The sequence below is a fragment of the Vigna unguiculata genome, chromosome 5 (genome assembly GCF_004118075.2).
Source record: "Vigna unguiculata cultivar IT97K-499-35 chromosome 5, ASM411807v1, whole genome shotgun sequence".
NCBI lineage: Eukaryota > Viridiplantae > Streptophyta > Magnoliopsida > Fabales > Fabaceae > Vigna > Vigna unguiculata.
Genome location: NC_040283.1, coordinates 7,762,508 through 7,814,028, shown reverse-complemented (window position 1 = coordinate 7,814,028; position 51,521 = coordinate 7,762,508). Strand labels below are relative to the sequence as shown.

General features: G+C 29.8%; 4 protein-coding genes across 5 annotated transcripts; 2 read left to right on the top strand and 2 right to left on the bottom strand.

Annotated features, from left to right (window-relative positions):
- Window positions 1-7,196: 7,196 nt before the first annotated feature.
- On the top strand, window positions 7,197-9,516 carry LOC114183747 (NADH dehydrogenase [ubiquinone] 1 alpha subcomplex subunit 1). The gene is made up of 3 exons (XM_028070877.1): window positions 7,197-7,437; window positions 7,524-7,614; window positions 9,275-9,516. Exons 1-2 carry the CDS (start codon window positions 7,330-7,332, stop codon window positions 7,608-7,610), a joined length of 195 nt encoding a protein of 64 aa, XP_027926678.1. The 5' UTR covers window positions 7,197-7,329; the 3' UTR covers window positions 7,611-7,614; window positions 9,275-9,516.
- Window positions 9,517-12,645: 3,129 nt separating this feature from the next.
- LOC114185537 lies at window positions 12,646-15,147 on the bottom strand. The gene is made up of 2 exons (XM_028073322.1): window positions 14,530-15,147; window positions 12,646-14,411 (listed from the first exon to the last, which is right to left on the bottom strand). The coding sequence occupies exon 2, from the start codon at window positions 13,928-13,930 to the stop codon at window positions 12,926-12,928; it is 1,005 nt and encodes a 334-aa protein (XP_027929123.1). The 5' UTR covers window positions 13,931-14,411; window positions 14,530-15,147; the 3' UTR covers window positions 12,646-12,925.
- Window positions 15,148-38,224: 23,077 nt separating this feature from the next.
- Window positions 38,225-42,279, top strand: LOC114185343 (RING finger and transmembrane domain-containing protein 2). The gene is made up of 8 exons (XM_028073010.1): window positions 38,225-39,027; window positions 39,105-39,181; window positions 39,287-39,455; window positions 39,958-40,046; window positions 40,263-40,427; window positions 40,962-41,039; window positions 41,258-41,361; window positions 41,649-42,279. Exons 1-8 carry the CDS (start codon window positions 38,520-38,522, stop codon window positions 41,752-41,754), a joined length of 1,296 nt encoding a protein of 431 aa, XP_027928811.1. The 5' UTR covers window positions 38,225-38,519; the 3' UTR covers window positions 41,755-42,279.
- Window positions 42,280-43,884: 1,605 nt separating this feature from the next.
- Window positions 43,885-46,819, bottom strand: LOC114183638. 2 transcript variants are annotated; one of them, XM_028070720.1, is made up of 6 exons: window positions 46,423-46,819; window positions 45,899-46,060; window positions 45,651-45,791; window positions 45,189-45,362; window positions 44,754-44,927; window positions 43,885-44,500 (listed from the first exon to the last, which is right to left on the bottom strand). In XM_028070720.1, exons 1-6 carry the CDS (start codon window positions 46,687-46,689, stop codon window positions 44,156-44,158), a joined length of 1,263 nt encoding a protein of 420 aa, XP_027926521.1. In that variant the 5' UTR covers window positions 46,690-46,819; the 3' UTR covers window positions 43,885-44,155. The 2 variants fall into 2 exon arrangements, with proteins under 2 accessions (XP_027926521.1, XP_027926520.1); XM_028070719.1 differs by having other exon boundaries at window positions 45,899-46,069; window positions 46,423-46,817.
- Between the last annotated feature and the right edge of the window lie 4,702 nt (window positions 46,820-51,521).

Sequence of the window (51,521 nt, the reverse complement as noted above, 5' to 3'; positions counted from 1 at the left end):
TACTCGTACCCGTCCCGTTAACATGCGGGTATCAAAAATACCCATACCCACGGGTAGCGGGTATCCATTTTTAATATCCATTTTTGACCCGTTGCAGGATTTTATCCGCAGATACCCGCGGGTACGAATTTTTTTGACATCCATAGTTTTGATAAATAAATAAAATATGTTATAATGATAAGGTTAATTTTTTAATTTTTTTTCTGATTATATACAAAATAAAAGTTTTAAAAATTATCTTATTTTTGTATTAAGCTTTGATATCTTCACTATTTCTCCCTGATCATGTTTTTTGGAAACAAGTAATACATAACATTAACTACAGCCTACCAGAAACTCTTGCTAGTCTAGGTAAGTAACCTGCATAAGTAAAAGTTAATTGAATGATTATCGTAAACAACTCTTCATCTTTCTACTTTCCAATTCATTCTAATGAAATTATTGGTTAGTGTCACTAAAAATAAAATAAAATATTTCTTCTCTTTTTTCTTGATAATTGTAAGTGCATACCATATTATGAACAATTAAAATTATTCTTAGTCAACTCAAACTCAATTTTAGAATGTTCTAAACCTAATAAACTCCATTTGGTTAATTTTAGTCTGTTAATTTTAGTTTTAATACCATGCATGATTAAAAAGTTAACAAATTTTCCCTAAGTAACCATTTATGATGGAATAATGATATACCAAACTTTTACATTATCAATATAATCTAGTTTAATTGTTTTAAATAGTATATTACAAAATAAATAAAACATATATTTTTAATCTTTATAACTTACTTTATTTTTTTGCATTTTGTAATATCTCATTTAATAGCTTTTAAACTACTAGATAAAGCATTATATAGTGATAACCCAAAGCAAATAGCATGGAAGTTAAGTATAATCTTATGCAGTCATCCAAAAATGAGTAATGACTATACTATATGTACAAGACCTCTAGAAGAAAGGGAAGGTAAATTCTAACCACTTACTACAAAACACACCTATCTACAAGGACCTCTGGATACTACTGCTCAGTCCTACTATCAACCTGCAGCCTCCTCTGCTCACACATTTAAGTGATCATTGCAAAGAATAAAACAAAGGGTAGACAAACATAAAACACCTAGGGTAAGCTAATAATGATTTAAAGAAGGTAACATTAGAGTGAGAGCATAATAACAATCAATTATCACATCAGACCTCTTGGTGACTTGCACCGGTGTATGATTCCCAAACTCTGCAGAGTTTGGCCTCAAGGGGTTATCACCCAATCATCACACCAGGTAAGTCTCCTTCACACCAAAGACTTGATCGAGTCCAATGGCTAAGACCTCCTGCTACTCCTCACAACATAACACATTATACTTTATATGAGCCTTAATGGTTATTGGAGCGTCAGGATACCAACCAAAATTGAGTCCTTATGTCTTTGTATACCCTACCTCATCCACACTTAGAATTTCTCCACGAAATTCCTCCATAATTCACATACAACATGTCCATATTCACCCAATCTCACTAAAAGCATACCAAGACAGTCAAAATAATCCATTTCAGATCAATTAATGCAATGAAACACATCAAAACAGCAAACACATGAAATATGGCAGCTCAATGCTTAGCCTCAGATCCAATGCTCAACCTCAGCATAAAATTTCGTTCCAGACCTGCAGGGGTCCCAACGCTGGGGCACCGCTCGGTTGACGTTCAGCCTCATTCTTCTTGCATTTTTCGACGCTAGGCACCGCTGGGCTGGCGCTCAGTGCTGATCCTCTCACATTTTTCAAGGCTCAACCTTGAATTTTGAGGCTCATCCTCACACAAGAAAACAACACAGATTATGGTTTTCATTGGGAGATGTTTCACTTGATTTCATGACCCAAATTGGCACCTTCATGGCAGTGTTGTCTAGTTTTCAAAATGGTTTTCCAGCAAAGTGAGATGATACGAATTAGAGCCATGATTCAAGTGTTCATTTTCCAATTCAACCTCAATTCACACAATGCAATCACAATTTCACTTATACCAAATATCAAACAATTCACATTGCATCACACTTCAAACAATCAATTCTGATTACACATAATTACATTCATTGTATCCTCTAATTAAATTCAATTATCAGTTTCCCTTACCTGATTGATTCGTGCGACTACAGTAAAAACCTGAAACCCCCTTCCCATTATCGATGCTCACAAATCAACCTAAAATTATCAGAAACACGATTATAAAACATCATTAGAGCCACTGATCGACATGGAATTTTTACAAGATACGCAAACCTCACATGCGATACAGATTACATCACATGCAGGGTTTTCAAGAAAAGACCGAGAAAAGAGCAGAATTATAACTTACTCAATTCAAGGTTCTGATCAAACAGACTTGGAGATCTCGCCGCAGTGATCACTCTGGCGGTCTTTGATTTCAAAAAGGATGAAAGAATGGTGAGATATTTTAGAGATAAGTTAGAGAGAATGTAGAGAACAAAGTTTTAGAGAGCTAGTATTTTCTAAATAATGAAATCCTTTTATGAAATTTCTATTTATATAAGCGGTTTATTATTAAAATAATAATAATAATAATAATAATAATAATAATAATAATAATAATAATAATAGGATCTCATTATTTTAAACACAATCATTCTTTTAAATGTGATGGTTTAGGTTCTCACACATTTGCTTTTTACGCAAAGTATTGATTATACATTGATTTTATTAATATTTTTAAATAAGAAAATGATAAAGCAATATTGCGTTTATTACTATTTTTAAAACTTTATCCAGCAAATTTGCAATAAATAGCAAAATATTATTCTGCCTTTTGTTTTGTTATTTATTTTCATGATTTAAAAAAATATTTTAATAAAAAATATATTTTAATGTTTTAATGACCAAACCAAATAAATTAAGGAAAAATATGTAAAAATGTGACAATTTTGTGATTACTAAATTTGGATTTGGTTTTGAAAATGGATTTCATTGAGTAAAAATAAGTAGGTTTGACAAAAAAGAAAAATAAAGGTAAAGTTGTTTACATAAATGAGAAGTAGGAGAGAAGTGAAGGAAAATGCATAAGAAGATTGTGAGTGATGTGATTAGTCCGATACTATGATGTATCGATACTTCAATTTGGATCACGTATTCATGTTTGACACATATCCGTCTTCGATACTTTAGAATACTTTATTGATACTTATCAGTAAAGTATCTAATTTACAAAGTCGTAGTAAGGTACAAAAAAATATTTGAATAATAATCAATTTTAGTAACAAAAATAATTAGTCACTATATAGTGACCAAATTATGTATCAATTTAAAAACTAAAAATTATTGGCAACTAAAATAGTTCCAAAAAATTATAATTAGTCTCTAAATTGATAATTAAAATAATTTTTATTATGAATTGATTTCTAAATTGATCACTACCATTAACTACCGAGATTTTGACTACCAAAATAATTTGTTTCTAAATTAGTTACTAACATTAGCTACAAAGGTTTCGGCTACCAAAATAATTAGTCTATAAATTGGTTTCTAATTAGGAAATTGATCTCTAACATATTTTTTGTTACTAAAATTGGTCATTATTTCAGAGTTTTCTTATAATGGTACTTTTATGATGACAATAATTTTATTTTTTATGTTGATAACTTTAGTACATATAATTTTAATTTGGATTAATACAATAACAATCATATATTTATTATGTTTTCAAGAATTATTGTACACACTTTTCAATATTCATATATCGCGTATCTATCATGTATCGTGTTCTTTCAAAATAAATGTATCCACGTATCAAATACGTGTCGTATCTAATACACGTATCATATCCGTGTATCATAGGTTCGATATGTTAAAAAAATTAATTGATAAAATTATAAAATAATAGTTTTACCATTGTATCTAGAATATAATTTAAAATAAAATATTGTTAGTGTAAATAATGTAAAAGTAAAATGTGAGTTATTATTTAATATAAAAATATTTTAATTGATGAAATTATATTAAAATAAAATAAGATTACTAAAAGAATAATTTATAAAATCGTAAGATAATAGTTTTATCATTGTATCTAAAAAAATAATTTAAAATAAGATGTTGTTATTGTAGATGATGTTAAAATAAAATATGAGTTATTATTTAATATAAAAATATTTTAATTGGTAAAATTATATTAAAATAAAATAAGATTATTATTATTGTTATTATTATTTCTTCGAGGGACTTCTTCATCTTCATCAATTTCTTCTTCCTTTTTTCACCTTAAAAATTGTAAGAAAATATCATTATAAAGATTGCACCACCACAATGAGGAAAATTGATTCTTTATAAAACAAAAGTGAGGAGAATCAATTATCCACTCACATGCACCATAAAAAATGACTATTTGTGTAAAGAGAGTGAGGAAAATCATTCTTCATCCAACTATAATAATTAAGAATCAACTTTCTATCTCAATGTTTTGCACACCTTAACACAACTTTACACATCATCATAAAGTCCATGCACATCGACCTTCTTCACAAACAAACTAGAGACAACACATTAACCACATTATTGGGTGAAAATGACCCGTGAAATAGAAGGGTAATTGTGTAATCTCACAAATGATTAACTATCTTTTTTAGCATTTTTATTCACCATAACTTACCAACTTCACACATTCACTCGGTCTTAGAGCTTAGCACACATTTGCACAACTTTACATATCATCATGGAGTATATGCACACTGACCTTCTTCACAAACAAACTAGAACACAACAACCACAATACTGAGTGAAAATGACCTGTGAAACAGAAGGGTAATTGTGTAATCTTACAAATGATGAACTATCTTTTTTAAGCATTTTTCTTCACCATAACTGCACCAACATCACACACCTTCACTCAGTCTCAAAGCTTAGCACGCATTTGCATAACTTTACACATCATCATGAAGTTTATGCACACCGACCTTCTTCATAAACGAACTAGAGACAACATAATAACCACAATACTGAGTGAAAACAACCATGAAATAAAAAGGTAATTGTGTAATCTCACAAATGAAGAAGTGTCTTTTTCAGCATCTTTCTTCACCACAACCATGAACTCCACTCGCTTCCTTCATTCATTTAGGTTTTTGCATATACATTGACTATAAAAAAATGTTCGTTACCTACAACAAAAATATGTATGTAACCCAAAAAATCTATAAAAAATGTAGTTTTACCTACAGATAGATAAAATAGTCAGTTGTAAACATTATATACAAATTTATCTGTATGTAAATTACATATAGATTTATTCGTTAATAATTTCCTACAGATATATCTGTATGTAACTATTTATGAATATATCCGTATGTAATTACTTACAAATATATCATAAAGTGTTTTTCCAGTCGACATCTAAAAAAATACTTCAAAATAAAAATACAAACTTAAAAAATCTAAAAAGAAAAAAAAATTGTTATTATGAAACTTTCTCTTGTAACATCTTTAAAAAAAAACAAATCTATGGTTCTGTAAAAATAAATAAGTTAATATAAAAACCAGTAAAACACATATTAAACTTTAAACAAATTTGATACTATTTGTTTTAATGGCACGAGGATAACAACTTTTAAAAGTGATTTGAAAGGTGAGATATTGTCGAAAATTGAAAAGTTAGTTGATTATTAAAAGCTAGGAACTATACCAGTTGAAAATTGTTAAGATAGATTATTAAATTACAAGTATTTGATTAAAATAACAATTAAAGTAAATTATAAATATAAATACAAAATTAAGTATGTTTACACGATTTTTATATAAATTTTAATTTGTATTGGTAAAATATGTTTTATTAAATTTGATCGTGAATTATTTTTAGTCTCTTATAATATTTGTTTACATCTAGAACTATTTTAATTATATTTAATTTTGTTTCAATCATTATATATTTTTTATATTATGTACTTATTTTTTAATTTTATATTATATACTGACAATATTTTTATTCAGTTTTAAAATAAAGTAAAAATAATACATTTTTTAATACACGTATATCTAAAATAAAGTGAAACCATATATATATATATATATATATATATATATATATATATAATCACCAAAAATAAGAAAAATATAAAGTCTATTAATATATTGAAATATAATTCTAAGATAGTAAAATAAATGTTGTAAATAACATAGTAATTAAAAAATTTACAATATAGAATTTTGTAAAAAATAATGATAATAAACTTATTTTCCATTATTGTCAATACCTTATTTAGTAAAAAATTGAAAACACCTTATGTTAAATAATAAAGTCAATTCTTTTATTGAATGAAGAAAATAAAATAATAAATCACATCTTATGTATAAAAAATGAAAACTTAAAAAATATTTTAAGAATAAAATAAAAATAAACATGAAAAGATAAAAATTGGAAGTTATTTTGTCACAGCTAAAAAAATTAGATATAAGTTGAAATGACTTGTAAAAATGACTTTTTTAAGGAAGGTTGTTTATTTTGTAAGTGAAAATAAATCTAAACAAACACACACTTAAGCAGAGGAAAAACAGAAGTAAGTGGTTACTCTTTGGAAAAAAAATGTAATTTTGGTTTAATTTTTAATTCTACATTTATTTTTTAACATGACATTTTCCTTGGTGCTACGTAAAAAAAATTAATTAATTAGAAGAACAAATGAAATAAATATAGGAAAAATATCAATTAAACAGTTTGTTTAGAATAGAAAATTTATCAATAAAAGGCGAACAATAAAGCACATTACTTAGACCACTTGTCATTTGACAAGCAATAATAGTTCAAATAACAAACTGTTTTTTCTTCCAGTTCATGTAATTTTTAACTACACTCATGTAATTTTATTGAAATGACCACTTTATCATTTATAAAATTGTTTTTCTTTTAGGTTATTTGTTTGAGAAGTTATGTAATTTCTGAAATATGATTTATAAATAATTTTTTTAGAACATTATTATAAAAAACAAGCTTTATGTATATGTGAAATGCTATTCGGTACGTAATTTCCAGAATAAACTTTTTGAAACCTATATAATATATAATAAGTTTCTAGAAACAAAGTTTTTAAAAGAAACTCTTTTGTCTTCTTTTTTCTTTTTTATATTTTAGTCTTGTTTTACCAGTATTGAGTGCAGTTAGTAATAAGGTTGGTGCAGGAAGAACGAGTTAAAACAAACAAATGAAGAGAGAAGGCCTATAAAGACCTAGAAAAGAAATAGCGGGCTTTTGTGATAAGCAAGGCCCAATAAGTAATAAAAGTAAGAAAGAGGCGAAGAGTGAAGGAAGAGAGAGTTGGAAGAAGAGAAAGAAGAAGAAAGATGAACTTGCGATGGATGGAAGCGGTGTTGCCGTTGGGAATCATAGCGGGAATGCTGTGTGTAATGGGAAATGCTCAGTATTACATTCACAGAGCCGCGCATGGCAGAGTAATTTCTCTTTTTTTCTTTTTATTATTTTTGTTATCGATCAATTTTTGGATTGGATCTTTCTCAGTGATGTTAAATTCTTTCAGCCTAAGCACATCGGAAACGATCTGTGGGACGTTGCGATGGAACGAAGGGACAAGAAGCTTCATGAACAAGCCTCCTCCTCCAATTAACGCCGTAAGTTTCGCTCTTGTTTTTCTCTTTTGAAATGCCCTAGGGTTTCCGCGAATGCTATCTATTTTGACTGTGAATTCTCGACAGGAAAAATTTATGAGAGTATCGTGTTGAGTGATTAGATCGGTCGAAATTTTGTTGAGTTTGTGGTTTTGCGCTGTTGCTTTACAGCTGTTGTAATGCAAAACGATTTAGATGATTACGTTGTCGTTTTTTTAGCCTATACGGTGAAGTAAAGTCTTCTTCTAGAAAGCACAGATACTATGTATACGCGCTAGGGTGTGGGAGGTGAGAATTTATTTATTTATTTTTTAAATATTTTTTAATTATTTGAAGATGGAACATAGGGTGGGCAATATGAAGTTATGGTTTTTAATTTGAAAGTTCATGGTTGAGATTTTAATAATTCCATGAATTTTTATATTTATGTGTATTCTATTGAGGTTTTGTGTATTGATTTTTCAATCAATGGTATAAATTTGCTGTTTATTTCTTACTTTTACTTGTCTTTGGATTGGTGGAATAAGATGGAATGGAAATATAATACTGCTATCTTTATTGTTTGGATTAGTAAAAGAATGAGGATGGGATATAATGGATAAATTTCTTCATAAACACTTGTACAGGAAAAATGAGAAGATAAAATGAAATAAGATTCTCCGGTTAGCTAAAATTAGCTTATCATAAGTGAACCGCTTTTGGAAAAGTTAGATGAAATAAACTTCTCTTTATTTCATTTTTCAGTTTTTGTACATGAAATGGCTTAACCTATCCAAACAGGACCAAGGTCTATTATTTACCCAGTTTTTCTTTTTATCAGTATTCGAGGAATGGGAATTTTATTTCATTGCATCATAACACATCCAAATAATGGAATGAAGATTTTATTCCGTTGTGTTCTACCTTTTTATTTTGTTTATTTCTTTCCTTCAATCCAAATGCAGCTTAAAGAGAATTCAATTTCTTTTCTAAAATTATAGGATGCAACATAGGCCTTAGTAAAACATGAACTGAACATGAAGATGAAAATCTTGAATGAAAACAAAAATATTTTTTTAGAATTTTGTACAAGTTACTGTAAATATAATAAATGTTGTCATGTATCCTGTTATTGTGATATTCCTACTATGTAATAGTTCAATAAATAATAGGAAAGTTGTACATAAGTAGCTTTCCTTGGTATTTTGAGCTCCTTTATAGTTCTTAGTTCGATGCTATGTTTCATTGTGCAATCTGTTTTCTGAGAGATTTGAGCCGTTCATGTGTTTCTTTGTCTTATATAGTTTTTTTGTCCAACGACCTGCCCTCTGCTCAGACTTTAGTTTTTCTTTCCTGAAGTATCTTCTCTTTCTGTGAAGAATGACAATTTTGATGATTAAAAGTACGGTTTTGGTATATTGTTCATGCTAACGGAAACAGGCATAATTTTGGATGAACATCAAATTTTACGAGGATCTCTCTTCCATCCTCAACAGGAAAACATATTGAGTTTTCATATCCTTTCTTCTGTTCTCTTCCCCGTTAAGAATCTTGTTCTTCATTAGTGTTTATAGTCTTTATAGAAGTGCTCTAGCAACACTTTGATCTGGAGATTGAATTTTCTGTTCTAGATGTTTTGATGTGTACAGAATAGAAAGCATAATATTTACACTGAATCATGCAGGTTGTTTTATCAATGTCATGTGAAGAAAATAAACTGGTCTCCTGGATTTGAGGCTCTGTTCTTGGGAAGCAGGGTGAATCACTACAATGAAATTCCGTTTCTTTTCATGTATGCAATTCAACATAAGATTTATAATATACCTATACTCCAATCACGATTGCTTTCTCTAAGCTTGTTTAAAACTTATTTGTTCTGATATAGCTGTTACCTTCTATAATCTGACCATTTTGTGCTTGACGATTGATTGGCTGCAAATCTTGCTAGTTGGCGTCAATGGCCGATGAATTATTACGTAATGCAGCGAATATTCCCAATGCATACGCCACCACAAAAATTGAATTGAAAACGGAAAACACTGTCATTATAATTAGTTGTTGATATTTCATTCACACTGAATGGCAACATTTTATGAATACAACGCTGTAGTTGTATTTTTACAGAAGGGAGTGATTGTAATGGAGTCCAAGAAGAACAGACTCATTAACAAGAGATTTAACATATTAATTGGTTTATAACAAAATGGATTCGACTTTTAAGACTTGTCATAAATGAGTTTTTTTTTTTTTTTATCTATAGAAATTAAACATATTTAAGGCTCATTTTCTCTTCCTCAGAGAACAGACTTAAATATTTATCTGCTAGCTTTCTTTCTCGGACCCAACAACACAGTTACAGTTTGATCAAGTAGAGATTATTCCCCTCAGATCAAACAAGATTCTTTTGAACAGTGAAATTAAGAAAAAAAAAATCCAGTGGGTGTTGATTCGAACAAAAACTCGTTAAAAGGTAACGTCAAAGGATTCAAACTCTTGAAACATGTTAATTTACGTCGAATCCTTGACCACAAACTGCAGTGATGCCCCCAATTAATTATAGTTCTTTAAACAGTAGAAATTGACAAGGAATTGGACAATTATTTCTGCAATATTAACAGATGGAAATATGAAAATAAAAGCAGGTATCTTGATCAACTGACAATACATAAATGCGTGTTTGGTATCTAATGTTGCGAGCGACATCTTACCTGTTCAAAGTTCCTCCATTATAGCAAGCTAAAATAACAGGACCAACAAATTGCCGTGTAATAACATAAAAATCTCCTGAATGTGACAGATGTTTTGGTAAAGAAGAAGAAGATCTCGTATCATTTCAAGCCACATTTTTCTTGCAAAATTTAGGAACATTCGTACTACATTCATTTTTCTTTCTGTTTTTCCTGTTTCCTTGTGAGTGGCTCCTAGTACTGCTTTGCAAAACAAAGGGTACCTCAAACAGCTTTTATTTTACTCTTTGCTCATATATGTTGGAGTCAATGTTTTGGGGTGAATTTTTAAAAAATAAATTATTAAAATAACAATACTTTCTGTCCTCTTAAATAGATGTTACGATTTTCATTCATGAAAAGTTTGAGTTCAACCTCAATAATATTTCGACCATGTTAACCACAGTGTATTTGAATTTATTTTGTGTCGACTAAACCCCTTCATCATAATTCATCTAGTGGCACTTTTTTCGTTTGAACTCATCGTAATGTGTGACAATTAATGGCCAAACACACTGTCAGTTCTCATAAAATGTTGACTATATTGATTTTATTCCATAAAAGGAGCAAATAACTTTTTTATTTATATATAAAAACTTAATGAGGACTTGGATCAAATACACCATCACTAAAGTCAAATAACACAACAAAAACCAAAATATCCTAACTTTAAAGGATTGAAACTGATAAAAAAAAAATTGCAACAACTAAACAAAAAAGGTTCATATTACAAAAACTTGAAAAATCGTGCAAGCCTTTGTTAATAAAAGTTTTAGAATATTGTTCAAGTGTTTGATTCATATTGTCCTTATGTGCTGTTCCATTATGTGCCCTCCTTGTGAAGTTGGGGCCTCGAAATCCAAGCATGAAAGAATGGACTTAAATAATATAAATCCAGAATAAAAAATTATGCACATTCCTACTAGTTGACAGAACTTGTTGATTTTTCAATGACAGAAACTGTGTTAGGTGTTGGTGGTGCTGAGCTGTGAATGTGATACCTTCCTTCATAAGTCATTTTATCTCATCCGTGCAGTTACAAGCATCTCTCTTCTTTGTTTGGTTTGGTTTGGTTTTTTATTATATAGAGATCGAGTAGTTGACTCGTAATAAAAGAGTGGCCAAGTCATCATTTCTTTCAAACACTTCAGGGTATTTATAGAAACAAATCAAGTTGTTGTTGCATAATATATTTTCTCAGGGTTGTTCAAGTGGCAAGGAAGAGATATAGATTGTGGCACTTCAACTAATAAAGAGAGAAAGAACACTACTATTTAAAATGTGACTCATCTTTCCCATTAAGAAAAACCATGGTTTGAGCAAAAACTATAAAATACAAGTGTTTTGTTCAAACCATGGCTTTGGACTTTCACAGCAGAAATTCAACCATATTCAGAGCTGAAAGTTATGGCACAAGAACTGTTTTCCTTGCCATGTGCTGTCCTCAGTGTTTGAATTCTGGACAATAAAATGTCAAGCTGAAAAGTTTTATGTTCTCAGAAAAAATGGATGAAAAACTTTTAATATTAGTCATTGCTGTCAAAACTACATATACAGATTTACTTCTTGTCCTGACTTTGCTTGCATTACCTTGTCCTTTTCTGGTGAAGATGACCACTGAAATGCCAGCACTCAGTAGCAGGTCTTGGCATTAATTTATTTCATCTCTTTAGAAACTTTCCTTCACCCACTTATCTGTTTGGTAACAAAATGCAACACACCAAATCTTTAATGCAACCATCAACAGATGCTTCTTAAATACTGCAGTGTATTTTCTACTCCAACTATACTAGGCCTTTAACTTCTTCTTAGTCAGTTTCTGAGTTTTTTCTTTCCACTTTATGATTGATATGTATTGTATTTGTCATTGATGGATAAATTTCCTAACAAACACCTAAAGGAGAACATTGAAGAACATTATAAAAGCTTTCTCATCTGACTTTTTCAAACAGGCAAAAATTGATTTCAATTTATGTGAGAAACTTCAGTTTTGTATCTTAGTTTTTCCTGCTTTAAACATTTATGGAAAAGTTTATTCCAACAGCATTATAACTAACATTACAAACTGCATCCTATCTAAATCCATTTGTTAGCAAGACCATTATTAACAAAGACAGTAGCAAGAGAAGGTAGACAAAAAAGAAGGGTACACATTGAATTTCCAAGTATGGTTCTCAGAAACAAAGGTGAGGACATAGAGACCAATGAGCCTCTTCTTCACTTAAATGAATGAACAGGAATGATGGGAACTGGTGGATGAACAAATAAGCATTGTGTGCCCACAACATTTATACCAAGTTATCATGCTTCAACCACGTGAAAAGGATAGTAAAAGCAAGATAAATAACCCAACATGTAGGTCTTTAGAATTTTATTCTTTGTCAATGGAACAACTGAATTCATCACATAATCATGACTTTTGGCTACTACTAATTCACACCACAATGAATCACAAAGAGATAACAGATTTACACAAAAATCCTATGTTAAGGAAACAAACGGGGGGCAGGCAACAAAGAAAAAAAACGTGTGATTAGAAGAATTTCTGAATACAGTAAATTAACTTGAATGAGTGGAAGAGCAACCGAAGATTGTGCAAAAATATTGTGTCATGGTGCATATTCATGTTCAAGGGTTGGTTGTGTTCTTGTTACTGTTGCAGCAGGGGCTTTTGTATCCCCAATTGAAGCCATTTGAAGAGGTTCTCCCAACTCTGCTGCCCTTTCCATCTGTTGCATTTTCTTCTTCTGTTTGTACTTTCTCATCCACAAAACAAGAAGTGACAACAGCACAAGCAATACTAGTCCCCCCACAACAGACCCTACAATGATCCACACCTTTTTATTATCCTTCTCACCTTTTCCTTGAGCACTTGGTGATGGCCTCTTTTTTGGAGGACTTGCAGGAGTAGGAGGTGCTGGTGCTGGTGCTGGAGATGGAGCAGGGGATTTAACAACTATAGAGAAATGACCCTGTTGGAAAGATGAACAAGTGTTGTCTGCTGTTACATCACTGAAATTGGAAGAACCCTGCAAATCAAACCAAACACATTTTGCAACAGCACCATGTGGGACTGATTTAACAGTCCTGAACTTGACCAATATAGGGCCATCAGACGCATCTATGTCTATTTCTGATAAATTTGAAGCTGACAGATTAGAACCATCATAAGCCAGTAGTCCCAACACTGGAGCCAAATAGGTATAATCTGTCAAAGGGTAGTACCTGGAGGATCTACTACCCAGATTTTGGTACACCAAAACAAGCCTTTCCACATATGGCCTCCCAATGAGTCCCATGGGAATTTCAAACTCATTGTATGGTTGGAACCCTTTTCTCCTTAAACTTCCACTTCTTAATCTCAATGCTGCAACCTCAATCCCAGATAAATTGGAAGGTAGATTAGTTGCATTGTAAATGATACCTGTTTTTGGATTCACCAAAGCCCTATAAGCATATTGTTGCAGAAGTGCATCAAGAGCCCTTGCTTCTTCCCTTGTTGAAGAAGACCCAGGAGAAGTAGTAGTAGTAGTAGACTGAGCCCTGACACCAGGAAGTGATTCAAAACACGGAACAAGAACAAGCATGATTACTAGACTTGGAAGAAGCTCCATTGATGCTTAATTTAGGGAATTTTGGAAATTCGGCTCAATGTGGTTTCTGTGCTTGGTATTGACCTTGTCCTCAGTGATACAATCCCAGTGCAATATCTCAAAGGAATAGTTGATACTGATCAATAAGCAAGAAATCTCTTCAAAGGAGTCTTAAAGATGGGAACTTGTAGGCACGTTATGCTGTAATAAAGAAATAAAGAAAAATATTCTTCTGAGGGGCAGAAGTATGAAAGCAGCTTTGAACGTTTCAGCCGTTACAATGAAACTCTTTTCTCTCAAGAATCCTTGCAAAAGGCAAAGCCGAAGAGACAGAGATTCACTCAATTCTTGCCAGTCTTCTTCTGATTCCGAGCATTTCATTCCCCTCTCTCCCTCTCCCCCTCACTCACTCTCTCAACTCCACCAAATCTTACATGAACTGTAGCAGTTAAGGCAATAATTGGGTAAACTTTAAGGAGAATTATTAGGAGAGCAGTAAAACCTGAAACAGAAATCAATGCTGTTCATCAAACAGAAATTCCAAGAAACAAGATCCAGGACCCCTTTTGGATTTGGCAGCTGTTACTCAGCAAAGGCAAGGCAAACAAGAGTATTATTACCTGAACAAACAAACAATAAAGTGTTTTCCTTTAGCTATGTGTTGGAAAACTTGGAACTGAAACCACAAACACCATGATGACCTTCAAAGAAACTCCAAACTTGAGGCAAGCAAAGAGTTAAGCTTGTAGAGGATTCCAAGAACAATAATCTTCAAGAAAATTATCCTTGGTTGTGGCCTTGCTAAGAGAGTAGCAGCCCCCATTAGGTATAAATCTAGAGGACTGTGATTGATACAAGAGACATAGAAAGTCAAGTCCTACTTAATGATTTACAGAAGTGGATGGCTATGGTGGACAAACTCATTTCTTTGCCTTTCTTTGTTTGTGTATGATTTCTACAGTGAATGTGAGTGAATGTCTCCTACTCCTTCTGCTTGTGTAGCTGCAAATGAGTTATGGTAGGAAGAGAAGAATAGGTTGTGTTGGTGTGAAAGTGCCAACTATTGCTTGTGACTTTTTGAGTTGTGAGAGAGAGAGAAAGAGTTTCCAGTTATGGATGCACAGCACACTTGTACACTGGGACTCACCAGCAAAATAAAAACAATAATGATAACAAAAGACAGAAAGGCAATGTGCTGTGAGTGTGAGAAAAAGAGCAAGAAAGTGAAATGGGAAACAGAATGAAAGTGCTCATTTTCATATATAAATCATTTTTCTGCCTCACTTGCTTACCCTTCATATGGGAATTACTAAAGATCACTTTTTTTTTCTGGTCAAATGTTTTTTCATACACTCAATTTTTTCACAAACTAATTTCTGAGAAAATTTGACACAGTGGATCATAATAGTACAAGAGTGGTGAGAAAAAGTGAAACCCTAAAATAAAAATGTGACATTGAACATGCTGAAAAGGCTAAACATGATTAGTTGTGTCCTTTGAGATTGAACCCTTTGATGGCAATGACCCTACAAATATGCTAATTTCTCCTAACCACACTTCCAAGTGCCTCCAAATTTTGATATGAACTCATGGTTGTCGTCTTCGTTTTTCTGACAAATTTTATTCAGGTTTTTTTACTGCACTCAATTTTTCCAGGAATGAAATATGTTTTTTATTTCGAAGTTTTGATATTAGTCTTGTAATTGTTTTTCTTCTAAAGTTGAAATCAAATCATTTTAAGATATGCTTGGATAACAGTTGCAAACTCCAAATTAAATTTTTATTAAAAGTAAAATTTATTTTAAATTCTAAATGAACTATAAGATTGTTACTTTTTTTTAACTACTGTCTAAACACACCCTATATAACACTAATTAGTTACTTATATGTGAGAAAAAAATATCAATCGACCATTTTAAGTAATTCCGACTTATTTTTAACAAAATGTTGGTAGATGAAATATTGAGAAATTTCTTAAGATGAGTAAAATAAATAATACTCATTTATTTTGAAACGAATATTAAAGACTAAAAAATGCTTTATTTTTCTTAATGAAACTGAAAAATATTTTAAAGGAATTAAAATTAAAATTCACATATTTTATAAAAATTAAAGTGGTGATTTGAAACTCTGTAGAAATAAAAAAGAAAGGAAAATTTTGTAAAAACCACTTATAATTTACTAGGAAAAAGAACATATTTATTTGGAAAAATGAAAATATTTATTTAGATAATAAAGAAAGCATTGTGCAGGCCAGTTCTGAAACAATAAGGACATACATAGCAATGTCAAAATCAGCATCAACTAACTAAAAAGTATAAACAATTTTGTATTATCTTTCAAAACTTCTTTTCCTTGTCCAAGGATTAATGGTGGGGATATTATTGATGAGTGCGTTTATGGACATCACTTAATTTTATTTTTTAAATTACCATAATTATACTTAATTTATAGGTTTCAACCATTAAATTTGCTGACTTTTGCAGCTTTAATTTGCTGTGGCTCATACAATTTAAACTACAACTTTCAAATAATTTTTTTTTTTAAATAATTTGTGAGACTGGATTGTAAGGTCTGTTTTTTTTTTTTCTTGTATTTATGTTTCTTTTCCATTTTCTATTAATATCTTATTTTTTTCACATTTTGTCTCTTCTCTCATTGTTTGTGGAATTATTTATCATATATTTTGTAAATAAATGTTATCAAGTAAAAGAGAGAAACTTAGCTGTAGAGCACTCTTTATTCTATCTGCATATTGTTTTGAGTGTTTAATGTGTGCGGAGGATTAGAGTTACTAAAGATGAATTTCTGAATATGTTTTGTTTTACTACAAAATTTAAGTTTTATATAGTTTCTTTAATTAAAATTTGTGAGTGTAAAGTGTTGAGAGAGTTTTTTTCTTTTTTACTAATAATGGACTTATTGTTCCTCAAACTTATTAAATAAATATATAAGTTTATTATTGAAAATAAATATACATAATTTATGACGCATAGATCAAATAGGCTTAGAAGTGTTATATGTTAATTTTTAATGATATATGTTTAATTCAAATGTTTATATATATATATATATATATATATATATATATATATATATATATATTATCTACTATCTATTGTAATTGAGATTTTTTAATTTTAAAATGAATCAAATTAAATTGGTAATACTTTTTATTTATTATGTAAATTTTTATTTTAATTGTACTTTAAACATAAATAGATAGATGACATTACATATGAGAAGATTTTCAACATGTTTATGATTTTTGCCATGTAATATTATACATGTGTCAAAATGAGTCTCGTTTTAGTCGGACTCGTTGATGGCCTAAGAAAAATGGATCAAACTAGATTCGCTTGCATCATTAAAGTTGGTTGAAGAATCAAACTCGTCTCGCAATTGGAAGGGTTGGTGGCTGGCTCGCCAATTTTAAAGAAACCTCACATAGATTGCATAAGCCCTAACTAAGAAGGGCAAAATTAGGGAATCAAGGCAAATGAGGGCAAAATCAAGACATCCACAAAATAGTGTTGAAACAAAATCAAAAAAATAAAGGTGTCAGGATTGTCACTGTGGGAATCATCGAAGATAAGAAGATGTGACAACGATCGCTGGATGACAACTTCACAATGCATTGGTAAGGGTACGAGCTTCGACGATGGGATCAGAGACAAAGACAGGAAGATGGGGGAGCTCTAACGTCAAAGGACTCCAAGGACGATACGGAGACGACTTTGTCCAGTGAGCCTAGCGATGGAAGGCGACCAACCAGCTGAGATAGAGATAAAGGATATTCGAGAAGTGTAAATGAAGACTGACGATGAAACCTCAATCGACCAAGAGACTCTAAGTTGTCTCATCTTTATGTGTGATGTTCTTTTTTTTGTGGGTGGGTGAATAATGAAGCAAAGGAAAAATAAAACAGGTTGAACAGGATGCAAATTGCTTGTAAATTGGCTCGTGTTATGGCCCGACAAACGAGACGGGTCAAGATCCTTCAGATTGACAGATTCAAATGTATGACACCCGTTGGATCTGACAATTCTTATCTGTGTTTGTTTTTGAAATATTTGATCATCCAAGTTTATTTTTGAAATATTTTATCGTGTAAATTTTTAATTACTAAACTTTATAAATGGGTGAATAGTAAAACATTTTAATGTAGGCATATATTTTAGTACGAGGTGTTGCATAACGAATTGACAAAAAATAGTTTCATTTAATTTGTTATATTTTTATTTGGTCCATTTTCATTTAATAAATTTATTTTAAATCGATGGATATTGTTTTTGGAATTACTATCTAAAATCATGGATCAATCTATTTATGGTTTTAAAAACTGAATTTATTTGATCCGTTTAAAACATGAATTAAATGGATCCAACCAATCTTCTTACATAATAAAAGAATGTTGAAGCATGTGACGTGACCTTTACTATTAATAGGTATGTTACGTCAGAAAAAATAAAGGTAATTAGATGTATTTAATTAACAATTTGCACTTAATTAATTGCACATTTGGGGGCGTTCAACACATCGATTCGTGGGGTAATCATAACTCGTCTTCCGAACTCAACGACTTCAATTGCGCTTAATCATATACGCTTCACCAACAAATTTTTTAATGTTTACAAGTCAATTGAACAAAGATTTTTTTTATTTTTTTAATGAACTATTATTTAAAGAAGGTAATTATATTATTTTTATTTTATATTACATAATAAATTATACGTATTTATCATTTTATATGTAAAAAATAGTTGATAAAAAAACAGTGAAAACACAAGGGTTGTTGAAATTTTGTTTCTGTATTTTTGAGGAAGTAATAAAAATAAGTTTATATATCAGTTTGCGTAAAAAAATCACCAAAGTATTATGATAATAAGAGTAAATTTATATGAAAAATACGTGAAAAAAGTGGAGAAACTTGATTTTCTTTTCACTGATGAACTAAATTATTTTTATATTAATGGTAAAAAAATAGTAACTGTTTTTTTTTATTATATATACTTTTAATATATTACAAATAAATCCTAATTATAATAATAATAATAATAAATTTTAAATGAATAGAAATAAAAAGGTTTATTTCATTCTAAAAAAACAAATTTTGAAAATTTTCTCTATTATTAGCGAAGAGCAATTGTAATCTTGTCTTATCATATTAAAACTTAAGACCCTATTCGTTTTAGAATATTTATTATTATCATGTAAATGTGCAGATGGATTTGGAGGGATAAAGCTTGTTCGTTTTCCATGATATGGAAGCGAGGTTTACCATTGATTTGAATGATATGAGAATTTTTTTATCCCACATATGAAGGTTAGATTTGAAGGAGAGTTTTATCAAATGACCCATTTATCCTTATCACATTTTATTATTCATGTGCGCAACGGATCGATCTTGGTGGCCTGGAACCGATCCAAGGTTTGTCATGCATGATTGGAACGATCCATTGAGCCTTGGAATCGATCCCCAAAGTTGCAGATTCGATCCCCAAGCTTTGGAACGGATCCGTGGCAACAAGTTTTTGTTTCATTTATGTTTTGTTGGTGGTCTAAATAAACTTTTGAGTTTTCAGATTTTTGTTAAGGATGTTTGAAAGGAATACACTGGGTGGCCGTTGAATGACATGGAGGGGCAATATAAATTCATGGTTAAGCATGTGCAGTTATGGAATGTTGTGTTTCACAGTACTTCTTCTAGATAGATTCACTCTGTTTATTTGGCTGTCGTAGTTGCATACTATGCCAGGTACATTCCTATTCTCATGCTTCTCTTGGTTACCTTTGATAAGTAATTTTTAAAAAATTATTAAACTCATACAAATACAAATTTATACTACTTATTACATAAGGGCAAAATGGTAAACTCTCTTTTAAATATATTAAAACATTTTTTTAATCTATCATATCAATCAAATCACTCACTAACTCTCACAAACTTTACTACTAAATTCACTCATAATCACCTCTAAATCCCTTAAAAAAAATAACACACCCTTCACTCTTAAATTCATTCAAACACATCCTCTTCCTCTCCCTCAAATCCATCTTAGGAAGTGAACAAAGCCTAAGGTCGTGAATAAGTAAGTACAAAAATTTTAAACTTATCAAAGTCAAAATTTGATAAGTATGTTCAACCTTATCTTAGTTTAGTCATTTTTTTCTTCTTATATTAAGTGAATGATTTAAGGAAAGGTAATGTTAGTGTAGGAGTGATTGTGTGAAAAAATTATTGAAATTTTTGGATTGTTATAAAAATATTTTTAAATGAAATATGCCTCAATTAAGGTAAGATGAGTTAATATTATATAGTTACAATGTGAGATATATTTAAAATGTGAACGGATAAAAGAAAATATTCAATGTGAGAATTGTTTATGGAATTTGAATATACGTGAATAGTATGAATTCTTATGAGATTGTTGGTTATTTTTATACTTTTGTTATTACAAATGTAAGAATAATCTTATTGATGAGTCTCATAAGTGTACAATTTATGGTGAATGATGGAATTATTTAAAAAAAAATGTTGAGATTGTTTGGTGTGCTCAAATTGAATATCGCTTTAGCGAGATGTTGTCACTGAGGAAAGATCTACGTGAAGTGCAATCATTGCACTCATAGTATACATCGCCAAATTGACATGGAGTATAACTCAAGAAATGGCTCATAACTTGAGTGAGAAAGAGGTTGAGACAATTTATCTTCGTTGAAAACATATTACCAAAGTGATACCATCCTATCCAGGAAAGAGTACGATCATTTCTGAATTTGAATTCTCAAGAGACACGACATGAATAAGTTAGAGAAGAGCGCGAAATAAGACAGAGATGGAGGACGTCACAATCTAGCATATTGATAAGTCAAGTGAAGATTCTCCACAAAGATGTTAATCTTTGATAAGAACCAGAGGTCCTAAGCCAAGAACAAAGAGAATTCTTTCTTTAATGAAATAAAATTCAATATGACTAAAAGTGTCTACATTAGTTTTTGGTACCTCTATATATAGGCACATAAGTTTAAGAAAACATGAGAATCCTACAAGAAGGCCCAAACCCAAAAACATAAAACATAAACTAATTTATAAAAGAACGATCAAAGCCCAAAAACATAAAACATAACTAATTTCTAAAAGAAAACCCAAAGTCTAAAAACATAAACTACTTTAGTGGTATGGTTTGTGGTTCAAGCATTGCTCTTAATATCTAACCATGGCAAACATGATGTACGCGTGTGTTGAATGTGTGACAATGCATGATGTGTATCTTAAACGCTCAAGTGCCAGTTAAAAACTCAAGTTCATCCTTGACACTTGAGCACTAGTTGAACACTAAAGCTCTAACTAGATGCTTAGGAATCCAATAACAAATAGAATAGATTTTGGAATTTGTTGGAATATGTAAGACAAGTTGATCAAGCATTGGCAAAAATGCTCAAGCATCAAAATTGTCATAGGAGTAAGGAACCCAAAAGGGATGTTGCTCTTAGGTTGCATTTCATTCAAGCGACAATAATACCACTAAATTGATATGGTTGACACATTGTTTATGACAAAGGAGTGACTCAATATGATATAATTTAATTTATTAAAAATAAATTATAAATGTCTAAGCTAATTATTTTTTTTATACTATTCATTTTGAAAAAAAAAAACATTTATGCCTTAAGTTAGAGCATTTAACATGAGGTCCCCAAAATGGTGACCCAAAGGGTTTGTTTATAAGTTATATCTTAGGTTTCCTCAAATGATAATGAGTATTTCATGACAGCACATTACATAGTTATGGAGCTTAACCTCCAAGTTAACTATGTGAGAGTAAAATTTCACCAATAAAAAGGGTATGTCCTTGTTAATGCATTTATAAATATCAGACTTACATGGAAGATCCCTTGAATATGATGCAAGGGCCAACCTTTTTGTGTTTGCCTAAATATCCAATTCTATGTTTCTCTTGACTATTAAATAATCATGGAGTAAAACAATAGATTGGTCAAAATATATATTATTATAAGAACACACGTCTTGTGAACTTGATTAATAATCTTTTCGCTTACACTCAAGACTAAGAGTTGTGCACTAATAAACATTTTACTAACTTAATTGATATTGGTGCACATTTTGACAACCTGACTTGTACCAATATATCTCTTCACACACCTGACATATATTGATCACATGCTCAATAATTAACAGACACACAAGACCGTACATTTGAACGATCACAAGTCGTCTCTCACACTTGATTTAATAAACCTTTCACATAAATTTTATACCTAAAAATGCATAATCAATTATAAGTAATTAAGATATGCTTTTGAGCAATATTTTACCTCATGGATCTAATTTAGAGGTGAATCTACACGGATCCATATCGTTTTATCTTACAAAACTCATTATTCTAAGAAAAAATATCTAATATAAATGTTTTAGAGATTGAATCACCATTTGTAGATCGACATCAAATACTTTGACTTAAAATATACAAGTTTTTTTCTATAATAATTAAAAATAAATTATTATATAAAACTTGAAAAAATATTAACTAATGAAAATAATTGTTGAAAATATATTAAAAAAGTTATCAAGTACGCAAATTGTTTTACTTATATGAAATATGAAATCAGTCATTAATATTTAGTTATGTACTTAGAAGTAGTGACTTAATTATCTTAATATAAAATATTATTTATTACCTTAATTTATTGTAATTAATATTTATTTTTAATATTAAAATTAACTATAAATATATAGTTAGGAAGGACTAAAAGACCTAAGAAATGTGACTCTAATTAACTAAAAGTTATGCACTATTAATAAGAGTTTATTAAACTCTAATAAAAGTTGACATAAACCTAGTGTTCCATGGGAAACATAGACATTGTATTCTTATTATTCTCCTTAAAGTTTGTAACCAAAAAGAAAGAAGAGAATGAAAAAGGAAGAGATGGGTCACTTGCAAGACATTCCAAATCAATTCACGGATTCACAAATCAAATGTAAAATGGTCCCTTGTCACCAATTCATCATCATAAGTTACGGTGTGGATCTTTTCGGAAAATACTAACAAAACAATAATAAAACTAAAAAAAATTGTAATAAAATAGAAAAAAGAAGACACGTAATGCCAACTCATGGATGTTGACCACTCTTGACCTGCACCATCATATTCTTTTTATGATATTATTATTATATTAATGTTTTTATAAAAAAATGCATATGTTTTGTGCATGAGATTCTATAGATATTTTATTGAATTAAAAATTATATGTTTATATTATATATAAGTAAATGAGGAGTTTATTTGTGAATAGCAGTTGAACTAAATAAACATCTTTGCTGCAATAATTCTTTATTTGTAAGTATATCAGTTGAAATATTGAATTTTTATTTTTAAATAAGTTTAGTTCAGACAGTTTTATAAATTATGAAAAGTTAATAAATATAATTTGATTGAAGTCCATTGATGGAATATTTATTCGAAAAGATTTTTTTTAGAGATTATTATTATTATTATTAAATAAATAGAAAGGACCACACGTGCATGGCAGATGCTATGATGCGCCAAAAGTGCACATGCCTTTCCCCTTGGCATTTGGAATTGGCATGTGATGTGAGATTGAGAGCCTTAATATATTATATATAATTTATAGTTACAATGTATACAATTTTTTTAACAATATAGTTATTTAAACATTATAGTGCACTTAAAATTAATTAAGTGCACCTTACTTTTTCAATTAAAGTACAACCTTATAATATGATATGGCTTGTGAACTCGTAATTTTACATATGTTATTTTTCTAAAAAACAATTGATGCATGTATGTATTTCTTTTTCCTTTGTAAAAGTGTTTCTCTTCACAGTAATAATGCTTGAAACATCTAAAATAATAGATTCAATATATTTCTTTCGATAGTTCAGATACGAAGTTTGACATTGTAAAATATTATTTTATTGGTGTTTATATATTATTTCATGTTGATAATTTATTTTGCAAAAATAAGTAAAAAATATTTAGGTAAGTAAGTTGATTTATTTTGTACTGTATGGACCATTCGATCAAGAAGTGAGCTAGTTGATCCGGATAATCAATAAGCCAAACACAATTAGGTTGATTCTAATCAAGAGTTCATTAGAAAAATTATAAATAGGAGTCCAAGTAAAATGGTAGATCATGCATTAATTGCATATTTAGGATTCTTGCATTTGGATCCAAACTAACTTTACCATCAAATGACCTTTGACAGGTATCCCCAATTGGTTGTTGATGAACACAAACGACTTGAAACTAGGATATCGCACGATCGCCTGTTTGAAGTGACTAATCAATCCTACATAGTGAAACAATTTTTTTAATAGAATTGGTGTAAATTGAAAGAAATTTTATTTTATGGATCATACAAAATGTTAATAAAGTCTTAACAAAGTTTATATAGTGAAGCTTAACATAAAAACTCATTTAAGTTGAAGCTAATATCAAACTAATGAAACATGTTAAAAAATTAATTGAAAACACTTTGTACAAGGAGTTCGTTTGTTTTTTTAGGTTTGTTCATAGAGGTATTTTTGCAAAAGTGAAACTCATATTTGTTATGGTATAAGATTGGTCAGTATATTTTTCGAAAATTTTTAATATAGTCACGACTTATAGTTTGGATGTAATGTTATTTTTTTTACTTTAAGATTATAGTAGTTTAATGTCATTATTTGATTGTGACATGACTCAACTAATTTACGTTACAAGTTAATTGATATACCTTGCAACAACTTCCTTCAACAATGGTCTTGCTATAAATTAAACTTTTTCAATTGTGACTTGATCTACTTAACCTACGTTGCAATACAATTGATGTTACACACAACAATTTCTTCCTCAACAATTGTCCCACTTGGAATTAAACTTGTGACATTGGTTCTGATATATCAATTTTCAATTTTTGAATCAAACATTTATTACTATGCTAAAAGTCATAACTTATAATCAAAGTACAACTCTTGTACTTAATATTGTAGTAACACGTACGTCATTATTTAAGTATGACTTGCTTCACCTAATCTGCATTATAGGACAATGATACACCCCTCAATTCATGACATCTTCCAGTGTTACTGCCGTGTTAAGTTGAATATCATATTATTATTTTCGTTAAATATTTTTATAGTTGTGTCGATCTTACTATTAATATGACTAGTATTATTAATACTAAATAAATTCTTCATAAGTCAAAATTGATTAATATATATTTTTTAAATTTTAAATTATTATTTTAAAAAATAAAAATTTAAAATATAAACTTAGATGAAAACAAATAATTTTTTAAGTATAATTTAACAAAATTAATCAATAAAATATTAATGTAAATAAATTTGGTCTCTTTTAAAAAAGTAAATTTAAACGACTTGTGTCAAAAAATAAATTTTAAAAAGTTAATTTTTTACAAAATAACTTCAACCTCATATGTCTAAATAAAAAATACATAAATATATGAAGTCAATTTTTAAACAATTCTTCCACAATTAATATTTTTTCACTAATAATACTGTAACATGACATTTAATAGTTTTTACGCTACTAAACAAAACATTATATCATGATTAATCAAAGCAGATAGTAGGAATAGGTTGATATAGAGTATCATACAGTCATCCCAAAATAACCATATATGCACAAGCTATATTCACAGCCTACACTAAGAAAGGGTTAACAAAACACCCAACGTTTAAACAGAACATGGAATAGAGACTACTGCTAGATCTCTCATGCCACAGATCAACTCCTATCCAGGAGAGGAGTGTATTCACCTGTACTTTTATTTGCTCACACCAAATGTAGGAGATCATTGCAAAAGGGAAAAACACACAAAGAGAACAAACATAGGCAAGAAGGGTAAGCTAACTTGATTAAGAGAAATCATGCAGTTCAATAATAAATATCAATCAAGGACTTATCATATTTGTCAGAATTAATTAAACCACCACAACCACAGTACATATACATGACTCTATACTCAACATCCAGATTATGTAAGAGACATTGGAGCTCTTGGTGGCTTGCACCTGTGACGGTTCCTAAACTATATAGAGTTTGGGCACAAGGGGTTATCACCCAACCACTCCCAGGGTAAGTTCCCTTAGCGTCTAAGACTGATCGGGTCCAAAGACTAGGACCTCCTGCTACTCCTCCCGATATAATCCATTATACTCTACATGAGTCTTAATGGTTGTTGGAGCGTCAGGATACCACCAAACTGAGTCCTTATGCCCTTACATTCACTAACACATTCCTTTTAGAATTTTCCTTGAAATCCTAGATCAATCACATTTTGTGATGATCCAATTCAATATAATTTCACCACATATACTACAAGTCATAACAATCCAAGCATAGTATGAACAATCATCTCATTATTTCATTTAATATAGCTTCATTCATCAAAAACAGAGAAATAAACATAATCCTGCAGTGGAACTTGCTCAAGCTAGAAGATCTCGCCTAGGCGAGAGGGTTATCTCGCTTAGGCGGGTCACTCTCGCTTGAGTGAGGCCCCAAACAGAGGGCAACTCCCAATCTGAGCGAATTATCGCTCAGGCTAGGCTATTTCGCTTAGACGAGAGTGCCTCTCGCTCAAGCGAAATCAGCTCACCTAGACGAGACCTCGTGCAGTGACAGTGGTGAATTTATGGTATTTTCGCTCAGGTGAGAACTGCTCGCCTGGGCGAAATCATCAAAATTCCAATATGTTTTCACATGCAAAGCCACATAATTCATATCAGAAACCCAACTCCACACAACAAGTAATCCAAACATCAATCAAACATAAAATCCTGCAATCCAAGTTCTCAAGGACGATTTCTATACGAAATTTGAGCAAAAAGGCTAGCTTCCCTTACTTGTATACTGATTAATGCTTTGGTGAAATTAACCTCAGCTAGCAAGGCATAAACCTTTAATTCAACCTAAAGAATTCATCACCAAGACATAGAGAAAGAAAAAACCCTTGATTAAACCCATAACAGAGACAAAATTTCGAACTTAAGTTGGAATTGAACCCAAAATGGGAATGGAGACTTACCTAGGAGGAAGGGAGTTGAGAGAGGGAGCAACAAAGGGCTCTATTGAAGTTACTCTTCCAGAATCTGATTGAAATACAAATAAAAAGGGTTTAGATGGAGAATAATCAAGGTGTAACTGTTAGAGAGTGATGGTGAGTTAAAGAGAGAAAAAGAAACAGAAGAAGAGTATGGGTTCTGTGTATTTGGCAAAGGAGAAGAAGAGAGAGTACAAGAAAGGGGTTTCACAAATACTACTTTTATCATTTGATTTTTTTTTAGTTACTCAAATAAAATTCACTAATAATTATTAGTAAGTGATAAACATTCACTAATTGGATACCATGATACACATACTTGTCACCCATAAGTGAATAAATAATTAAATAAACATTTTGATTAATCACAAATATCCATTAAAAAAATTTATTTAATATCCATCATGGATTTATTCATAATTATTCGTAAGTACAAATTTCTTTTGAGATCCTTAACAAAGACATACTTAATTGAAAAATATACAATATTTAAACACTCAAAATAACAAAATTAATTTAATAGAAACTAAAATTAAAAGTATTAAAATTTTTCAGAATCTTCAAACATAATTAAATATATTTTAAGTATGAAATAAATCCCGAATTCAAACCAAACAAATTTTATATATAAAGTGAAATTGACTTAAATAATAACAATAGTATACTCACTTTAGCTACCAAATGTTAATTACATATTTCTCCTTAACCTGCACCTGGGATTCCATTTCTGCAACAGGTTGTTAATAATCTCATTCATGAAAATGTTTCCTAAAACTATATTATGTAATCCAATAATTCAAAGAAAGTTGTAATAAAGCCAAAATTAGGTTTAGCAGAGGCTGTAAAAGTTTAGCCCTTCCCAATACAATATCTGTAATTTGTCCAAATCTAAGAATCCAAATACAAATATCAAGTACTATATTGATTTTTTATTTTTTATTTTAATAAAAAATATTATTAGTAAACTAAAAATAATATTGCTTTCTTATTCTATCATTTTGGTGAAAATAAAGGAATTTCTTAAAAAAAAACTAATTCCTATGAAAGGGTGTTTTCTTTCATTTTTACATTTTTATTTGTTTTATTATTTTTTTTCATGACACATTATATTCATACATGGCTCATTATATCTTTGTCATTTTCTCTAGATTCTTTAGCAAATTAATGCTTCAAACCTAATATGAGATAACCTTAAAGAATCAATCTTGACAAAGCAATTTGAAAATATTCCCTTTAATATTTTATTTTATATAAGTCTCATTTGTTGATTGACATGTCTCTTAGTTAATGTTCATGTCAACGATTGTTTTTATGAGCTTTGATTAGTCATTTAATCATCAACTAACTTCAATAATTTAGTTGAGTAACTACTCAACTAACATCTACATTAGCTATCTGACATTTTGTTCTCAATGAATCCTTAAGAATATGACTTGTTATTAGATCTTAGTATTCATTTTTATTTCTAATTGTTACATTTAATAGAAGTAATATGTTTTTAGTTTCTCCTCTAGGGCAAGAAAATAAAGTATTTGTCTAACTTTTAAGGAAAAAAAAATTTAAATAAATTTAAAAATGTTATGAAATAAAGTGAATAACATAGAGAATGACGACAGATAATAGAGAAGAGAAAAAAACAAGAGAGAATAGAGAATGAGAGAATAGGGAGCAACTCATCTGTCTATTATTATTGATAGGAAGAGTCCTATTTATAGATACAATATGTAATCCATAAAGGAAACAAATCAACTTAGTTAATACAAATATTTACCATAAAGAGTAATGAATCATATGAGTAAATATATCAAATCAATGGACAATCATTAATTCATAACACTCCCCCTTGAGTGTCCATTGATAAAGAATGTGCCTCGTTAAAACCTTACTAGGAAAAACCCTTTGGGATAAAAAAAAACCTAGTGAAGGAAAAAGAGTACAACATTCTGTATTCTTTAATACAATATTGTTCATCACATATTCTATTTCTCCCCCTCATGTAAACTTACATCATTAAGGTGACAGAGTCCGAATTTGTCAGTCATTTGCTCAAAAATTTTTCTTGGCAAAAACTTCACAAATAGACTTGTCATATTTTCAGATGAACGAATTTTTGGATATCTATATCATCCTTTCAATTGAACAATACACTATTGTCTTCATATATGGTTGTTGATTCCATCTTTCTCGGGGATAGTCACAAGTTTCTTGCACATGTTGAATTATAAACCTTAACCAAACATATTCACAACTTTTCTCGTAATTTTGTATGATTAGACGATGTTGCTACTATGGTTTGTTTCATATACCTTCATGAAACCATTGTGCTACCACATGTGAACAAACATCTTGTTTGTGATCAACCATTGTGACATTGTAAGAATATGTAAAATAACATGCATATCCATAACCCATTAGTCTGAATCTGAATCATTTGGATGGAATAAGCTCATATTCGTAGTACCCTTAAAGTAACGAAGTATATGTTTTACTCCAAACCATTTTTTTCTTGTAGTTGAAGAACTATATCTTGCTTAACAAATTTATAGCAAATGCAATATTAGATCGAGTATAATTCGCAAGATACATTAGTGTTTCTATGACACTAAGATATGGTGCTTCTAGACCAAGAAGATCTTCATCATTTTCTTGGGGTCTAAGAAGAGTCTTTATCAACATCTAACGACCTCACAACTATTGGAGTGCATAATGGACATGACTTGTCCATTTAGAACATTTTAAGCACCTTAATCATATAAGCCTCTTGATGTATAAAAATACTTTTATTTAAATACTCAATTTTCTAATTTCAAACAAGACTTTGCCCTTCAAAGATCATTCATCTCAAATTCTTTCAATTGTCTTGTGAGCTCATTAGTAGTTTCAACGATGTTTATGTCATCTACATAAACAATAATTATGAAAAATTGATTTTCTAATATTTTCATATAAATACAAAGACAAAAAGGATCATTTCCATATCCTTATTTTAATAAGAACTCAATAAGATGGTTATACCACACACATCCTTGCTTTAATCAATAAAAGAGCATATTCAATTTTATTGAATAACCCTTTTTAGAATTTGTCTTGTTGGGCAAATAAAATCCTTCAGGGATTTTCATATAAATATGATTCTCAAAAGAACCGTACGAATAGGTTGTAACATCATCCATTAGATGTAAATGCAAAACTTGTTGTGCAACTAGGATAATCGAATATTGCAATGTTGTTGCATCCAATACTAGTGAACATGTTTTTTCACTAATCAATACAAGGTTTTGTGAATAACCTTGAGCAACCAATTATGCTTTGTATCTAACAATTTCATCATTTTTAATTTGATTTTTGCGCAAAAATTCATATGTACCCAACGGGTTTCATAACTTCAGGTGTGCGAACTATATGTTCAAAAACCTTTCGTTTAGCAAACAAATATAATTATGCTTCTTTGCATATTTTCATTTTGGCCAATCTTTTCTTTGCCGACAATCTTCAATGATCATTGCTTATTGATCCTCATTGTCATTCATAGCATTTATCGCTATGTTATAAGTAAAAGTTTCGTCAATGTTAACTTCATTTTGGTTCCATATTATATGATTCATGACATAATTTATTGAGATCTCATCATTTTCAACCATTTCAGGTACCTGAGGTTCTTCTGGAACCGAACCATTAATTATGTCAAATGAATCTTTTGGGATTTCAACCTTTTCGATTAGGTTATTTTGCATATTAGCCCCCTTTCTCATTCAAGAGTTTTTATCTTTGGAACCAATAGGTCTACCACGCTTCAAACGTGTTCATATGAGTTTTTCAATCCTTTTTTTTTTCGCATCATAATAAATGATCATGTCAAACAAGGCAATCATTTTGATTTGTAAACTTCTGGTTTACCATGACATGCATTTAAATTGTACTAATAAACTTGTAGTACAAACTATAAGAGAATGTTGATAATTTCTCCAATACTCTTTCTTTTTCAACTCAATCATAGAGATATAAAGATATTTCATATCTTTTTCATTGTTTGTCTCAATATAATATCCATTCAGACAAATATCATTGAAACTTAATAAGTTTCTATTCAACTTCTTGGTAGAAGTATAGTAGCTCTTTTAGAGTCTTCAAATATATTTGTAGTACTATAAATAATACTAACATCGATGTCTCACATTATCAAACAAGAGAAAAATTTATTACTCTTGAGAATTGTATAAGTTGTTGCACTATCAATAAGACGCATATCTTTTGGTACTAGTGCAAAACATTCGTTTTTCATATAAACGTAAATATCAATATGAGATTTTTTTTTTTCAACACTCTCATAATCAATTAGGTGATCAATGCTTTCATTTGCTTTAGCAAAGAAAATAACAATATTAAGATGAGTAGCATCCATATGGCCATAATCAGAATCACCATCTTCATAAGCAAAGTGTGTTTCTATGTTCTTCTCATTATTTGTAAGATGCTCTGGTGTACAATAAGTACAATTCAAATGGCCTTTACCATCGTAATGATAATATATACCTTCATCTTTTTGTCAATATTTTCACATTTTCCTTTTCCTTTTATCAAAAGCTCATTGCTTTGTTCAGCCATACAAAGGCATGAAAGAAATTCATAATATTGATTGCTGCATTCACTTCTGGGAATGGAGCATATTAGGCGGATCTCATGATTTTTCATCAAAAGCTTTATTGCTTTGTCCAGCCAGCCATACATAGGCATGAAATAAATTCACAATATTTGTGAAATCTCTTTTCACAATATTTTTGTCATTGCTTAGATGCTTTATTTCTTTATTTAATGGTATCCCAATATCCATTGCATCTAAATATATTTCAACAGTTAAAATCCAATATAAGGAATTCTTCCTATCAAGGGTCACAAATCCAAATTTTGCAACATTTCGTGTGTTTAGAACTAGCACATAAAATAATTATATTAATAATAATAATAATAATCACCGTCAAAATAAAAATAAAAATAATAAGACGAAGATGAAAATTGATAAAGTTAAATAATTCTTATCACAAGAGGAAGAATATAAGGTAAAATTATAATTTGAGAAAGGATTAGAAAGAGCCTGGATTGAGACACGCATAACACTGTCGTTATAGAGAAAAAGCTTTCACTAGTCCTCAATTGGTTGGAGCATCGTGCTGATAACGTGTTATGAAATAAAGTGAATAACATAGAGAATGACGACAGATAATAGAGAAGAGAAAAAAACAAGAGAGAATAGAGAATGAGAGAATAGGGAGCAACTCATCTGTCTATTATTATTGATAGGAAGAGTCCTATTTATAGATACAATATGTAATCCATAAAGGAAACAAATCAACTTAGTTAATACAAATATTTACCATAAAGAGTAATGAATCATATGAGTAAATATATCAAATCAATGGACAATCATTAATTCATAACAAAAAACTTTTATTTTTTAAGTACTGTAAATATATTTAATATCTATCTATATCTACCCACTATCAATTAATGAATATTATTTTCATTGGAACCTTGAGGAAGAAGATTTAATTAGAATAAAAGCTATGAATAAGTTAAAAATTAATTTTAAAGATATTTGAATATATATCTTTTATTTTCTTTATTTAATAGCAATGCATTTAACTACACGCGAATGCTTTATTCATTCAAATATAATAAAATCTAACTTATATTTATTTTAAAAATTTAGAACGATTATACAAGTTTTAAGTTAATATAGAAAGTATAAAAAATGTAAATGAAAGAAATGAAATATTAAATTCTTTTTTCTATTTCTTATAAAAATTTCAATTAAATTACTAAATTTTGTTGAATTTAAATTATTTCTCTAGTTTTAAAAAATATCAAATTAAGCCTTTTCCGATGTTCAATGTCTGTTAAAATTTACAAATCAAATTATTTATTGACAAAATAAAAATAATTTGAATATTTAAACTTTTTAGATAAAGTAATTTGGTATATAAATCTTTAACAAATATCTAACGTCAATTCAACAAAAATAACCTAATTGAACATTTTTAATAATTAAAAAATTAAACTGAACCAAATAAAAATTAGGATCTAATTAAAATTTTTTATAAGAATTATAAGACTAAAATAATATTTTAGCTTACAAAAGATAAACTAATAACTTAATCAGATTAAAAAAAATCCAAACAAAAAACTTAGCAAGATGTAAGATCAATTTTTTTAAGTTCAAAAGACATAATTATTCATTCTTTATTATTTATTTATTATTTAGTAAACTTTTAACCAGGCACATTAAGTAATATGCGATGAAAATACTTTAGAGTATAATAATGTAATATAAATAGTGATAGATTTGGAAATGTTAGTCCTCGTGCCAACTATATATTTTAAAATAATCATCTACTGGACTCCACCTTTTAAATGAGTAAAATCGTGACAGTTGATAAATATTAAGTTCAATTACTTTAATTTGCATTAAAAACAAACTTATTTTCTATCACATTTTTTTATTCTATTATTCATCATCTATCTATCTATATATATATAGATATATATATATATATAGATATATATATTACCGATATTATTAGAAGTTTAAATTCCAATCAGCCACTCCATTTTTAGACTAACGTCAATGTACTTTAAGTCGATTAATAAAAGAATCCAAATTAATAATACTAATTTGAAAATTGAGAAAATTAACTAAAGTTTTTAATAATATAAAATGAAAATGAAAATATCATATATAAGGACTAATTAAGGAATTTAATAATCAATTAATTTGTCAAATGTACAATGCATCCAGAAAGAGTGTTACCACAAAATTGTTGTCACATGCATGAGACTATCATCATCACATCAACCAAAAAGTTTAGTTCAAAACCTATTTTCACAAACATATCCATACACATGCATGCATGGAAATCAACATCATTATTATAGAACAAAATTCATGGTAATTCACACACAAACTACCATCATGCACATGCAACCAACTATCCCATGTTTAGGAGGTACTATTATTTGTGTTATCTAGATTAATTATGCTAAGCATGCATGTGTTATGTGTATCTTCCAATGTTATGAACATTTTTTTAATGTTAAGAAATCAAAATAAATTACAAGAGATAATAATACAAATTATAATGTTTTTATAAATATGTAAAAGGGAAGTTCTGAAGTTGTTATTATAATACATTTTAATCATACTGTACAAACCCGGCCATATAATGATACAAAGAACATTTGTTATGAAATAAAAAATTAAAATTATTGGATTGTGTGCAATTTAATAACGTGGCACTTATAAATTAGTGATAAGAAAATAAATGAAAACGTGTTGGAAAGAAAATAATAGAAAAATAAAGGAAGAAAACAAGCTTTCATATATAAGTTAAAATAGATATCATCTTTGAATAAGTTAATATGATAAAACTTTATTTAAAAATATATATTTAATCTAATTTTAACTCAAAAAAATAATATTTTACTTTAATGAGAGTGATTACAAAAAATTTAACATGGTGAATGTTTATAAAAGAAGGTAGTGTTGGCTGAAAAAAGAGCACAGAAGTGTGATAATAAGTTAAAGTTTTCCTCATTATTGTAGTAAGCAATAACACAAAAGGACAGAAAGAAAGGGACTCTTTTTAATTCCCTTTCTTCTTCTTTTTTCTTATTTTCTCTCATGTTTGGTGAAATGGAAAGAATCCAAAGCATCACAACCAAATTTTTAAATGCATCTTTGGATGATTTGCATTCACCACTTTAAATTTTGTTCAAAACTTAATTCAATGATTTATGTTTCAACTGCTTCGTGGCGTGTCCCATTTAAAAAAAAATATATTTTACATAATTTTTATAAAATATAGAATATATATACTTTTTTTGAGACAAAACATATATTTTTTTAAATATTTTAACAATAAAAACATATTTAACTCAATAATATATCATCTGGGTTAAAACAAGGAGAATGAAAAGGGTTTGAAAGTTGAAACTGGGTGAATTTAATACAACACAGTTGTATCAGTGTAAAATGAAACAAATAGAAGGTTCTTTTCATAATTGGTGAACTCATGGTTAATTTTGTGATTCCCAACAAAAAAGAGAAAATCCAGAAATAAATTTATTTCATAATTTCTTAAATTTATTCAGAATTATCAAGTGAATCCACCAATTTTTATTGTAAATTTAAATCTCGAAAATTGAAGTTTGACGAGTTGTATTGTATAGGCTTAAAATAGGATTTATTTTTGAGTGCACAAGTGGAAAAAGAATAGTGGAAGTGTGATTTTTGTGGTTGGGTGTACAAAAAGTAAAGGCCCAAGTTTTTTCCCTTCCTTTTCGGGCCAGGCTAACCCCACATTTCACATTCTATTCCACTCTCTTTGATACAACTAGCACACAAGAAGCAACACTATTAAGTCTTTTCTTTTTGTTCTTTATTTCTTTTGCAAGCTCAGCGACAAAGAAAAGTTATGAATTAACATTTTATATAGCTTTATAATATATTTAGAGAGAGGATATTCTAATTTCATAAAAAGAGTTAAATAAACTGAATTTAAATTAATTTTATTTTGTTTGATTAAAATTATTTAAATTAAATTTTTTTATATGCATAGAGTATTTTGATTATCATTATAAAAAAATATTTTAATATTACATAACAATTTGGCAATTAAAAATATTGGTAATAATTTTTTCGGTTGAAGTAACTTTTTAACTAAAGCTTGCAAGACTTTTCTAATTCACGTTGACAAGAGTTATTCTTAATTGATAATTGTTAGTATTTTTAGCTGATACAAATTACAATTGTTTCATTTTATATCAATTATATTTTTTTTTTCAACATAGTTTGCAAAAGATTCTTTTTTTTTTTATTATTTCACCGATAATAAGTCAAATTGTTTTGGTCTAATCCTAGGCCTATAAAAATCTGAGGGTAGGGTGGTCTCAGGACCTAACTCTCTCCACAAGTTTATATATATATATATATATATATATATATATATATATATATATATATATATATATATATATATATATATATATATATATATATATATATATATATATATTAATTAGTCTAATGATGTTTTTTAGTTAAATTAGTTAAAAAGTATTACTTTTATATATTAAATTATGTAATTAAATTTTTCATTAATAATTAAAACTTAATTGGTAAGTATTAATAATTTAAACTATGCTATTATTACATATATTTCCATTCCAGTATTCAAATAATACAATATAAAATAATTAATCTATTAAATTGTTTTTTTACAAAATTTATGAATATTGACATAAGAACATTCATGAGAATTGTCAAGAAAGAAAAATAGCTTTCCTGATATTAATTAAGAAAACATTAATCTGCGTTGTTGAAAAAATATTTGACTAACATTGGTGAAAAATAAGCACTTTATTAAAACATAAGTACAATTGAAGTTAATATGAAATAAACTCCTATTAATTGAGTTGATGATACCTTAAATGATTTAGAAAAAGAGCATGAAAAGAACAAAAAAAAAACGTAAGAAGAAAGAGTAGGAAATTTTTTTAAATTCTTACACATAAACTTTAAAATTAACTATTAAAGTAATTAAAATTATTTTTATTGATTTTTAAAATTTTTCTCCTAGATAAAATACTACAAATTATATGTCAAAATTACCCTTCAAGTTATTAAAAATTATTCGGAATGATTAAAGGTAAAACGATACCTAATTAGTATTTTTAAATTTCAAATAAATGTTTACAAAATAGGTCATTTTTTAAATATTCACCAATTCAAGAATTATAGAAGATTTTCTTGTTAAAATTAAAAAAAAAATCTATTTTTAAAATGAGCGGACAAACACAAAAAATAAAACACAAACAAAATGTTTTTATCTCATAAAAAAAATTAAGAAAAAAATAAGTGCAAAGTAACTATAATATTATCTCTTGGTTGGTCCATTTAAGCTTGAATATTTAACAAAAAAAAATCAAATCAAATTTCTAAGCTCTAATCAATGATTGAATGTAATATTTAGTAAAAAAATTAATGTTTTCAAAATTTATATTTCAACATTCCATCAACATAGTTTAGTAAAATAGGAATTCAAGAAAGCTTCCATTAATATATGCTAACATATCTATTTTATTTTAATAGTATTTGTGTCACATGGTGACTCAATCAAAATGTAATATCAAAATTTGGATTTTTTATCGAACATTTTGCTACCTATATGTTCTGTCTTAAAAAACACATCATAGACATTGAATTTGATGTTTTAAGATATATTAAAAAAAATATTACACTAATATAAGAATATTTTGAAAGCTGAACAAAAGTACACGACAAAAAATTCAATTTTGTAACATTACATGTGTCAGATTGTCAATTTATACAATGAATGATTGATTCATGAAAATAAAAATAAGAAAAAAAAATAACTTGTCTATTAGAAATATTGAAACTTGAAATAGTCTAGACCAACTATAGAAATTGAACTAACATTTACCATCTACAATTAACTACTAAAGATGAATACTTATGTATAAAACGAAAAGAAAAATGAAAATAATGAATAATATTCAAACTATTACTAAAAATGAAATAAAAGATAAAATAAATTTAACCCAAAAGTCAAAACAAGAACCATGTGAAAAACATCAAAGAAAGTTTCACATCCCATTTAGAAAGACACAAAATAATGTGAGGAGAACATAAAGTCCAAGAACAGTTTCTTTATACATTCTAACATTGTTCTAAAAAAATCTTATTAGGTTGTGTATCTGTGATACACGAATCATGTTATAATTAAAATTTATAATAATATTCTATATTTGTGATAAATAATTTAAATTTTGATATAAGTTATGTCTAAATTGGAATAAATGTTTATTGAAAGCATATAACATAGTTGAATAAAAATAGTCTTTTAAGGAGTTCAGATTTATAGGCTGTTATTATTATCATAAGCATTTTTAGATTGTTGATAAAAAACACACTTTCTTTAGTAAACATCACAAAATTAATATCATAAATGCCAACATTTCGAATATAATCCCAAGTATACATGTATGTATATACACGTATACGTATTCGTATATTGCGATATTATTATTGTGGGTAGAAAATAAATATTCGATATTATTATTATTATTATTACAAAGTGTGAAATGGCAAATGTTAATTGGGGACGATAAAGCATAGAGCAAGTATAGCATCCGAAATGGTTGCTTCTCTCCTTTTCTTATGTGGTTTGTCCTGTAGCGACCCTATCTTTGTCTCTGTCTCTCTCTTTCTTCTCTCTTTCTTCTTTCTCTCTCTCTGTGGCGATTTTCCCTGCACACCACAGCAGAGAACAACACCATCCACCCACCACCACCCACCATCGCCTCCTTCAACCACCGTCATCACTTTCATCACTTCACACTTCTCAAACCATAACACAATCCTCAACAATAATCCCTAAATCCTCTTCTCCCGAAACCCCAAACCCTAGCCCCTCTTTCATGATTCACAGTTAGGGTTATGGAACCCAACAACGCAGACGCTTTCCGACCTTCTTCTTCACCCTCCGCTTCCCCCAACGCCAGGAGAATTTCCGGGATTTTGTCGCCCACAAATATCATTCAGGCTCCGTTATCGGCGCTGTTGGAATATTCCGGTATCCTTCCGTCGCGCTCGTCTAACCACCACAGCCAGCCAGCCCCTGACGCCGTTAACAATGACGGAGAGGTTTCGATCAGGATCATCGGCCCCGCGGAGCAGGAGCAGCAACCCCGGGAGGAACAGCATAGCCCTCCTGCCGCTTCGGGATTGGTCGTGGGACTCGCGCATTCGCAAAACGATGCCGTGTTGCCCTCGTCGTCGCCGCGCAGCGATGGTGCTGAGGAAAGCGCCGGCGCCGGAGGGGATGGCGTTGGGAGAGACTCCTCTTACCAGAGATACGACATTCAGCATGCTGCCAGGTGGATTGAGCAGGTCTTGCCGTTTTCGTTGCTTCTCTTGGTTGTTTTCATAAGGCAGCATTTGCAAGGTACGTTTTCAGTTACTGTTCTATCGGACGCACGTTTTTGTTTGTTTTAATTTGATGATGTTGAGGAATGATTACAGGTTTTTTCGTGACAATTTGGATTGCGGCTGTGCTTTTCAAGTCGAATGATATTATGAGGAAACAGACTGCGTTGAAGGTGTGATGCTTATTCTTTGTGTGGCCGCGAAGCGATATAATGTATATGAGAATTGTGTTGTTTATTGAGCGTGTTTGTTTGTGTGTGTGGTTTTGGCGGGTGCAGGGAGAGAGGAAAATACCGGTTTTGATTGGGATTTCTGTTGGGTTCGCGCTTCATGTGGTTGGTGTTTATTGGTGGTATCAGAATGATGATCTCATGTATCCCTTGATCATGCTTCCTCCCAAGGATATACCGCCTTTCTGGCATGCGATTTTCATCATCATGGTCAATGGTGTGTTTCTCGTCCTATCCTCAATGATTGCTTGCTGTGGTTTAAATCGCATTTTAATTTTGCCTGAACTTGCTATTGAGAGTATTTGAGGGAGAGTTATTATTAAATGTGTCGTATTTTAGGTCTCGTCTTCTTGTTATCATTGCTTCATGTCTCTTTAGAGGCTTGTGATTTTAGTTTGTTGAAATATTTAGTATTGCCCTCGTTAGTTATTTCTGGAATGAGTTATTCTAAGAATGGCGGCAGAGGATTTAAACTGTATGACTAACTTGTATCCTTTGTCCATGATTCTGTTGAAGCATAAATTGTGCTTCATTTAATTCATTTTGGTTTGAATGTTGATGAACTGATATGTGGCTGCAATTACCATGTTAACGCAGAAATACTTTTTGTGATGGAAGCTCTTGCTTGTTGCAGATTTCAGAATTATTTATTTATTCTTTGATTTGAACTCATTGAGGGATTAATATTCTTGCTTTGTCATTGTGTTTTAAAATGTCAGATACTTTGGTCCGCCAAGCTGCAATGGTAGTCAAGTGTATGTTGTTGATGTATTACAAGAATAGCAGAGGCCGAAATTATCGTAAGCAGGTGAGGTAATAAATTATGAAGCACTAGAGAAGTTGAGCTAAGCATTTGTGTGCTGAGGAATAGAAGAACATTTTAAAATGGCTCATTTCTTCTCAAGTTATATTGTAGTCAACGTGCCTTTGCAATCTCTTGTAATATTTCCAGGAGTTGTGGGTTCAGGATCTATATCATCTCTCTCAGGTTCACATTTTGATAGTACTATCATTTATTTGACAGGGTCAAATGCTGACTTTAGTTGAATATCTCCTTCTGCTTTACCGTGCCTTGTTGCCAACACCAGTTTGGTATCGTTTCTTCCTGAACAAAGAATATGGAAGCCTCTTTTCGTCACTGATGACAGGATTGTATCTAACATTTAAACTCACGTCTGTTGTTGAAAAGGTGTGTTGGTCTTTTAAAATTTGTGTACATTCTATTTTATTCGAATGTAGTTTGTGAAGAGCAACGTACATGGTTTTCCTCCTTTAAACCATTAACAATAATTCTTATATTTATCTGCCAGCGGTATCCTATTGTTTTTCCACTTTGTGCATACTTTGATTTATTTGAACTCGAGTTTGCTGACTTCTTTTGTTTGTGAAATCTAAAATTTCAGTTTCAGGATAAAAGAGGGGATGAAAAAGATTTGTTATGTTTGGTTCAGAAGCTTAATTTATTTATTTCCAAGTGGGTTTTAAATTTTCAAAGTAAAAGATTTTTTAACAAGTGAGATGTTTGGAAGAGTTTTTTCTATCATGTATTGTCTGTTAAATTACTAGTTTAATTATTGATAGAAAGTCCTAAGGAACCCCATGTATAACGATGTCATTTAGCTGGGACATATAAAGCTCCCAGTTTCTTTTTTGATTTAAATTATCTGTTGATGCATTTGTTTGCGTCTGGTTGGTTTTCTCTTATCTGTGGTGTGGTTGTCAGGTGCAATCCTTCTTTGCTGCAGTAAAGGCATTGTCACGTAAAGAAATGCACTATGGGGCTTATGCAACATCAGAGCAGGTACAGTTGGTGTTTTCTTTTGATCATTGATTTCGGAGTTGGTCAATCAATCCCTGAAGTTTCAGTGCATCTGTTTTCACTGCAAATTACATTTCTGCAAGTTAAATGATAGAATTTGCTAATATCTAAGCCACGGGCATTTGCACACTTCACAGTATGTTAAATATGCATGTCTGGGAACACGGAGTTGTTGATGCAGATAGTTTATCTGATGGCAGGTCAATGCAGCCGGTGATCTATGTGCTATTTGTCAGGAGAAGATGCATGCCCCAATCTTGCTACGTTGTAAACATATTTTCTGTGAAGACTGCGTATCAGAGTGGTGAGACTTTCTGCATAATAATCTGAAATTGCCATATACATTTGAGTTGAATAATGTTGAAAGACCAAATTACCACAAGTATGTAAATTTTGAAGCTGGTGTTTTAAAGTATACGTTGTTTCTTATTTGTATGTCATAAAATTTATGTCATGCCTTTTAAATGTTAGCAGGTCTTATTTTGCTTCTTGTTGTTTGGTTACTACACACGTGAACACAAATATTTTAATTTTTTATCTGTATATTTTTTGTTCTGTGTTTTCTGACATCTGATTATCTTATTTTGGCAGGTTTGAGAGAGAAAGGACCTGTCCATTGTGCAGGGCTTTGGTAAAACCTGCAGACCTTAGGTCATTTGGAGATGGCTCTACTAGCTTGTTTTTCCAGTTATTCTGAAATCATAAATATATATATATAAATACAAGCCAGGAAGTTTTTTCTGCTTTGAAGCTTTAGTTTTTCAAAGCAGCAGTCATCGACACATGTAAAATGCTGTGGAAGGAAATGGTGGGGATACTGAGAAGATGAATGCAGCTGAGTACAGGCGTTCATATAATGTACTAGTAAAAGGTGGAGTGTATCTAAATGACCCTGTAAACTAGGAAGTTGATTGAAAATATAATTAAACACGACTCTTCATTTGCAAGGAATGAAGGTCTCTTTCTCAAAATTGCATAGCTATTCCGTCATATAGTGCCTCTCAATCTGTCAATTTTAAACATATTTTTTACTTTTGAATTTCACTTTATGTGGGTTTTGATGCACACCTCAAGGAGTGTTGCCCACTGGCAGGTTATGGTTAAAGATCTCACACTTGGTTTCATGTATTAGATGGGTCAAATTGTGGATACTAGTATGTTTTTGAAGTACTTAATTTGACCATGTACACAACATTCAAGTACTTAATTTGTTGGAAAGAAATATCAGCTGTTCATCATATTCACTTGTTTAATCGCTGTGCCAATAACTAAACTAATCAATTGTGTTGAAGTAAATGGGGTGGTTCCACAGATTCTTTGTACCTGAAATCAACAGCAATCAATAGGTGTAGGGAGAGAGGCCAAAGACAGATTTTTCTTAAAACTCACTGTACATCGCTTTCATTTGCTTCAATTTTAATAGAATTTAACATAAACATTATTTTAATGGTATAAAATTATAGTTCAAAAGGTGAGTTGATAAAATTTATTTTCTATATGATGACATGTTTAATATAAATGGAAATATGAAAAGTAAGGAGTTATTGTCCATCCTTTTCAATTCAGACCAATAAACGGATGGAAAATATAAAATATATTTTTCCTTTGTTCTTTAGTCCGATTGCTTCTGTTCCTGCGCGTCAAACAAATCGTATTTGATTGATTTAATCAAAGTATACCACAGTCGAACGAATTTAGTTTTATTTTTCTGGAGCCATGCCTATACATCCCAAACTAATTATACAATATATATACATATATAATTCAGTTATTTACCAAACAAATGGGTATATAATCATTTTTTTTTTCAAAAAGGACATAAATATTTAAATGTTATAAGTTATCCACACTCATTTTAACTTAATTTTTGATCAAAATAAGATATTTGGAGAAAAAAAATCTCTTAATAATATACTTTGTCAAATAAATGTTTATGCAAATCGAAAAATTCAGAATTTTTAAAAAAATAATACATTTCTTACTTGTTTTTAACTAAATAACACAGAGTAAAGGTGGGAGACTTTACTTTAGAATAAAAGAGAAACTTGCCCTAAATTAAATTTTGGATAGTTGAAAATGACTACTTACACATAAATCACCTTCTAACATTAAGATTTTGTTCGAGAAAAATAAAAAATGAGAAACACCACTTTAAAAAGCGAGAGAAATAAAAGGAAAAAAAAAACCTTAGAGATTTGTAAGAAAAAAAAAAAAAGGAAAAGACTCACAATAAATAATATAGTTAAGGGATGCCAATTGCTTCACAATATTAAAAGGATAGTTTTATTTTGCAGACTTTGTTTAAAAATTATTTCCATAAATACATCATAAAAAAAGAAAACAAATTTTTATTAGATAAAACTAAATTTAGGTATAATGGGAAATCAGATTTATAGAAGTTAAATGAGAATATTTTTATAAACCAGTTTATGTATAAGTAAATTTAAATTAATTTAATAACTTAATGAAAGAGATTTATTTTTTATTACTTTCTTCTTTTGCAAGTGTTTAAGGAAAAGTTGATCAATCCCTAACAGCCATGTAACTGTTTCCAAGTTGTGAATGCAATTAAAATGAAGAAAACAATGAATCAATTTAGAAGAGTAACTAATGGTTGCTGAAAATTTGCTGCAATGGATCATATGATTCAAAGAGGGTATTCAAATTTCCTTGAGCAGAACCAAACTCGCTTCATATTACAACTCTTCATAAAGCATTTCAGTTTCTGAACTCCCAAGACCAAGATTGGTATATATTTGATCTGAAGTATAACATTTCCTTTGTCCTATTCTATAATACTTGTAAAATGTTAGAAAAAACTGTCACATTCCAAAAAATTATGACCAATCAATACGTTTGTATGAAAATGAATTTGCCAAACCAACCTCACCATGAAAGGAAAGTCACACACAAAGCAAAAAATATGGCTTTCTCTTCACACACCCCACTCTCTTCCTAAAAAGGTTGAAGAAAAAAAAGTAAACGTTCCAAAGCATGCACATATTTTCCTCACAGCAAGAGAACCTCATCTCATCTAATGCTGAACCATGGAAAGAAAAGAAAAAGAAAGAAAGAGAAGATTTTGTATGTGGAGAAACTCAGACAGTAGCAGGAGTCTCAACATCTGAATTGCTCTTCTCATCCTCTTCTTTCACAGTAAATAGTTCTTTTGACAGCAGAGGTATGCCTGGTGACAGCAGAACATCCTTAGCAGGTGATGCTGAACGTGGTGTGACTGATAACAACCTTGTCACCCCAGAGCCATCTGAAGGGTAAACTTCAGTCACTTCTTCCATGCCCTCATTTATGTACACCACATCCTGCATAGTCAGTTGATGGTATTCCACAATTTCCCTCAAGAAACGGTTCTCTCTTGCATATGTCTCATTTTCATTCGCCAGACGAGCCTTCTCAGCAAGAAGTGTCTCCAATTGATGCCTTATCTGACCACATCACAACAAAACACAGAGCTCTGATCATGAATAATCCAAGTGTGAATTTAAGTCTCACGTTAAATAGAAATGACAAAGTTAAATTCCGTATAAGAGAAAAAACGCATAAAACCAATCTCTTATGATTTTGGATTAAAAGTGGTGTTAATATTTTATATGGATTAGACTCATGAAAAGAAAAACATCTCATCACAGTTAATTTCCAAAATGTGTTGAACAACAGAAATATCAGAATGATCAATACCATAATTTCATCATCTTCACCGTTCTGTCCCTTGTCACTGGCCCCTTTGTCCCGGAGTATTTTATTCTCTTCTTCAAGCTGAGCACATCTTGCTTTAGCAAAAGCTAAATCTGCTTTAACGGATTTTAGCTCCCGAAGAAGTAGTTTTGCTTTGGCAGCTGTTGCCAGCGCCACCTGCAAAAGGAAAAGGAAATTATGAATCTCTGCTCACATTAAGAAACAAAAACTGCTGATTCAGATATACAACTATCACTCTATAAGTTAGACTTAGTTTCCTGCCTCTGCATTGAGTATGAAGGCCTATATAGGTAACAATAGTCACTCTAATGCTAACTTAAAACTATTAAGAACTCCAACATTATGCAAGACACTGCATGCCTTCACTACATGAACTAGTGAGGGCAGTGTCACATGATTGCGTAGTTGCCACCTTACGTCGCGTGATGCCTTGAGTTTTGATTCATGGCTAGATTCCTTCTCTTTCTGAGCAGCTTCTTGCAACGGATTTCTCAAATCTGAAGTTTGCTGTGTGTCCCCTGAGTTACTTGATTTTCTTCTGATTTGAGTTCTCAGGTCTGCTGTCTTACTCTCCATAATTGTTCGGCCTTCCTGAAGAAATTAGACAACAATCATTGAATTGGAGAAACTTCTGTTTGCAAACCATACTTTTTAACACTGATTAACGTTAGTTAGATTATTGGTTAATCAGATGTATAGATTGATAAGCAGAATAATAATACATTACCGATGTGTCAGTAATTTAGCCAATTTACAACACACCTTGATATATAATATGAATTGTAATGATGGAAAATGGCAATGTGCATATAGAGGGACTAGAATTGTGGAGAAATCAAATTGTAAAATGAGAGTGTACATGATGCAGACAGTGTTTACCTCAAAAGCCTTCTCAAAAGTGTCACCTAGTTGATTGAGGGATGAAGTGATTCTGTCCAAGCCCTTCCGAAATTTAGGACTGTCCACTTTTATGTTAGTGTCGAGGGATTCATATACTGGCTTGGATTGTGAAGGAAGGTTCTAATCATTCCACAGAAAAAACACAACTTAGTCTAATAGTTCATGTAATTTTAGACAGCAGCATCACATAACACATACTACAGGTGTTCCTGCATTGTAACAATCACCTGAGCTGCAGGAGGAGCTGAAAAGGCATTAAAAGAGTATGATTTGGTTGTTTGGGGCTTGGTTGCATGTGGTGACATTGGCTTATCATCATCCAGAATTGATTTGGCTTTCTGCGCAATCACACCCCAGAAACCAGACTTGGAGTTGCTATTTCCGAAAGCCTGAAAGCTCTGCATTCATTCATTCATTCATTCAAAGAATTAACTATACGTGTGTGTTCAAGTATACTGAGATTATCATTGAATCAAGATTTATCACACTCTCACTTTACATATGCACACATAACATATCAAGTGACAAGATTGAATGATTCAGATTAGATTGCCACAAAATCAATTTCAATTCATCATTGTAAGATTGAATTGTTGAGATGATCTCTTCTCCCTTTATATTCTGAACATTTATCTATCTATCTATCTGTCTGTGAATCTAATCTATCAGTGCTTGTCTACCTATATACGAAATCAAGAGTTTCAGAGTTATGATGGGAAATTGATGACAGAAAGGTTGTTGGAATGAATACCTTGGATCTTTGATGGTCATGGTCGGAGTCAGAGTCAGGGGTGGCGAATGCGAAGGAAAGAGAGGGTTGGTAACGAGAAGCAGAAGGTTTGGTGGGTTGAGTAGGGAGAGATGATGAAGAAGTAGAAGAAGAGGGAGGTGAGGGGATTGGTGGAGAAGCATGGTTGTGATCAGAATCCTTAGCAGCAACATCCAATGATGATGGATCATGAAATTCTTCCTTGAAAGTGGAAGCCCTTGATAAACTTTGCCTTCTCCTGTATGCCATGTTACGACCAACAACAACAACAACAACCTCAGAGATCACAAAAACCAGAACCAGGAGATTCAACTGCTACCTAACTAACTCTTCCTCTCTTCATTTTTCCTTGGTGGGGGTTCATAAAATGAAATCTTAACCATATAATATATATTAATATTAACAATTGCTTTTTAATGACTTATCATATACACAGACACATTAAGAGAGAGGAAAAAAAAAAGTTGCTTTTAACCGAAACGAACAGGTGTGTGGTGTTTCCTGTTCATTTAAACCACCTTCAACATATCTCATCTACACACAGTAAATTACCAGTTACTGTTAATAGCTTCATATATAACAGTATTTTTAATAATACAATTATACATGTTCTTAACCATTAAATTTTAGTTATTGTTTTGAAGAAATATCACGTGTAGGGAGGGATATATCATAATATCATATATCATATATCATGTATATAACCCCTTTAAAAGGTTGATTCCATGTTTATTTTCTTTTGCTTTTTTCTTCTCATTATTCCATTATTGCATGGGAATGGCAATAATTTTTATGAAAGTATGGTTCATTGAGTCTTTTGTTTCTCCCGAAAAGAAAAAAACATGATCATGTTGATATTTTTGTTGAAGTATCAACTCAACCTTCATAGGAAACTTTATAGTAAAAAAATATTGAGTATATACTAAATAACATATATGTATATAGTATGGCATATATGTTTTTAAGTTTTATTACATTTGTGTGTTTTGTTATTACAATGGTGTGAAGTTCCAAGTTTAACCTTAGTTGACAAATCAAAGAAAAGGGCGGTTCATGCGCGTTTGATGACAACTCAACTCATAAGACAACCAGCGAAGCAAAAAGCCAACACGAACATAGAATGAATGAATTGTGAATGAACAAAGTTGTCGAACATAACTAAAATCAAACACCAGATATTCTGGTAAATAAATTGTTTTCTGATGAGATTATTATTAATTGTGAAGAAGGTGTTCGATGTGGGAACTTTAGTGATGCCTTTCCCATTAAACGAAGCAATTGGTAGGGCAGAATATGTGAAGAGGTATGGAACTACGTCCATTCCTTAAAGTTCATATTTGGTGGCTTTTGAAAAAAAAAAGTTATCATAATTTAGTTTTAACACAACGAGGAAACGTTTGAAATGACAAACTAATGGATATCTATACCCAAACAGTATCTACATAAAACAATCTCAGCACTCAAAGATTCTCTCAAAATATTTTAATAAAATATTAATACAAAAAATTAGTCTTCAAAAAACCAAATTTAAATAAATTGTGTCATAATATAAATTTTAAGAAATTAGTCTCGTACAAAATAAATTTCGTAAAACTAAATAAAAAATAAAGATATATGATTCTTGATTAAAAAATTTCCACTTACAATTTTATTTTAGCCACTTGAATTTATATATATATATATATATATATATATATATAATAGGAGAGAAAATATAAAAATTTTTATTGGTCAAAATCAGAGGAATATTGTGAAAATTTTGAAAAATTTTAGAGGTACAGAAAAATTGTTTGGAGTTGCAAGAAAAAGCCCCTAACACATGGCTTATTCAACCCAATATCGCAGCCCACACACAAAATCCCCATCATCCATAAAAGGAGGATAGGAAATTTACTTGATTGAGGGTTAAAGGGAATTTTCAAATTTAGAGAGATGGAGGAAGATAAAAAAGGGAGTGCAGGAAGAATAACCCCAAATATATTAGGCCGTTATAGTGGATTGCATTAATCCATTAGGGTTCTGGTTTTCGCACCCCCACTGTTTTTATCTTCACCTTTTCTATTTCTTTTCACCAAAATATCTTTAAGAAAACACGTTTAAAGCATATTCACCACAATGAAAACACGTTTTGGGTTAATTGTTTTCACCGTGTTTCTATAAGGAAACAAAGTAGCACTCTTATCACTATTTTACATAAAAATAAATATTTCTTTTGTCCAAATTCATAAACATTATTTTACAAGAAAAAAATACAAGTCAAATCAATTATACAGAAAGTTATGTAAAAAATCATTTAATTAATATTTGAAATAGTAAAAAAATAATATGGACGTAAATATAGGTATAATTATTTTTTGATAAAATGGATATAAGATAAAAAATTTATATCATTGGATAAGAGAAGAAAGATGAATTTTTATTTTGCAAATAAAAATATGATGATCAAACCTACACTCATCCGCCTTCTCTTGCCATGCTAGTAACAAATACATTTTTTTTTTTGGTTGATGAATGATATTTACAACACTATAGTTTTATTTTATAGTTTTCTTTTAATGGAGTTTGGTTATGCTTTTTCTACGAAATTTAAACACTGTATTATGTAAGGAATTCAAATTTTTTTTTTCTTAGATTAAAAAAATATTGATTGAAATGGTTTATAATTTGTTAATAGTATATAGTCATACGATAATTGATCTCAATAAATAAAGTTTTACCGAGTATAAAAATAATATCATAAAAGGATGCGTGTATTCAACAAATCTTATATATATATAATCTCGAAAAGGTTTTAACTAAAATAAAGGAAAAAGAACTTCCAAATTAGTTGTTGTATATTGAAGTCCCTATCATTATAAAGGTAATTGGTTTAAGTGATGATGGTTTGGCACTATTAGGTTACGATGCTATCAATGGGACTTATAAATAATATGATGCCAACAAGACACTATTGTTTTGTTTTTATCTCTTTCTTATATTTTTAAATATTTTAACATTCAATTTTCTATCACAAAATAATCAACATTTAAAAAACTTAAAACCCAAATACTTTTTCTCAAATATACCCAACTACTAGATGAAATAATATTTTATTTCCATGAAACATTTTTAATATATATATAATACTCTTTAGATTATAATTTGTTATGCTAAACTCGCTTAATAAAGTGAATTATTTATGGTGAATTTTAATAAAATCTTACGAATAATAAAAATGTAAAACAAAAATCCTGCTTGTAACATATTATGATATTACCACTTAAAAGACTAAATATTACCTCTCTATTATGATGTACTCATGATTTTTTAATTTCTTAACAAATTAATTGTATTTTACTCCTCGTCTGTCACTTAAAAAAATGGTAAATTGTTGATGAAATTTTATTGATCATGATAAAAAAAAGTAACATATTTAAAAATTTTAACTACCGATGAAAATATCCATAAAAACCAGATGAAAATATCCATAAAAACCAGATCTGTAAATAAAATTTGTTGATAAAGTGAAGTATTTTTTATCGATAAAAATATTCGTTGTAATAGATTTATCAGTAACATTTATCCATAAATATTCCTCATCCAGTTTTATTAGTAAAATGAGTTCTTAAGTTTTTATTTTGAACTTTGACCATGTCATGATAATTTTGTTGGTAATTAAAATTTTTAAAATCTCTTGATAAATCCATTGATAATCGAATGTTTTAAAATTTAGTTGGTAATTTAGTTGATAACAATTTCTGTAAAATCCAATGACAATTGTGTTTTTTAAGAATTTATTGGTAATTTTGTTGGTAAATTTGTTCATGAAATAGATATCAAATTTTTTTCATCATATTTGATGAAGCATTTGTTATAAATTAATTGAATTTGGTTGAGAATAGGAAAAAAAAGATTAAAAGAATAAGAGAATGAGGAGTAAAAAAAGGAAAAATAGGAGGGAAGGTTAATAATAGTTGTGACTACAACGACAACGACAAAGTCAAAGGCAACAACAATCAACATATGGAAGAGGAGTATGAGAAGAAGAATGACAACAAACCAACAATGAGTGACAATGATGATGAGAGGGGAGGAGGAAGAAGAGATGAGAAAGTAAAAATAGGAAAGAAAAAATAAAAAATAAAAAGAATAAGAGAAAGTAAGAAGACCAAATCGTGATATTTATTGATGATAAAAAATCTATTAATAATTATTAATGTATATTTAGTAACGAATAACTACTAATGAATTTTGATCATTCATAATTACTGACGGATAATTATTAATAATTTTTTATTCGTCAGTAACTACCAATAGATTTTTCTATTTGTCGATAAAATTTATTGATGTGCATTTAATTGACAAAATTTTAAAACATAATTTTGATTACTCAAAGAAATATTTGTTGGAGAAAAATGAAAAATAAACCATGAGTTTGACATCTTAAAAGTATCAAGATATCGATAAATACAATTTTTTGCAATTTCTTATCAAAAATCAAATATGCTTTAATCCAACTTAGATCTACAACATTAAGATATAATATATCTTTCAAATTACTAAAATGCACAAAGGATTTCATTAATTTAAAATATCATCACGTGTTAAGTTAAACTAAGGATGTAACTATATCTCACATGAATTCACAATCTTATATATTTCATAGGGTTTAGGATTCACAATATATATATATATATATATATATATATATATATATATATTGTGAATCCTAAACCCTATGAAATATATAAGATTGTGAATTCATGTGAGATATAGTTACATCCTTAGTTTAACTTAACACGTGATGATATATATATATATATATATATATATATCAAAGTCTCTAACACAATCTAAATAAGGACTCAATCTACTAATTTTAACTATAATTGAAAATCAATACAACTTAAAAATTAATGGTGCTTTCCTTATTACTCAGTTGTCACGACTATGAGGGAATCCAAACACTATAAGAGAAGATAAGTATGAATACTCAAAGATTTAGAAAAAAGAAATTGAAAAAAATGACCATAACAAACAACACACCATATTTAAGTTTGATATATGCTATTTCGTGTCTTGTAAAATCCAAAAAAGGAGAA

Excerpts from the sequence above, each read along its gene's own strand:
- LOC114183747 (XM_028070877.1), top strand. The coding sequence starts at position 7,330 with ATGAACTTGCGATGGATGGAAGCGGTGTTGCCGTTGGGAATCATAGCG. Across the intron at positions 7,438-7,523 it reads ACAGAGCCGCGCATGGCAGA|CCTAAGCACATCGGAAACGA; the intron begins GTAATTTCTCTT and ends AAATTCTTTCAG.
- LOC114185537 (XM_028073322.1), bottom strand. The coding sequence starts at position 13,930 with ATGGAGCTTCTTCCAAGTCTAGTAATCATGCTTGTTCTTGTTCCGTGT.
- LOC114185343 (XM_028073010.1), top strand. The coding sequence starts at position 38,520 with ATGGAACCCAACAACGCAGACGCTTTCCGACCTTCTTCTTCACCCTCC. Across the intron at positions 39,456-39,957 it reads TTTCATCATCATGGTCAATG|ATACTTTGGTCCGCCAAGCT; the intron begins GTGTGTTTCTCG and ends TTAAAATGTCAG. Across the intron at positions 40,428-40,961 it reads TCACGTCTGTTGTTGAAAAG|GTGCAATCCTTCTTTGCTGC; the intron begins GTGTGTTGGTCT and ends TGTGGTTGTCAG.
- LOC114183638 (XM_028070719.1), bottom strand. The coding sequence starts at position 46,689 with ATGGCATACAGGAGAAGGCAAAGTTTATCAAGGGCTTCCACTTTCAAG. Across the intron at positions 46,070-46,422 it reads ATGACCATCAAAGATCCAAG|AGCTTTCAGGCTTTCGGAAA; the intron begins GTATTCATTCCA and ends GAATGAATGCAG. Across the intron at positions 45,792-45,898 it reads CAGCTCCTCCTGCAGCTCAG|AACCTTCCTTCACAATCCAA; the intron begins GTGATTGTTACA and ends TGGAATGATTAG.